Here is a 72,089-nt window from a genome sequence, read left to right on the forward strand (position 1 = left end):
TGTTCCTCTTGATCAACATGTGAAGTAGAGTGGAGAGTGTACAGTTTGTCGCCTCAGTTTGAGGATGGCATGCCAAACAGAACAAGAGCTTGATTCCGAGCTTGGTGCATAGAGTCTTCCAAAAGTAACTCAAGAACTTGACGTCGCGGTCCGAGACAATCGTTTTGGGTACTCCATGTAGTCTCGAGATTTTCATACAAAAGATATTCGCAATATGTGAAGCATCATCTATCTTGTTGCATGGAATAACATGAGCCATTTTAGAGAATCGGTCCAGAATAACAAACACGAAATCCTTTCCATTTTGATTTCAGGGCAAATCAAGTACAAAATCCATGCTAATGTCTTCCCAAGGTTGATAAGGAATAGGAAGAGGCATGTAAAGACCACGGGATTGAGCTTTAGACTTAGCTTTGCGACATGTAGAGCATCGGTTGGTGAAGCGTGAGACGTCGCGGAACATCTTGGGCCAAAAATAGTTCTTGGAGAGCGTGGCAAATGTCTTGTCGCGTCCAAAGTGTCCCATGAGGCCGCCTCCATGAGCATCTTGTCAAAGGAGCAAACGAAGAGAAGACTCGGGAATGGAAAGTTTGTTATCTCTCATATGATAATCATCCTTGATGTAATATCGTTCCCAAGAAGTATGAATCAAACACTTGGCATAAGGAATAGCAAAAGTAGGATCATGCGCATACAAGTCTTTTATGTGCTCAAAGCCAATCACATTCAACACAAGTTTAGTGACAAGCGTGCATATGCGGTAAAGGGCCGCCACTCTATTTTCCTTACCCTTGATGTACTTGATGACATAAGGAAAAGACTATAAATTCACTCCATTTTGCATGACGCTTGTTCAACTTAGTTTATCCTTTTAAGTACTTAAGTGTTTCATGATCGGTATGAATGATAAATTCATGAGGACAAAGATAACGTTCACATTCATGCAAAACTCGCACTAAAGCATATATCTCTTTGTCATAGATGGGGTAATTGAGTTGCGCTCTGGAAAGTTTTTCACTAAAATATGCTATGGGACACTTCTCTTGCGTTAACACACCTCCTATGCCATGACCACTAGCGGCACAATGAATCTCAAAAGGTTTGTCAATGTTGGGTAATGCAAGCACGAGAGCATGAGTAAGAAAATTCTTAAGCTCATTAAATGTGGTATCTTGGGATGGTCCCCAAACAAATGGCGCATTTTTCTTACTCAAGGAATGTAAAGGTGAAGCAATGGTGCTAAAATCCTTCACAAAGCGACGATAGAAACCGGCTAAACCAAGAAAACTATGCACTTGTTGCAAGTTTGTTGGTTGGGGTCAAGTTTTAGTAGCATTGATCTTAGATTCATCTACATGAACACCCTTAGAAGACAACAAAACCCAACAAAACAAACTTATCAACACCAAAAAGGCATTTTTCCACATTAGCATAAAGGCACTCCTTCCTAAGGGTTTGCAACACGGTTCTAAGATGGGTGACATGATCTTTGAGAGATTTGCTAAAGACAAGAATATCATCAAAATAGACCGCAACAAATACACCAATATAGGGACGAAGAACAAAGTGTATGACTCACATGAAAGTACCGGGTGCTTCGGATAAGCCCATTGGCATAACTAGCCATTCATATGAGCCAAATTTGGTCTTAAATGCGGTTTTCCATTCAATACCTTCTTGGATGCATATTTGATAGTATCCACTCTTAAGATCAATCTTAGAGAAAATGGCGGCTCCGCTAAGCTCAACAAGCATATCATCTAAGCGCGGGATAGGATAACGGTATCTAACGGTGATAGCATTGATGGTACGGCAATCGGAAACCATGCGATAAGTACCGTCTTTCTTTGGAACAAGTATGACCGGAACGACACAAGGGCTCAAACTTTCACGTACTTGACTGTTGTCGATAGTTGTTGTACTTGCCGTTGTATCTCCTTAGTTTCCTCGGGGTTGATGCGGTAGGGAGCCTTATTAGGAAGAGGTGCTCTGGGGATGAGGTCGATTCAGTGCTCAATGCCTCTTAGTGGAGGTAGACCCAGAGGTAGCTCATCAGGGAAAACATCTTGGAATTCCTGCAAAAGAGAAGACGATAAACGTTAGGTCATCCACTTGAGGGAAATTTGCTACTATCCTACAAACCTCTGCACTTGGAGGCCCAACAACGTCTACAAGAAGAAGGTTGTGTAGTAGACATTAGTTCTTCACTTGCCAAATTGTGACAACTACCTCCATCGATGATGACCTTGATGGACCTTCCATTGATGCCAGCCTTTGTGTGGAAGATGTGGCATCTTTGGTCTTCGTCTTGTTGATGTTGAAGAGTCAAGACTTTGGAGACAATGAGAGCGGGTCTCGAATCCTCATCACAAAAGACTTTATCATCTTCATCTTTGTTCACGCGCCGGTGCATGGCCACTTGCTCAAGGGCTTCCATTTCCTCTTCACTCATGGAGTCATAGGTTCCATCGTCGTTGAGGATCATGGTGCGCTTGTTGGTACACTCAAAGGACTTGTGGCCTCGGCCGCCACAAGTGAAACACTTGATAGAACTTGTCTTGACGGTCTCATCGATTGGAGTAGATGATGAAGCATGCGGCTTGAAGTTGCTTGTAGTAGGAGGAGGACGACTTGAGGCTGTCAAAGTTTTCTTGTTACCCGACTTGTCGCCCTTGGTTGTAGATGGCTTGGTTGAGGTAGAAGTTGGAGGAGTCATTTAAGCTTGGGTGTTGGAGAAGATGTAGCCCTTGGACGAGTACTTGGCGTACTTGAAGTCATCTTGCACTTGACGTTCTGCTTTCGTAGATTAATACACAAGCTCAATGAGGTTGGAGTAGGGTTGAAGTCGGCAATCTTCTTGATGGGATGATTGAGGCCATTCAAGAAATGGGTGTCGGTGTCAAAACCGGCGGATCTCGGGTAGGGGGTCCCGAACTGTGCGTCTAAGGCTAATGGTAACAGGAGGCAGGGGACATGATGTTTTACCCAGGTTCGGGCGCTCTCGATGGAGGTATTACCCTACTTCCTGCTTGATTGATCTTGATGATATGAGTATTACAAGAGTAGATCTACCACGAGATCGTAGAGGCTAAACCCTAGAAGCTAGCCTATGATGATTATGACTGTTCTTGTCCTACGGACTAAACCCTCCGGTTTATATAGACATAGGAGGAGGCTAGGGTTACACAGAGTCGGTTACAAAGAAGGAGATCTAACATCCGAATCGCCAAGCTTGTCTTCCACGCAAAGGAGAGTCCCATCCGGACACGGGACGAAGTCTTGAGTCTTGTATCTTCACGGTCCAACAGTCTGGCCAAAGTATATAGTCCGGCTGTCCGGATACCCCTAATCCAGGACTCCCTCAGTAGCCCCTGAACCAGGCTTCAATGATGATGAGTCTGGCGCGTAGATTGTCTTCGGCATTGCAAGGCGGGTTCCATCTCTGAATACTCCAAAATAGATTAAGGATTGTGTTCGGCTTTGTGAGATAATTTTAGCACACCACCGTAGAGAGCGTAACACTTTACAAATCTAATCTGCTGACAATTTTTTTACGGTGTGCCCTTATGCCGCGGCCTGGCTTAATACGAACTGGTTTTTCTCGGCCTGCCTCGACAAGCATTGTGAGGCGGTTTTATTGGCACGCCTTGTCGAAGCCGAGATCGTGTTCCCCTTATTGCGGGATCCTCCATCAATGTGGGCGCGGGCAACCGCACGACCCCTATTGGTATGACTCCGTGTTTTTAGGCAAGTCCCAAGCGGTTACGCTGAGGACGCTTGATATTCACCCCCTTTATAGAGGGGCCGAGGCCTATCCCTCCACGCTTGCGCCTTTCCGCATCTCGAGTTCCAACACCGGAAGCCGAAGCTTAGGCACTTCGGATCTTCAATCATGTCCGGATCCAACCTTCAAGGCCGGTGGATGGCCTCCTCTGTCACAGAGGAGGACATTGCGAAGCTTAGGGAGGTCAGATATCTGACCACCGACATCAAGCACAGGCTTCCTACTCCAGGGCAGGTCATCCCTACTCCTGAGCCCAATGAGAGCGTCGTATTTGTTTCTCACTTCCTCCGCGGCTTAGGCTTCACCCTTGATCCCTTTGTGAGAGGGCTCATGTTCTATTACGGGCTAGATTTTCATGATCTAGTTCCGGACTCCATCCTTCACATATCATCGTTCATCATTGTGTGCGAAGCCTTCCTCCATGTCACCCCGCACTTCGGCTTATGGCTCAAGACCTTCAATGTGAAGCCGAAGATGATTGAGGGGCCACACGTGGAGTGCGGAGGCGTTGCAATAAGCAGGAACACCGACGCCCCATGGCCAGAGGGCTTCTTCCCGGACGTGTCCGATCTATGGCAGCGGAGGTAGTTTTATGTCACGACTCCCAGAGGCACGAAGTGGGTGGCTGCCCCCGACTTTGGTTCGGGCCCTCCGCCTCAACTGGCGTCATGGGCCAATGTGGGACTGGATTGGGGGCCTGCTAATGATGTACCAACATTGCAGAGCCACATTCAGGAGCTTCTTGAGAGGGACATTAGTCTTGTCAGCGTAATTCAGGTAATGCTAGTCCGACGGATCTTGCCGTGCAAACGTCGGCCTCTCCGGATGTGGGAGTTCAACCCAGAAGGTACGCGGACTATTCAGCATTTCTTCGGCATGACGCTCTAAGGGATGTGTAAGTTATTCTTGGGCCACAAGTAAAGTGTCCGGACACCACCGAGGATGTGGGCCTGAGTAGCAACCGCCCAGATATCCAAGTAAGTAACCCAGAAACCGAACACTTTGTTTATATTTATCATAACATTATTCTGAAAACCATCCGCGGCCAGGATTGGCTCAGCAAGGCGGAGAGAATCAGGTGTCCGGCACCGCTTCTCGAAGGCTCGCCTAGTCTTGCCATAGCCAAGATGCTTAGTCGTGTGCTAAGTCAAGTGCCCTCGGGGAAAGACGAAGGGAAGAACAAAGAAGCAGAGCTTCACACATTGCACATCCAAACCGGGGGAATTACTACCTCCACGAAGGAGGATAGTCGGGGAGGGTGAGGGAGTCCTAGATAAGGGGGTATCCAGACAGCCGGACTATATATATCGTCCGGACTATAGAAGCGCCAAGATACAAGACTCAAGACTTCGGATCGTGTCTGTATGGGACTCTCCTTTGCGTGGAAGACAAGCTTGGCGATCCGGATATTATGTTTCCTTCCTTGTAAACTGACTCCATGTAAACCCTAGCTCTCCGGTGTCTATATAAACCGGAGAGCATGGTCCTTAGAAGGCCGATCACAATTACAATCATACCATTATAGGCTAGCCCTTAGGGTTTAGCCTCTACGATCTTGTGGTAGATCTACTCTTGTATTCCACATATCTTCAATATTAATCAAGCAGGAAGTAGGGTTTTACCTCCATCGAGAGGGCCCGAACCTGGGTAAACATTGTGTCCCTTGCTTCCTGTTACCATCAGCCTAAGACGCACAGATCGGGACCCCCTACCCGACATCCGCCGGTTTTGACACCGACATTGGTGCTTTCATTGAGAGTTCCTCTGTGTCGTCGCTTCGAGGCTTGATGGCGTCTTCAATCGTCAACAACACGGTCTAGGGTGAGGCTTTTCTCCCCGGACAGATCTTTGTGTTCGGCGGCTTCGCACTGCGGGCCAATTCGCTTGGCCAGTTGGAGCAGATCGACAGCTTTGCTCCTGGCCACCAGATCAGGTTCGGAAACTTGAACTATACGGCAGATATCCGTAGAGACTTGATCTTCGATGCATTCGAGCCTGCGCCAAGAGCGCCGGACAGCCACGACGAGCACGGCCTAGACCTGCTGTCAGACAGTGCCCGGGACATCATCCCCGAAGCAGCCTTGGATCTAAATCCAGGACAGGTTGCGTTGCCTATGGACGGAGGGCTGGACCCCGCTCCGCAGGCCGCACACTTATCGGCAGTAGAGCCGAACACGGGTCCCACCGCTGTGGAGGCCCGTAACCCGGGGCCCCCGAACTCATATCCGGTTGTTGGTCCTGGTCCGCTCACTCTCGAGCCAACCGAGCCAGGCTGGGCTTTGGGAATGGAGTTTACCACTGCAGACATCTTTCAGCACTCACCTTTTGGCCACATGCTGAACTCATTAAAGTCTCTCTCTCTGTCAGGAGGCTCTGAGCCGAACTATATTTGGCTTGAGTGGGAAGCAGGTGATGAAGGAATTCACTGCCCACCCACCACCCACTTCGTCGCCACGATCGATGATTTAGCCGACGTGCTCGACTTTGACTTCGAAGACATCGACGGTATGGACGATGATGCAGGAGACATATAGGAGCCACCGCTCACAGGGCGGTGGACAACCACCTCTTCATATGATATATACATGGTGGACACTCCGAAAGAAACCAATGATGATGAGACAACCGAGGATAACCCATCCAAGAAGAAAGCAAAGCATGGGCGTCGTCAGCGCTGTCGGCGTTCTGGGGACGGGGGTACCCAGACTTGCCTGCCTGCGGCGTGGCTCATAGGGTGGCCCAGTACGGCCCATCTTCATCAACACAAGCTCAAGACCCTCGCGAGGTGCCAAGCCTCGCGGGGCGGACGACAGGAAGCTTCCTCAGGCACGGCCTCATTAGGCTGGCTCGCGAGGAGGCAGAGAGATCAAGGCAGGGTACCTCACGAGGTGCCCGTGACGCAACCATGACGACCAAACCCAGGCGGGCGCCAGCCTGCGCAGAGTCCTTGTTTCCTCTTTGGTGCAAAGGGAGCAAGCACAGACAAGAGTATCAAGCAAAGGCAACCATTTCGGTGCAACAAGACCAAGACCAGCAGAATGACAGGATGGAGGTCATCGTGGAGCCCAAGCCGGCGTCACCTCCAGAGTCTTTGGAAGGCGAGGACCGACTTTAGTCAGGATAAGTGTACTAGATGTTCCCCTTCAAAATGGCCAATTGTTGGCGCCCTTCCCACTCAATATTTGGGAAAGAGGCCCAGGGCCTCGCTCTATAAATAGGACTAGCTACTCTCAAGGCAAAAGGGGAGGGCAGTTGAACCTTAGCCAAAACCACCAACGCAAGAACACCCCTCGCGAGGCAGTTCTTCCTTGTATTGTTCATCATCAGCCCCTGAGGCAATCCACCACGCCACAAACTAGAGTAGGGTATTACACCACAATGGTGGCCCGAACTAGTATAAACCTCGTGTCCCTTGTGTTGTTCTTCGTGTAGTTTATATCCTTGCGAGGCGACGAGACATAGATAGGTAGGAGGTGCGATCTCCACGTGCACCCCAGAGTTCGAACCTAGAGGGTCTGCCAGAACCCAAAATCTGACATTTGGCGCGCCAGGTAGGGGTGCGCCGGAGCTTTCCCTTCCGCCGACCCGCTCTTCGCCAACACCGCGACTCGCCCTCATGATGGGTAATGCGCCGCCCGCTCCGGTCACCAGCGCCAGCGCAAGGGCCAGGGGGCTCCGAGCCTTGGCCCCCGCCCTGCGGCAGGTGCGGTGGCCGAACAAGTTCAAGTCGGAGATGCCACCGCGCTACAATGGCACGACCGATCCACCGGCCTTCCTGCTGGCGTACGAGGAGTCCGTCCTCGAGGCCGGGGGCGACGATAGGGTCATGGCTAACTGGTTTCCCATGGCCCTCATCGGCGTCCCGCGCATGTGGCTGCTCCACCTACCAGCGGCGTTCGTGGCCTCTTGGGAGGAGCCGCATGGCCTTTTCCTCACCCAGTACGCTGCACCAGCGGCCCCGGTCGTCGCCGCTCTCTTGGGTGGTTCGCAGGCACCACCTTCAGGCCGCCACATCAAGCCATTCGTCCGCCAGATCGGTGCCGCTTCTGCGCATAATGGGGCCCCTCCGGGTTGGGCGGTGCCTGAAGTCGATCTGGCCTTCAGCTCGGATGATCACCCCTCCAACTCAGCCTGCTCGGGAGTGCTCCTGATGCTATGCACCCCCACCATCTGCCAGGTGGCCGTCACCAGGACCCTCATCGACGGTGGAGCTAGCCTCAGCGTGCTCTCCGTTGAAGCCTTCAGCCTCCTCCACGTACCGCCGGAGCGGCTTCAACCCAGCAGGCCCTTCTTGGGCATCGGAGGCGGTTCCACCGGCTCCCTGGGGCGGATCCGTCTTCCGGTAACCTTCGGCACCTACGACAACTTCCGCATGGAGCTAATCGACTTCGACATCACCCCCATAGGCCTCCCATACAACGCCATCCTCGGCTACCCGGCGCTAGGCCGATTCATGGCCGCAACTCACCCGGCGTACAACCTCATGAAGATGCCCGGGAGCAACGGCGTCCTCACCATACTCGGAGACACCAGGGATGCATTGCAAGCGCTCAAGATCGTTTTCAAGACTATGGCGGTGGCACAGCCCGCCGGCTCAAACGGCCCTGAGCCCAAGAGGGCTGCACCGGCCAAGAAGAAGAAGCTATTCACCCAAGACAAGGTAGAAACCAAGCAGATACTGGTCGACGAGGACGGATCCACTAATGCCACCTTCACCATAGGCGTTAACCTTGAGCCCGAGCAGGAGGAGGCCTTGGTAAAGTTCCTACGCGCGAACAAGAAGGTGTTCGCATGGGAACCTGATCAGTTGGCAGGGGTTCCGAGGGGCAGAATCGAGCATCACCTCAATGTATGCCCCAACGTGCACCCCGTGAAGCAGAAAGCGAGACGGCAGTCCACTGAGAAGCAGGCTTTCATCATCCAAGAGACCCGCAAGCTGGAGGTGGCATGGGTCATTCGCGAGGTTCGCTACCCAGATTGGTTGGCTAACCCGGTTGTTGTGCCAAAGAAGGGGGGAAAGGAACGCATGTGCGTCGACTTCACCAACCTCAACAAGGCCTGCCCACAGGATCCATTCCCGCTCCCTCGTATCAACCAGATCATCGACTCCACCGCCGAGTGCGACCTGTTATGCTTCCTGGATGCCTTTTCTGGTTATCACCAGATCAAGATGGCGGTAAAAGACGTGGAGAAAACGGCCTTCCTAACCCCGTGTGGGGTGTACTTCTACACATGCATGCCCTTCGGACTGCGCAATGCAGGTGCGACCTTTCAGCGGCTGATGCACATCGCCTTGGGTCGGCAGCTCGGGAGGAACGCCGAGTCTTACATTGATGACATTGTGGTGAAGTCTCGAGAGGCAAAAACCCTCATACAGGACTTGGAGGAGACCTTCACGAGCCTCAACGAAGTGAACCTGCGGCTCAACCCGGAGAAGTGTGTGTTTGGAGTCCCCTCGGGCAAGCTTCTAGGCTTCCTCGTGTCCCATCAGGGCATCGAGGCCAACCCAGAAAAGGTCAAAGTAGTCGAGGACATGAGCCCGCAAAAGACCCACAGAGAGATGTAGAAGCTCACTGGGCGCGTGACCGCGCTAGGACGCTTCATCTCCAAGTTGGGGGAACGAGCGCTGCCCTTCTTCAAGCTGATGAAGAAAAATGGCCCCTTTGAATGGACTGAAGAGGCCGACAAAGCATTCCAGGATCTCAAAAGGTACTTAACCAGCCCTTCGGTGATGGTGGCTCCGCGCCGTTAAGAGCCCCTGGTGCTCTACCTTGCAGCCACCCCCTACTCTACCAGTGCAGCCTTGGTGGCGGTTAGGGAGGAGCGTAGGACCAAAGCCACGGCAACCGCCCAGGTCGAAGCGAAGCAGGACCGAGAGAGCCTCACAGAGGCCACGACCACAGCCGAGAAGGATCAGTTGCCGTAGGGAAGCACGCCCAGAACAGAAGAAGCCCCTCTCCCGAGCGACCAGCCGCTGGGGGCTCCATTGTCTCAGGAGGCGCCCTGGCCTCCGGAGGACGCTAGCGGCACCAGCACTCCCAACCTCGTCGAACACCCTGTGTACTTTGTCAGCACAGTGCTACGGGACGCGAGGGCGCGGTACCCCATGCCCCAAAAACTCCTCCTCGCACTATTGGTAGCCTCCCGCAAGCTGCGGCACTATTTTCAGGGCCATCCCATCAAGGTCGTCTCAGCATACCCGCTGGAAAGGGTGCTTAGGAGCCCCAACTCGGCTGGGAGAGTCGCTGAGTGGAACATTGAGCTGCAAGCATTTCAACTGGAATTCAGCACAACTAGAGTCATCAAGGGGGCCGCGCTTGCGGACTTTGTGGCGGAATGGGTAGAGGCGACAGGCCTCAAGGCTGGTGAGGATCGATCCCTCTCCCCGGGAAGCGAGGCACCTGATGATTGGGTCATGTACTTCGACGGGGCGTTCTCCCGACACGGCGCGGGGGTTGGCGCAGTGCTCATATCTTCCACTGAAGAAAAGCTTTACTATGCCGTGCAACTCTGTTTCCAGCACGCAGAAAAGGTCTCCAACAACATAGCAGAATACGACGGCCTGTTAGCAGGTCTGAAAGCTGCGGTCGCCCTGGGGGTGAAGCGCCTCACCATCAAGGGTGATTTGCAGCTCCTCGTCAACTTCTCCAACAAAGTGTACGAGCCAAAGGACGAGCACATGGAAGCCTACCTCGCGGAGGTCCGCAGGATGGAGAAGCAGCTCTGGGGACTGGAGTTGCAGCATGTGCCTCGCGGCACCAACCAAGAGGCCGATGACATCGCCAAAAGGGCATCCAGGCGACTACCTCAGGAATCTGGCGTCTTCGAGGAGCGGCTCTTCAAGCCCTCGGCTACGCCATCGCTGTCAAGCACGGTACAGCCTCGGGAGGAGCTCCCCCAGCCACCTGCCTCGGGAGCCCCGATCTGCGGCCCGACCTAAGGAGCGCGCCTGCTCCTGACGTTGGAGCCTCACGAAGGATGCTGGATCACAGAGCTCAGGAGTTACCTGACGCAGGGGACCCTGCCGGAAAAGGAGGAGGAAGTAGAGCGTGTGGCGCGGCAGGCCATGGCATACTACATCAAGGATGGAGAGCTCTACCGGAGACGACCAAATGATGTGTCCCTACGTTGCATTTCTAGGGAGCAAGGGAAGGAGTTGCTGGTAGACATACACGGTGGAGACTATGGGCATCACTCGTCGTCATGGACCCTCGTTGGCAAGGCATTCCGCAAAGGATTCTATTGTCCCATGGCACTCAGTGACGCCGTGGAACTGGTGAAAGCTTGCGAGGCCTGCCAATTCCATGCCAAGAAGATCCATCAGCTGGCAGGAGGCCTGCAGACTATACCCCTCTCATGGCCATTCGCAGTCTGGGGGCTGGATATCCTGGGCCCGTTCCCTCGGGCGCTAGGATGCTATCGCTACCTCTATGTCGCCGTGGACAAATTCACCAAGTGGGCTGAGGTGGAAGCTGTCCGCACCATCCCCGCAGGTTCCGTGGTCAAGTTCCTCAAGGGCATCATGAGCCGGTTCGGGGTGCCGAACCGCATCATCACCGACAACGGTTCGCAGTTCACTAGTAACCTCTTCAAAACATACTGAGCTAACCTTGGAACGTAGATATGCTACGCTTCGGTAGCACACCCGCGGAGCAACGGTCAAGCCGAGCGAACCAACACAGAGGTCCTGAGGGGCCTCAAAACCAGGACCTTCAAGAAGAAGCTGGAAGCCTGCGGCAAGGGCTGGTACGATGAGCTTCAGTCTATGCTGTGGTCCATCCGCACGACCGCGACCAAGCCGACCGGCGAGACCCTGTTCTTCCTGGTTTATGGAGCTGAAGCCATTCTCCCTCACAAGGTCAGGCGTCATTCTGCATGTGTCCTAGCGTTCGACGAGGTGCAGCAGGACGCCATGCGGGGTATGGATCTCGTGCTGGGGGAGGAGCATCGTCGAGAGGTCGCGCTACGAGCAGCAAGGTACCAACAGGCACTGCGACGATACCACTGCCGCAACATCCGCCCCAAGACTCTTGAGGTAGGGGACCTCGTGCTCAGGCGGGTTCTCTCCAGGGAGGTACTGCATAAGCTCTCTCCCATGTGGGAGGGACCGTTCAAGGTTGTTCTTGTTTCCAGGCCCGGCTCCGCGCGCTTGGAGACCCAGGAGGGGGTGCCCATCCAGGACGCGTGGAACATTCAACATCTCCGAAGGTTTTACCCCTAAAAATACCTGGTGCCTATGAAGAAGGCAAATGCCTATGAAGTTGTTGCGTTTTGGAAAAGGCCCGGTGCCTGTGAAGAAGGCGAATACCTGTGAAGTTGTTGCGTTTTCGAAAAGGCCCGGTGCCTGTGAAGAAGGCGAATGCCTGTTAAGTTGTCGCGTTTTGGAAAAGGCCTGGTGCCTGTGAAGAAGGCGAATGCCTGTGAAGTTGTCATGTCTTGAAAAAGGCTCGGTGCCTGTGAAGAAGGCAAACGCCTGTGAAGCTCGCCGCCCGTGACACTCTCACGTAATAATGAGTGGGGCTATACATGCCCTGGAGTCTCTGGAGTGCCGCCCTCAGGCCTCGAGGGCTCCCGCCCATGCCCAGTGGTAGCACTTAGCTCCGTGCTGGTGAGAAGACATCGAAGACTGGATTAGGTGCCGGACGCGGCTTCTTTCATTTGCTTTCTGCAGTTGGCTTGTTTGTTTCCATTTGAAGATTTACTGAAGTTGCTACCATTTTGAGCTCGCGACCCTTCGTCCGTTTCACTTATTCGATTTGCTTCCTTTCGCGCAAAGTCTCACGAGGGAGGAACTTGGGCACCCTCGCGAGTGTTTTCTGCCCCGGTGGTTTGGAGCTCCCCTATACGAGCCCGCTGTGGGAGCGCCCCTCCCAGTCCGTGCCCCGCGGGCATCGCGACGAGATCATACAATTCGGGTTGGTTGTCCCTGCTACCAGGGCTGGAGGCTGCCCCAACTGACTAACCCCTGTAGGACACAAGGCGCACGACGAGGCCCTCGCCTCGGGAGGCGAGGACCATGACGAGCTTTCCCCCCAAGTTAAGTGATTTCCATGCATAAACACGAGGACAAAAACAGAGCGCTGAAACAGTAGAAACAGCACGCCAACTAAACAACAATGGTTTGATACGCCCCCTCGGGTCACCGGACTACATTCTCTTTTGCTCACGAAAGAAGGAAAAGCAAAATGGGCACGACTCGCCCGGTGTCAACTCTTGGCAGGAACTCATGCTGCCTCCGGAGCTCAGCCGGATTCTGCCTCCCGCTTCACTGAGATGCGGTGCCGGGCCGACCCGACGCCCTCTCCTAGGCGAGCGCGACGACGAGGGGGATGGTCGCGACCACCGCTGGAGGAGCTGCCCTCCGATGGGGAGTCACCAAAGCTTGGCGAGCCTCGGGCGCCGCTGCCCGCGCGCCTCACACTGCCTTCATCCCGACCGATGCCGGGGCTGGGTGCCCGGCCGCGGCCATCGTCTTCGGGGCAGCATCCGGCGCGACGACTGTCTTTCCCGAACACCCTCACGTAGAGGGTGGCATCGCCGTCGAACTTAAAGTGCAAAGTGCACCGTCGGCTAAAGCCGCGCGCGCGGGCAAATGTTTGCCAGCCACGGGTTAGAGTCGCATCCCCGACGGTGGAGACCTCCAGAGTAGCCCAGGAGGCCCGGCTGCAGCAACCATCAGCCTGAAGCCAAAGACCGCCCGGGGCGCCAGCCGGAAGTTCTCCTACAAAGAAGTGGGGGAGCGGAAGCCAGGTGCCGGTTGGGTCCGCCGACCACATGACGAACTCCGGCAGCACCTCCGCCGAGCGAGAACGTGGCCTTGGGGGTCGTGCAGCCCCGGCGTAGCCCTCGTGGGCAGCCGAGCCCTCACCGCCGCGCAGAGGGGGGCTTCCACGGCCACCGGAGGTCACAGCAGGGGCCCTAGGGTGCTTGCGAGGGCGGCCCCATCCATGCTTGGCCGGCGGAGAGCCAGGTCCTTCCCGGCGAGCCTTACCTTTCTCCACGGCCGAAAACCACTTCGGCGAGGCCATGGGATGGCGAGAGGCCAAGAAGGAGACATAGAGCAGCAGGAGAGGATGGACTGGAAAGGCTCTCGCCGTTCCGTAGTCGGAGGAGGCCAACCGTTGGCCCCCACGATCACAGGTAATCATGACCCGTTTTGCATGCAGGGACTTAACAATTCATGCAGTTGCCAAGGCGTCGTGGGGAAGCGGGGACGCCCACGTCCAATCAACCGCCACGCGGCGCCCAAGGCCGCAGGCTGTTGGGGCCCACGACGCTTCGCACTTGCCCCTTTGCTTCTCTGCTAAGCCAAGTCCAGGCACGCCTTGGGCCTGGGGGCTACTATTGGCGTTCTGGGAACGGGGGTACAAAGACTTGCCTGCCTGCGGCCTGCGGCATGGATCAAGGGGTGGCCCAGTACGACCCATCTTCATCAACAAAAGCTCAAGACCCTCGCGAGGGGCCAATGATGAGGACATGACTACCTTGGATACGACCAAAAATATTGCATACATGCATATTTGTCAGGTAATTTCTAGTCCAAACTATTCAATAATCTATTTATGTTATCCAGAACAAAAATACTTCACACACTTTTGTGTTTTGTCTAATTGCAGGTGTATGGGACATTTGTACAATCCACATATGAAGATAAGAGAGAAAGAGATGTTTACTTGCTATTCAAAAAGTTTTCTCACGTCACTTTTGGACCAAGAGAAGATAGAGTCCAAGTCTCTCACGTTCTGGATTCAGATTCGGACTGCACAGACATACCTGACTCAAAACGCCACAACTTTTTCATACGGACTACGAATTGGGTGATTCGTGTTTTGTTGGAATCTACATTTTGTGCTCTTTCCATCCCAATTGGATTCACCTTAAAATTCGTCCGGAGCATTGAGATATCGACGAAACAATCTGACGCTGCAGCAGAATCCGAGTCAAACAACAAGTCCAAAGGTGTTGCATCACCTCCACTTGGGCCCATGAGCCTTGTACGACCTAGGGTTGGTTTTAGGCTGCCTTGGGACGTTCTCCCACCTCCTTGGACGCCACCCCTTGATCCTATATAAGTAGATCCATCTAGTAGCTTTTTCATTGGGATTTGTTTAGTTAAAAGTTAGTCATTGCAACTTCGTGTACTTCGTTTGTGTCCAACGACCAGACCAAGACCGCTTACGGATCCCCACCTTTATCAATGCTTCATATATACTCACAATATTCAGATTGCTTTTATCATATTCTTGCTTGTTCTTCGATTGCTTGCAGGAATAGACCTTCGTGGTCAGGTTGATTATGCTACGGCGTGGTCAATAAGCTCTCAAAGTTGGTTTAGCGATTGCTAAGACGCAACGTCATGCACGTTTGTAGTCAGATCGTCAAAGTCATCTTCACCAAATCGATAGTTATCATCTCATCGAAAGATCCGGACACCCCGCCTCTATCAAGTGGTATCAGTTTTCAGGTTGCTCGGTGAGAATTTCCTGTTTTTCCTAGATTAGATTTATTTTCTTACCTATTTTCCAAGAAAAAGACACAAAAAAAGTTAGATCTGTTCATCCTTTGTCCAAGCTAGTCTGAGCCTTTGCAATTTTCTTTTCATTGTTTGCATTGTTGAATTATCGGTTGCACCGTCGTGTCGTGTTGCTGGTCTTAGTGTCTAGTTTCTTTAGAGTTTCGAGTTCTGTTGACATTAGTCACGCCGCCACTGCATCGTTATCCCTTCCGTTGTCCACCACCCAATCCATCAATTTCCACAACGTGTCACCCATTGTTCATGGTCACAATCATAGTTGAGGTCGTTCACATCTTTGCTTGATCCAATCTGCATCTTATCTAGTTTGTCTTGGAAAGAGGGAGAAAAAAAAGAAAAAGAGAGAGAGAGAAAAAAAAGTCAGAGAAAAAAAAGAGAAAGAAAAAGGAAAAAAAAGAAAAAAGAGAAAATTCGGATCTATCTAGACCCAATCTCGTAGTTGAATTTGGATTGGAATCTATTTTGTGCACTGTTCAGTAAAATAGGCATAACTTTGTCATATGAAGTCCGTTTTGGTTCCACGAGTACTCAAATAAAAGCTAGTGACGAGCTGCATCTAAATAGTTGTAGAAACTAGTTCCATATTTGGCGTCTCAAATTCGGCTTCTAAATATGTCTTTTTGCCCTCCGAAGTTCGCGCATACAGTTTGTTCCAGTTTTTAGGCCAGTTTTAGAATTCTTTCACTCCTCATATCAATTCGGAATTGAGTGATTCTTTTTGCATTGGAAAGCTTGAGTTAGTAGCAAACTTTTCAAGAGAAAAGTTGGAGAGAGAGTTGTTATATATCCTGCTTGGTAGTTGTTTTTCATCATTATCTTTACTGCGGTTGTGATCTTCACTTATATCTTGCTGTCTAGAGGTACTTATCCCTCATTGATGGTAGTTGTGCTATGTCGTGACCTCATTAGTGTTCTAGGCTCGCGTCTCTAGTCCGGTCTAGCCTAGGACCAGCATAGTACCGTCGTTGAGCGTTTATTCAACATTGCATCTCTGAATTGATTATTGCTAATCTTTTGCTACCATATATAGCCAACCCAGCTTCACATATTTCTACACCGTGTATATGTATGCTCCCCTGGCAATCGCTTTACTCAATCTTCAGAGTTATTTGACACCGCTGGTTGCCTGTCACCACCTGTTGCATGGTAAGAACTTGTAAGATATTGATATTTGCTATACTGTGAGCGTTTTACCACCACATCCTAGTAGTTCATAGGAACATTATTCTTGGATTTTGTTTCTTGTTTTCTACTAACTATGGTAGATTCCGGAGTTGTTAATTTTTGGGCTTCATCGATCGTGGGAGATTTGCTACCACCTAAGAAAATACAACATCCATCATAAGAGGTACAAAGTCATCAGAATGCACACAATCAGGTTCTTGTTTCCATGCCACCTTTCAATGGCCGATTTAAGCCTGATTTATACATTGAATGGGAGTTTGAAATAAATGCTATATTTGCTTTGCATAATTTTTCTGAGCATAAAAATGTTAAGCTCGCGGTTCGTACATTCACTGGTTTTGCTATTGTTTGGTGGAGTGAATATTGTCGGTTACACCCTGATTATGTACCTAATACTTGGGATGATTTAAAACATGTCATGAGAGATAGATTCGTTGATGTTTATTATACTCGTGGCATGATTAAAAAACTAGAACATTTAAAACAAGGTAGTGACACCGTAACAAAATATTATGATGATTTCCAAACTACCTTGTTGCACTCATTTTTAGAAGAAAGTGAAAAAAATTTATGGATAGATTTTGGGGAGGATTAAACCATGATATTCAGGAGATACTAATTCATGAACAGTGTTATCCTATGGACCATTTGTTTCGTCTTGCTTGCAAAGCTGAACAGGAAATAAAACGACGTGTTGCCCACAAGGAGAACAAGCGCACGGTGCACATTTCAACTGTTGATACATATGTTTATTCAACTACTAGGCGTACTATGACAACCACATCCATTGTTGCGAGGACTACGTCATCTCCACCATGTGACACATCACCATCGAGAGTGCCTGCATCATCTGAGTTGATTATAAGAGGTAATGACAAAGGTACAGATTTTCCACTTTCACATGAGAAGGATGCATGCCTAGTTAACTTGAATACATCATGTGTTGAGCTACCCACTACTTTGATCACACCACCTATTTTAGAGGACTATGTTCATAATTTGACTTCGCCATGTGATCAAACAACTGAAATACCAACAATTTTGAGTGCACCCATTGAATTAACTATTGATGCAAAAGAACCAATGTTTAATCATTTTGATATGACCTCTAATCTTGATTATGATTCTGTGTCCAATGACTTACTGCATGTTTGCTTATTTAAGCATTTGTAGCATGTAAATTTGATGCAAGTAAGGTTTATTCACCAATGTTGGGATGGTTTAATGATGAATATTGTCAATCTTTTGATAGGAATAAGAGCTTCACTTATATGTGCAAATTGAGTTGCAATATTTTCATGCCTTCTACTTATTATAATATTTTGGCTTTATATTTTATGATCTATAAAAGTTACTCATGTATACATGTGTCATATGTGCAAAAATCAAGGGAAGTAAAAATGGATGACATATACATATACAACATGTATACCTTGTCTCTTTTGTTAGCCACATTTCAGATTAAGCAACGCCGAGGACGGCTTTGTTTTCAGGAAGGGGAGAATGATGAGGACATGACTACCTTGGATACGACCAAAAATATTGCATACATGCATATTTGTCAGGTAATTTCTAGTGCAAACTATTCAATAATCTATTTATGTTTTCCAGAACAAAAATACTTCACACACTTTTGTGTTTTGTCTAATTGCAGGTTTATGGGACATTTGTACAATCCACATATGAAGATAAGGGAGAAAGAGATGTTTACTAGCTGTTCAAAAAGTTCTCTCACGTCACTTTTGGACCAAGAGAAGATAGAGTCCAAGTCTCTCACGTTCTGGATTCAGATTCGGACTGCACAGACATACCTGACTCAAAACGCCAACAACTTTTTCATACGGACTCCGAATTGGGTGATTCGTGTTTTGTTGGAATCTACATTTTGTGCTCTTTCCAGCCCAATTGGATTCACCTTCAAATTCGTCCGGAGCATTGAGATATCGATGAAACAATCTGACGCTGCAGCAGAATCCGAGTCAAACAACAAGTCCAAAGGTGTTGCATCACCTCCACTTGGGCCCATGAGCCTTGTACGACCTAGGGTTGGTTTTAGGCTGCCTTGGGACGTTCTCCCACCTCCTTGGCCGCCACCCCTTGATCCTATATAAGTAGATCCATCTAGTAGCTTTTTCGTTGGGATTTGTTTAGTTAAATGTTAGTCATTGCAACTTCGTGTACTTCGTTTGTGTCCAACGACCAGACCAAGACCGCTTACGGATCCCCACCTTTATCAATACTTCATATATACTCACAATATTCAGATTGCTTTTATCATATTCTTGCTTGTTCTTCGATTGCTTGCAGGAATAGACCTTCGTGGTCAGGTTGATTATGCTCCGGCGTGGTCAATAACCTCTCGAAGTTGGTTTAGCGATTGCTAAGACGCAACGTCATGCACGTTTGTAGTCGGATCGTCAAAGTCATCTTCACCAAAACGATAGTTATCATCTCATTGAAATATCGGGACACCCCGCCTCTATCAGCCAAGCCTCGCGGGACGGACGACAGGAAGCTTCCTCAGGCACGGCCTCATCAGGCTAGCTCGCGAGGAGGCGGAGAGATCAAGGCGGTGTACCTCACGAGATGCCCGTGACGGAAGCCATGACGACCAAAGCCAGGCGGACGCCAGCCTGCGCAGAGTCCTTGTTTCCTCTTTGGTGCAAAGGGAGCAAGTGCAGGCAAGAGTATCAAGCAAAGGCAACCATTTCGGTGCAACAAGACCAAGACCAGCAGAACAGCAGGATGGAGGTCATTGTGGAGCCCAAGTCGGCGTCACCGCCAGAGTCTTTGGCAGGCGAGGACCGACTTTAGTCAGGATAAGTGTACTAGATGTTCCCCTTCAAAATGGCCAATTGTTGGCGCCCTTCCCGCTCAATATTTGGGAAAGAGGCCCAGGGCCTCGCTCTATAAATAGGACTAGCCACTCTCAAGGCAAAAGGGGAGGGCAGTTGAACCTTAGCCAGAACCACCAATGCAAGAACACCCCTCGCGAGGCAGTTCTTCCTTGTATTGTTCATCATCAGCCCCTGAGGCAATCCACCACGCCACAAACTAGAGTAGGGTATTACACCACAATGGTGGCCCGAACTAGTATAAACCTCGTGTCCCTTGTGTTGTTCTTCGTGTAGTTTATATGCTTGCGCGGCGACGAGACATAGGTAGGTAGGAGGTGCGATCTCCGCGTGCACCCCAGAGTTCGAACCTACAGGGTCTGCCGGAACACGAAATCCGACAAGCGCCGCTCCAAGCCCCGCCAAGGAAATACCGGCACCGGAGACGATAATAATCCGGACTGTGCCGACGATGAAAACAACCCCTAACAGCCCGCCTTTGAGCAGGCCGAACAGGAAGACGGGCATGACAGCCCAGATGAAGAGGCGACGGACGGGTATCCGGAGGAGGACAACTTCATGCCCCTCTCCGAAGACGAGATTAGCCTCGGCGACGACGAATTCGGCGTACCCGAAGACCCCGCAGAGCAGGATAGCTTCAAGCGCTGGCTTATTGCCACTGCGAGAAGCCTGGAGAAGAAGCAGCAGCAGCTCCAAGCTGATCAAGATCTGCTCACAGACAGATGAACAGAAGTCCTGGTAGCCGAGGTATACGGACTTGAGCGCCCCACGGCTGACCGACTGCCTCGAGGTCGGGACAAAACGGCATATCTGCCGAAATACCAGCCCGTACCCCCGCGTTGTTTTACTATGGCCCAGGGCAATACTCAGGACCTGCGCGATAAACTGGATAACGTCGCAGGACAACCAAGATCGATCTATGGATCGCGGGGGCGCGCCGAAGCACATGACGATGACCGTCATACCAGATACACCAACAACAAATCCGGTCGGGCCGAATACAACTAGTCAGACGCAGTCGGACTGCGCCGCGACATAGCCCGACATAGAGGCGCCGCACACCCCCTATGCTTAACTGATGAAGTGATGGATCATGAATTCCCAGAAGGGTTTAAACCCGTAAACATTGAATCATACGATGGCACCACAGACCCCGCAGTATGGATTGAGGATTTCCTTCTCCACATTCACATGGCCTGCGGAGATGATCTACATGCCATCAAGTATCTTCCCCTTAAGCTCAAAGGACCTGCCCGGCACTGGCTAAACAGCCTGCCCGCAAATTCCATTGGCAGTTGGGAAACTTTGGAAGACGCGTTTCTTGACAACTTCCAGGGCACATATGTGCGACCTCCGAATGCCGATGACTTGAGCCACATAACTCAACAGCCCAGAGAATCAGCCAGGAAATTCTAGACTCGGTTCCTAACTAAAAAGAACCAAATAGTCGACTGTTCGGACGCTGAAGCCCTGGCAGCTTTCAAGCATAATATCCGTGATGAATGGCTCGCCAGACACCTCAGACAGGAGAAACCCATGTCCATGGCAGCTCTTACGACACTAATGACCCACTTTTGCGTGGGCGGGGACAACTGGTTGGTCCGCAGTAGCACTACGCCACATTCTGGAACTTCAGATATCCGGGACAATAGTGGGAAGCCACGGCGCAACAGACACAAGCGACAGAACAATGGCGACAGCACCGAGGATACGGCGGTCAATGACGGATTCAGCGGATCGAAATCCGGTCAGCGGAAGAAGCCATTCAAGTGTAACAATCGAGGATGTCCAGTCTGGACCGTATACTGGAGTGCTCGTGCCAAATTCATGGCACCCCGGACAAGCCAGCCAACCATACCAACAGAGACTGCTGGGTATTTAAACAGGCCAGCAAAATAAACGCCGAAAACAAGGACAAGGGGCTGCACAGCGACGATGATGATGAGCCCCGGCGTCCGAACATGGGGGGGGGGGGCAGAAGAAATTTCCCTCCTAGGTGAAAACGGTTAACATGATCTACGCCACCCACATCCCCAAGGGGGAACGGAAGCGAGCACTACGGGACGTATATGCGATGGAGCCAGTCGTCCCCAAATTCAACCCATGGTCAGCTTGTCCGCTCACCTTTGATCGTAGGGATCATCCTACCATCATCCATCACGGCGGCTCAGCCGCATTGGTTTTAGACCCAATTATAGACGGATTTCACCTCACAAGAGTCCTTATGGATGGAGGCAGCAGCCTGAACCTGCTTTATCAGGACACAGTGCGCAAAATGGGCATCGATCCTTCAAGGATTAAGCCTACCAAGGCCACCTTTAAGGGTGTCATTCCTGGAGTAGAGGCCCGCTGTACGGGCTCTATAACATTGGAAGTGGTCTTCGGATCTCCGGATAACTTCCGAAGTGAAGAGGTAATCTTCGATATCGTCCCTTTCCGCAGTGGTTACCACGCACTGCTCGGACGAACCGCATTCGCTAGATTCAATGCGGTACCACACTATGCATACCTCAAGCTCAAGATACCAGGCCCGCACGGGGTCATAAAAGTCAACGGAAATATGGACCGCCCTCTCCATACAGAAGAACATATTGCGGCCCTGCGACAGAAGTACAATGCGGACTCCTTCGACACACCACCAATCCGGCAACGACAAATTCAAGCTCCGTCAAGCGAGGGCGGAACACCCCGCAGCAAGATCAGCAGGCACGACAAGAGCAGGACTAGCAGTCCGGCCTCCGCTCAAATCCCATCAAAGCAGCATTCGTGCCGCGCGTACACAATTAACACTTAAAATACCATGGGCACAGGCGGAGGCATATCAGGGGCTCAGTCAACAGTACGGTATTGCTTCATAACCTTTCCGTTCAACTTTAAGGACATTGCTTTAGTGCATCTCCTCCAGAATAGCCGGATTGTCGGACTTACATAGGAGAGAAAACCCAAGAGACAACAGGCTTTGGGCACAGCAGGAAACACCCAGGTGGAGTCTATTTACGAACATTATTCCTGCTTTATCTATCTGTACGTAGCCTGCCCCTGGATAGGATATGTCAAATCATCCTATTTTGTCTCCGCTTAATGCATACATTGTAAACATACGCTTAAACGTACTATTTATCAATGGGAGACCACATATAGCGTCAGCTTACCTATTTTTATTTGAGCATTTTTTATAAATGTCTATTTAATTTTGCATCCGTACACTTTGGTACGTGTAGTTTGCCAGGGGCTTCTTATGGTACCCCACAATACGACAAGTCAAGTCCGAACACTTTCAACAGTGCGGCACCCCGAACTTATAGCATTATATGCATCAGCTCCAAATCATGTCTAGGGTTACGGTTGGGATAGCCTGGCTCCCTTGCTTTGGTGCCTTACGTTCCGTTAAATTCGGTAAGGTACCGCAGGGAGAACTACTGCGATTGTGCCCTGGTTCTTCCGGACGAGCACCTTAGTAGAGAAAGCACAAAATTGTCTGACATGATGTGGCGAGAGACTGGTCGCCGTTCGAGAGGTCTTAAAATCCTTAAAGATTTTTCCGCTTTAGGCGTTAATTCGGCTTTGTCCGATATAGGCGTGTATAGAGCCCCAATTCGGCCTTCCGGATTCTAGGGGCTTCGCCGAAATTTAAAATCATATATTTCTATGGCTAAGTGAAGGTTATAAAGTTGTATAGTCCGATTGCCTGGTTCGCTGCGCTGGACACCTCCTTAAGGGACCACACATTTGGATAAAGAGTGTCCGGGTTTTCCACGAACACCCCAGTACTAGTTACACGGGGGCGGAAGCCGAACACTGGCCTACTTTCAGAATTTGATAAACAGCCGCACAGAAGGTAATATTTTAAATCACAAAAGCGCTACATAGCGCAAGTAACTTCATCTTTAAATTACAAACATGACAGAAGTGAATTCATTCAAAAATTATGTCCTTGGTACATTCATCGGCCACGAGGCAAGCACCCTTCATAACACCATCATAATACTTCTCGGGGACGCGATGCGGCTTGCCCTCCGACAGCCCGTCCTTCACCAGCTTCTCCGCATCCAGCTTGCCCCAATGCACCTTGGCATGGGCAAGGGCCCGGAGGGCACCCTCGATGCAAAGGGATCGCTTGATGACTTCCAGTCGCAGACAGGAATCCACCATCCGCTTGATCAGGCCGAAGTAGCTCATGGGCAGAAGCTCGCCAGGCCATATTTGGACTATGAGATCTTTCATAGCCACTTCGGCCGCCTTGTGGAGTTCGACCAACTGCTTCAGTTGGTCACTCAGAGGCGTTGCATGTTCGTCCCCAGCATACTGGGACCAGAACAACTTCTCCGTTGAGCTCCCCTCCTGGGCACAGTAGAACTCCGCGGCGTCTGATACGCTGCGTGGCAGGTCTGCGAATGCCCATGGAGAGCTCCGGATTCGAGTAAGTAAAAGAAATGCCTCCTCCACATGTTTGCTTTGCATAAAAAAATTCTTACCTGCCGCTATTTTCTCGGCCCCTGGATCTCTTGCTGAGCCCTCTCGGCTTCGGCCTTGGCATCTTTTGCATTTGTAAGGGCCTTCACAAGCTCGGCCTCCTTTGCTTTACGCTCCCGCTCTGCAGACTCGAGCTTCTTGCAGAGCTCCTAGAGCTCTTCTTGTACCTCGCCCACTCGGGCCTCTTGCTTTTTGCGCTCTTTGAGTTCCAAGACCGCATTGTGTTCGGCCTCGGACATCGCCTTCTTAAGAGACGCCACTTCGGTGGCGGCCTCTGTTACCACATCACGACATCTCATCGTTAGCATAATCAAATTTTATTTACTATTTATGAGAAAGGGGAATCATTCACCTTTGTTCTCTTCGAGCTGCCTCCTCGCGAGGCCGAGCTCTCCCTATGCCCGCTCTAAATCCCGCGTCAGGCCGGCAATTTCGGCCGTGCGAGCAGCAGCGGCCAGCAGCACAGCCTGTTTATTTACATTCAACACTTATTGTTAGACTCCTGCGGATTATAATTGACCCTCTGTTTGGTTTTTATTTCCGAACACCAAACAGAGTATCAGGGGCTACCACCTATCGGGTTATGATTTTACACATTTTTACTGCTTACCTCAAAGCCTATTAGGAGGCTGGTGCAGGCTTCGGTTAGTCCGCTCTTGGCGGACGAAACCTTCTGAATCACAGCACTCATGAGAGTACGGTGCTCTTCGTCTAGGGAAGCACCTCGAAGCGCTTCCATCAGACAATCCGGCGCCTGGGGCGCAATGGAAGTCCTTGATATAGACGGCCATCCCTCCATAACGAGGGGCTGCCCGCCTAAGTCCGGAACCACTGAAGGCTCCGGAACAGTGTTCGGCTGAGAGCCCGGCTTGCCGTGGCTCTCATCGACACGATCCGCGAGGACCTTGAACCCCGCGAGTCCGACGCTTGGGACGCTGCCTTGAGGAGTCCCCAGGGCCACCTCCGCCATCGTCGGGAGCCTTCGGGACAACACCTCCGTGTCATCCGCAGGACGAGGAGACGTGGCCGTCGGGAGTGAGTTCATTGCTGACTCACTCAAGAACCCGTCCGAAGACGACACTCCCGGATGGACCTTGGCCGGACCGTATACAAGCTCGGCATTATAAACAAAATTATGAAGCGAACATTAAGACTGAGTGCGGATACTTACGACCACACGAGGGGCTTCTTCCTGGGCAGCCACCCTTCCTCGCTATCGGCGGCGGTGGCGGAGTAGTCCGGAAGGGATGCTTTTCCCTTCTTGGACGTCCCAGTCTCCCCCACCGGGGCGGCCTTCCTGTTCTTCCCTCCCCAGACACGGGGAGCTGGTGTTTCTCCTTTTTCCTCCCCGCCTCCGCGGGAGTAATCCGCCTCGTCGTCATCAGACGACAAGGGTATGACGGCCTTATGCTGGGGGCCTCTCCTGGTCCCCTGGTCCGCCGTCTCAGGCCCCCCATCCTGTCTGGATAGGGCGGCCTCTTCTTCTTCTTCTCCTTCTTCCCTTTCGGGGAAGAAGTCTTCCTCGTCCTCTTCGGACGAGGCTTCTGGCATGGCCTTACCCCGGAGACTCTTTCGGGTCCCCGGGGCCTTCTTGTTGGCCTTCTTCTCCGGCCCCTTGTAGGGTGCCGGAGCCAGCATCTCCGTGACGAGAGCGTTAGCTGGGCTTTCTGGCAGCGGTGCCGGATAGTCAATCCACTCCGCCACCTCCACATAATCCTGAAACAAATACGCACAATTACTTGAGGTTCCCCCGCAATTGTACTAGGAAGTACTGAATTCGGTGATGTCCTTAGAACTCACCTGAGTAGGTTGCCGTGCAGCGTGGAGCCCGCGGTCCTCGGATATGGGAGGAGGAACTTTGGAAGCCTTGAACATCACCTTCCACGCCTTCTTGTGCTTCATGCCATAGAGCCTCTGAAGCGTCTGGTGTTCGGCTGGAACGAACTCCCATAGATTGAATGCCCGCATTTGGCATGGCAGAATCAGGCGAATGAGCATAACGTGGATCACGTTGACAAGCTTGATTTTCTTGTCCTTCATGCCTTTGATGGAGGTCTTGAGTCCGGCCAGCTCTGTAGATTCGCCCCAGGACAGGCCCTTCCGTTCCCAGGAAGTGAGCCGCATAGGGGTTCCGGAGCGGAACTCGGGGGCTGCCGCCTAGTTGGCACCGCGCGGCTCGGTGATGTAGAACCACCCCGACTGCCACCCCTTCACGGTTTCGGCAAAGGAGCCGTCAAGCCAGGTGACCTTAGGTATCTTGCCCACCATGGCTCCTCCGCACTCCGCTTGCTGGCCACTCACGATCTTCGGCTTCACGCAGAAGATTTGCAGCCACAAACCGAAATGAGGCTTGATGCGGAGGAAAGCCTCACACACGATGATGAACACCGAGATGTTGAGGACGAAGTTCGGAGCTAGATCATGAAAGTCTAGCCCTTAGTAGAACATAAGCTCGCGGACGAAGGGGTGGAGTGGAAACCCCAGTCCATGGATGAAGTGGGCAAGGAACACAACCCTCTCGTGGGGTCCTGGAGTTGGAATGACCTGCCCCTCGTCTGATAGCCGGTGCGCTATGTCTGGGGCCAAGTATCCGGCCGCCCGGAGATTCGCGATCTTCTTCTCCGTCACGGTGGAAGCCACCCACTTGCCTCCTACTCTGGACATGACTAACTGTGCGAAGAAGACCTGGACTAGGGCGCTGGAGCTCGAGGGGGCAAGAGTATGCGATGGGAGGAAGAAGGCATGGGTAAAAATGAGGAACTCTTATCCCTTTATAGAGGCGACGAAAGCGGTGCACCTCCCCACTAGCCTGTTGAGAATTGCTTACTTCCTAGACGCCACGATTGATGGCACGGGGGGATTACCCATACCCATATTGATGAGAATCCCACGATAAGGGGACATGATCTCTGCTTGGATAGGACATGTCAAGGAAACCGCCTCGCAATGTGCGTTGTGGCTGGTTGTGAAAAAACGGTTCGAGTAATGACCTGGCCCTAATGTCATGTCATGTCGTCTAAAAGTTGTCAGCTGGAGTATCATTCTCACTATGGTGGTATGTGAAGATCATTTTGTAGATCCAAACACGGTCTACGTGTTCGATGATAACCATGGAGTATTCGAAGGAGGAACCCACCTTGCAATGCCGAAAACAAGACTGCGCGCCGGACTCATCATCATTGAAGCCTGGTTTAGGGGCTACTGAGGGAGTCCTGGATAAGGGGGTATCCGGACAGCCGGACTATATATATAGTCCGGACTATAGAAGCGTCAAGATACAAGACTCAAGACTTCGTATCGTGTCTGGATGGGACTCTCCTTTGTGTGGAAGACAAGCTTGGCGATCCGGATATTATGTTTCCTTCCTTGTAAACCGACTCCATGTAAACCCTAACTCTCCGGTGTCTATATAAACCGGAGAGCATGGTCCTTAGAAGGCCGATCACAATTACAATCATACCATCATAGGCTAGCTCTTACGGTTTAGCCTCTACGATCTCGTGGTAGATCTACTCTTGTATTCCACATATCTTCAATATTAATCAACCAGGAAGTAGGGTTTTACCTCCATCGAGAGGGCCCGAACCTGGGTAAACATTGTGTCCCTTGCTTCTTGTTACCATCAGCCTAAGACGCACAGATCGGGACCCCCTACCCGAGATCTACCGGTTTTGACACCGACAGAGGGGAATCTACGGTCTCCTCCCCCTGCGGGAAGAAGAGGGCCGCCTCTGAAGACTTGGAGACGGAGGTGCCTAGACAAGGGAAGAAAACTTCACCAGTGGGCCCTACCCTGGAGGGCGTCCTCAACGCGCCATGCCCGCAAATGGGCCAGCCCTCAGCCGAGCTGTAAGTTAATCGTAAATACAAAGCTACTGCTTCTCCGATAACAATAACCGGGATCCATTCTTTGCAGTCCGACTAGAAGCTCTTCTCGACAGAGTTCGTCTTCGGGGGATCTTCTTCCGGAGATGATGGAGAGTGAAACCCCACCTGCCTCTCCGCCTCATTGGGCGGGTGTCGGTGTCCAAACCGGCGGATCTCGGGTAGGGGGTCCCGATCTGTGCGTCTTATGCTGATGGTAACAGGAAGCAAGGGACACAATGTTTACCCAGGTTCGGTCCCTCTCGATGGAGGTAAAACCCTACTTCCTGCTTGATTAATATTGAATATATGAGTAGTACTAGAGTAGATCTACCACGAGATCATAGAGGCTAAACCCTAGAAGCTAGCCTATGATGGTATGATTGTAAATGTGATCGGCCTTCTAAGGACCATCCTCTCCAGTTTATATAGACACCGGAGAGGGCTAGGGTTTACACGGAGTCGGTTACAAGAAAGGAAATACAATATCCGGATCGCCAAGCTTGTCTTCGACGCAAAGGAGAGTCCCATCCAGACACGAGCCAGAGCCTTGAGTCTTGTATCTTCACACTTCAATAGTCCGGACGATGTATATAGTCCGACTGTCCAGATACCCCCTAATCCAGGACTCCCTCAGTAGCCCCTGAACCAGGCTTCAATGACGATGAGTCCGACGCGTGGTCTTGTCTTCGGCATTGCAAGGCGGGTTCCTCTTCCTGAATACTCCAAGGTTATTATCGAACACGTAGACCGTGTCCGGATCTGCTACGACGAATAGTGTCCGGTTCTGCAAGATGATCTTCACACACCATTGTAGGGAACATAGCATAAATCCGTTCTGTTGGCAATCTTTGTACGTCGTGCCCTTGCATCGTGGCCTGGTCCAACACGAACCGGCGTTTCCTGCCCCACCTCGACTCGCGTTGTGAGGCGGTTTTATTGGCATGTCCTGCCAAAGCAGAGATCATGTTCCTCTTATTACGGGCTCTTCCATCAATATGGGCGTGTGTGATCCCATGGCGACCGTTGGTATGACTCCATGTGTTTTAGATAAGTCTCAAGCGGTCACGCTGAGGACTCTTGATATTCATCCCTTTTATAAAGGGGTCAAGTGAGGGAGTCCTAGATAAGGGGGTATTCGGACAGCCGCACTATATTCATCGTCCAGACTATAGAAGCGTCAAGATACAAGACTCAAGACTTCGGCTCGTGTCCGTATAGGACTCTCCTTTGCGTGGAAGACAAGCTTGGAGATCCGGATATTATGTTTCCTTCCTTGTAACCGACTCCATGTAAACCCTAGCTCTCCGATGTCTATATAAACCGGAGAGCATGGTCCTTAGAAGGCCGATCACAATTACAATCATACCATCATAGGCTAGCTCATAGGGTTTAGCCTCTACGATCTCGTGGTAGATCTACTCTTGTATTCCACATACCTTAAATATTAATCAAGTAGGAAGTAGGGTTTTACCTCCATCGAGAGGGCCAGAACCTGGGTAAACATTGTGTCCCTTGCTTCCTATTACCATCAGCCTAAGACGCACAGATCGGGACCCCCTACCCGAGATCCACCGGTTTTGACACCGACATTGGTGCTTTCATTGAGAGTTCCTTTGTGTCGTCGCTTCGAGGTTTGATGGCGTCTTCAATCGCCGAACAACACGGTCCAGGCAAGACTTTTCTCCCCGGACAGATCTTTGTGTTCGGCGGCTTCGCACTACGGGCCAATTCGCTTGGCCAGTTGGAGCAGATCGACAGCTTCGCCCCTGGCCACCAGATCAGGTTTGGAAACTTGAACTACACGGAGGATATCCGCGGAGACTTGATCTTCGACGGATTCGAGCCTGCGCCAGGAGTGCCGGACAACCACGACGAGCACGGCCTAGACCTGCTGTCGGACAGCGCCCGGGACATCATCCCCGAAGCAGCCTTGGATCTAAATCCAGGGCAGGTCGCGTTGCCTATGGACGGAGGGCTGGACCCCGCTCCGCAGGCCGCACACTTATCGGTGGTAGAGCCGAACATGGGTCCCACCGCTGTGGAGGCCTGTAATCTCGGACCCCCGGACTCATATCCAGCAGTTGGTCCTGGTCCGCTCACTCTCGAGCCAGCCGAGCCAGGTTGGGCACCGGTAATGGAGTTTACCGCTGCGGACATCTTTCAGCATTCACCCTTTGGCGACATGCTGAACTCATTGAAGTCTCTCTCTTTGTCAGGAGACTTTGGGTCGAACTATGTCCGGCTGGAGTGGGAAGCAGGCGACGAAGGAATTCGCTCCCCACCCACCACCCACTTTGTCGCCACGATCGATGATTTAACCGACGTTCTCGACTTTGACTTCAAAGACATCGACGGTATGGACGACGATGCAGGAGACATATAGGAGCCACCGCTCACAGGGTGGTGGAAAGCCACCTCTTCAAACGATATATACATGGTGGACACTCCGAAAGATACCAATGGCGACGAGGCTGTGGAGGACAACCCCTCGGGAGGAAAAGCAAAACATGGGCGTCTCTGACGCCACTCCAAGCCCCGCCACATCAATACCGGTCCCGGAGATGATCCGGATAGTGCCGAAGAGGAATATAGTCCTGGTCAGCCGACCATCAAGCAGGCCGTACAGGCCACGGTGGGATACCTGGAGAGGAACAACTATACACCCCCCTCCAAAGATGAGGTAAGCCTCGACAATGACGAATTCGGCGTGCCTGAAGACCCAGTGGAACAAGTTCACTTTAGGCGACGACTCATAGCCACCGCAAAGAGTCTGCAAAGGAAGCAAGAGCAGCTTAAGGCCAAATAGCATTTGCTAATAGAACGGTGGACCAAAATCCTGGCCACCGAGAAGTACGGACTCGACCGCCCTAACAAAGGGCACACGCGGCACAACTGGCTACCTCAACCTAAGCAGGAAAATCAAAGGCACACAACCCGACGTCCGCACACGCCTACGGGCCAAACCAGCAAGAAGGATACACGAAGAAGCAGCCTCAAGCCCCGGCGCAGCGGTCATAAACAGCAAAACAGGGAAGCCGGTATCAAGTTCAGCAAATTCCGGTCCGGTCAACGAACAAGAAACAGCTCAAGCCTATTCGGCCCAAGCCATGAACTCGACCAGCCGTGCGCAATTCACGGTACTCCCAAAAGAACAGCAAAACATACTAATAGAGAATGCCGGATCTCCAAAGTAAAGCAACCGGGCATGTGCCAGAAACATTGAGGGGAGGCGCTTAGTCAAAAGCCCCCCCCCCCCAGCATAACAGTACAGCTGATCGCCCCCTACCATACAAAACCAAGGCAATTCAATTGCATACCCCCAGACCTAACAGTCTAGGGGCTCCTAAAACAATAAAAGCCCAAGCGGGCATACAAATAAACACCTTCTACAAGGTGCCAGGCACAAAGGCCAGGATTATTGGCCCGCCGCCCTAACAGTTGTTTTGAGATAACCAAATAAGGCCGCGCCATCGGCGCATTCCCCCAATATGGTATCACACCGTATACTAATAAGATGAATCACGTTGGCTAGATTCCACGTGGCAAATCATCAGGCCAGCACGGGTAATACACTCATGCCTGCGTGCAGAGCCAAACCCCACCCTCATGATCATACAGCTACCAGAGTAGCAAGTCGCGCATGCCTGTCAATATTTTGATATGACAGCCAACTATCCGGACACCAACTAAGGAGTCCGGGCTGCTTCTCGAATAGCGGCTGGGGTCACCAGGGTCCGATCAGGAACCTTGGGACCAGCCACAGGAGGACGTTCACCGCCCTCCACTCACTTACCTTCACAAACTAACTTTTATGCAAAACAAGTTTGGCGGCGTGAAGTCGGCCCGGACACACAAGGACAGGACCATCCAGGTAGACGGCAGTTCGGATTCACTTTCGATCCATTCACAGCCCCCTCCAGTCCGGCCACCACAGGTTCCGCCAGAAAACCATCTTTTTTTTCATAATCATAAATCGCATTCATATGCATGGACATATCATATTACTGCAATGCGTAGACTTAACTAAACATGCACCGGTCGTCATTTATCATCGACGCCTCTTTGCCATAAAAGTGGCAGCCATGGTTCGTGTTACGCCCGGTTATGCCAGGGGCTACATAGTACGGCAATAAAGTCCGACCACCTTCTCGGTCGCTCGGCACCCCGAACTTATAGCACTATATGCATCAGCTCCGAATTATGTCTTGGGTCATTGGTTGGGTTTGTCCGGCTCCCATGTTTTGGTACCTTATGTTCCGTTCCGTCGGCTAAGGTAGCACTGGGAGAACTACTGCGATTGTGTCCCAGACCTGTTGGACGAGCACCTCAGTAGAGAAAGCCGAAAACCGACCGTCATGATGCGGCGAGAGCTGGTCAGCTGTTCGAGAGGTTGCAAAATCCTTAAAGATTTATTCCGCATAACGCCACTATAAAATGCAGATTGTGACGGATCGGTCTACTGATCAGGCGCCAATAGAGCCCCTAGTCCGGCCTTCCAGACACTAGGGGCTGCACCGACCATACTCAAAATCCTATGGCTAAGTGAGAGTAATAAAGCCCTATAGTCTGATTGCCTGGTTCATGGTGAGAAACGCCTCCTTATAAGGACCCAACAATGGGATAAAGAGTGTTCAGAAATACCCTGAACACCCCCGTACTTCTCTCGTGGGGGCTGAAGCCAACGACTGGCCGACTCTCAGAATTCATATACAATAAACAGCCGCGAAGGAAGAACACATGTTCAAACCAAATAGGCAACATATAATAAAAGTGCCATTATCCCATATTACAAACGATGGCAACAATGCCCTCAGGGAAATATAATGTCTTTGGTGCACTTGTCCGCCGCCAGGCAGGCACCCTTCATTACACCTTCATAATACAGTTCGGGATTGCGATGCTCCTTACCCTCTGGTGGCCCCTCAGTTATCAGCTTTTCTGCGTCAAGCTTCCCCTAATGAACTTTTGCATGGGCAAGCGCCATTCACGCACCTTCTATACAGACTGATCGCTTGATAATATCAAGCCGAGGACAGGCGCCCACAATCCGCTTGAAGAGTCCAAAGAAACTGCTGGGAATTGGCCCTGCAGGCCATAGCCGGATGACCAAGTCCTTCATGGCTAGTTCGACCGCCTGGTGCAGTTCGACCAGCTGCTTCAGCTGATCGATAAAAGGCACCGGATGGTTCGGCGCTACATACTGCGACCAGAAGTTCCTCCCCGCAGACTCCCTCTCCTCGAACCGGTAAAATTGGGCAGCATTTGATATGCTACGAGGCAGATCCACAAACGCCCCTGCAAAATCAAGAATTCAGCTTGCCGCTTAGAGTTCTCCATATTATAACATCATAATGGCCATAGATACAACAGGCCTTACCAGCCGCAACTTTCCGGGCCTCCTGAATGTCCCGTACAGCACCTCGGGCTTCTTCCCGAGCATCTTCCGTGGCTTGGAGAGCTTGGGAGAGTTCGGATTCTTTCCCTACTAAACTCTTCTCCAAGCTCTCGCTTTTCATCGCAGCATCCTAAAGCTCCCGCTCAGCTATGACGACCCTGGCCTAGTGTTTTTCACGCAGAGCCTGTTCGGCGGCAGCCTTCTCTTGGGCATCAGCCGCCGCTTTCTTCAGCGCCTCATATTCGGCACTCGCTCCTAGGGAGTATAACATACATACTTTTCAAATAGGCACACTTATTAATTTGTGCCCAACGCAAGACAATGTTCAAACATACCTTGCCTCTCCTCCAATTGCTTCTTCGCACGGCCAAGTTCTTCTTCGGCCTGTCTCAGGCTCTCTTTCAGCTCGGACACTTCCGCATCATGAGCGTCCGTCCTCTCCATAGACGCCTATTTTCAAAAACATGGGTATACAGCATTAAAAGTGCTCATTACAACTGAGGATTTGATCCCCTACCCGGCTTTCTTTTTTCCGGACAGTGTATCAGGGGCTACTCCTCATATCATACTAATTCTTTAAAGGTTCCTTAGAAATCATACATCAAAGGCCTTTATAAGGCCAAGACAGGACTCATTCAGCCTGCTTTCGGCAGCCTGAATCTTTCCAACCACCACACCCATAAGGGTCCGATGTTCATCAACGACGGACCCGTTCCTTAACGCTGTCAGCAGACCTCCCGACAGCTCGGCGTATACTGAGGTGTCCGGCGGGATAGGCAAACCTCCCACCATGGAGGATGGCCGCTGGCCCGATCCTAGAGCCTTAGGGGCCTCCAGAGCCTTATCCGGCCCCGAGTCTCTTTGAGACGACACCTCAGTATCGCGCCCGGACTTAGGAAAAGCAATCCCTGAAGGCGTCTCACTCGCCACAACATTCGAGCTCAATGAATCCTCCAAAGAGGATTGTCCGGCAGGAGACCTTGCCGGGTTGTGTGAGATGTGGCGACAGTTAAAACTACAATACCCGGACAACCCTGGATACATAGGCGTATTCAGATTTCGGTTACTTACGATTTTCCCAAGGGCTGGTCCTCGGGATCCCACTCCAGGCTGTTATCGGCAGCCGGGGTGGATGCCTCTAGAGGGGAACCTCGCCTTCTCTTGGGCGACTCGACCTCCAGGGACGGGGAAGTTGCATGCTTCTTCCCGCCGGTAGAGCGAGACTCGTCTTCCTCTGCCTCCTCCTCTTTGTTTTCGAAAGAAGGAGCGTCGCTAGAGACTTCGGACCGGGTGTCTGGAGCCTCGCGACAACGGAGACCACTCCGGGTTGTCTTGACCTGCTTGGGGGCCTCCTTCTTGGGCGCCTTGTAAGCTACAGGGACCAGCATCTTCGTCAGAAGAGGTCGGGCCAGTTTCTTCGGCAGCGGGGTCGGACATTGTATCCGCTCCACTCTTTCTATCCATCCCTAAAACCACAATGAAGCATGATTAAAACGCCCCCCCTCATGATATGCCGACTGAAGCCTGGACGGACGGGGCGTGGCTATAACTTACCGGGCTTGCAGAATGGGATAATTGATACCCACGGTCCTCAGAAGAGTCCGGCCATGATTTGCTGGACTTAAAGAGCACCTTCCAGATATCCTCGTGGGAGGAATCATGGAGCTCCCGAAGGGTTTGGTGCTCGAATGGGTCCAATTCCCATAAAGTACAGGCTCGACGCTGGCAAGGGAGAACCAGGCGAAGTAGCATCACCTGGACCACGTCAACAAGCTTGACGTCCTTGTCGACCATATTCCGAACACGCGTCAGGAGCAGTGACAGCTCATCGTACGAGCACCAGTTCGTGCCCTTCTTGGGCCAGGACATAAGCCGCAGCGGAGCTCCGGATCTGAACTCAGGAGCTGCTGCCCATTATTCGCCGCGTGGTTCGGTGATATAAAACCACTACTACTGCCATTCCTTGACGGAGTCGTTAAAAGTGCCCTTCGGCCAAACAACCTTGGGCATCATCCTCACCATGGAGCCGTCACACTCGGCGTGTTCGCCACTCACCACCTTGGGCTTCACATTGAAAATCTTCAATGACAAGCCGAAGTGAGGCGGAATCCGGAGGAAGGCCTCGCATGCGATGATGAACGTCGAGATATTGAGAAAAGAGTTGGGGGAAAGAACATGAAAATCAACCCCATAGTAATACATGACTCCACATACGAATGGGTGGAGGGGAACCTGAGCCCGCAGACAAAATGGGGAAGGAACACGACTCCCTCGTGGGGCTCCGGAGTAGGGACAACCTGTCCCGTCGGTGGGAGACGGTGGCCAATCTCCTTGGCCAGATATCCGGCTTCCCGGAGCTTCTTGATATCCTTCTCCCGGACGGTAGAGGCCATCCATTTGCCTCCTTCTCCGGATCCGAACGTCTTTGGAAGCCCTCTTTTCGATGGAAAAGAAAGGCGCTCGGGCGTTAGGGCTCGAGCAGAGGGAAGTGAGTTAGCGGAAGGAGAAGGCGTGGGTAAAAGACGAAGATGCCCTATCTCTTTATAAGAGAGGGTAAGAGCTTTTTGCGCCTCCCCACTTGCCTGGTGGAACTCGCTCGTCTCCCGCTCGCTGTGATTAGCGGTATGGTTGGATTACCCATACCAGTATTGATGAGAATCCCGTGATAAGGGGACACGATCTTCGCTTTGACAAGACGTGCTCAGGAAACCGCCTCGCAGTATACGCTATGGCTGGTTGTGGGAAAAATGGTTCAAATAATGAACTGGCCGTAATGGCCTGTCAAGTCGTCTAAAAGTTGTCAGCTAGAGTATCATTCTCTCTATGGTGGTATGATGGTAACCCTTGATTATTCGGAGAGATGAGGACATCAATACCATTGTTACACCCATAGCCCCTACTGCTACATATACGGGACCAATTACTAGAGCTCACGCACGCCAATTAAATTATCAGGTACTTTCGTTTCTTGGTAATGATTCTAATGTTCATGAGAATATGATGTTGCCTAAATTGGATACATTTGTTTTGCTTACAAATGAAGGGCCTAGCTTGGAGAAGGATGAACATTGGAGCAAGAACAAGCATGGAGATGATGCCATGCGCAAGGGGAACAAGAACGGAGTTACAAGTGATGATTCAGGACTTTGAAGCCACCATAATGGGTGCATGAAGCCTTGGACGAAATATACAAGATGCCACTTCATAAATTTCGTCCCGAGGCTATTCTAGGTGTTGCGTCACCTTATTATTGGGCCAGGCCCTTGTAATTTCGAAATACATAAGTATAGGCTATTTTTAGAGTCCGTATGTGTGGGGAAACAAAAGATAGGGTTGATTTCGGACCCCTCCACCAAGGGCCACGAAATTCCCCCCCCCCTCTTCCTCCATATATACAGCCCTTAGGGCACCGTTTAGACTTTGGGTTTTGTTTAGATTAAAGTTCGCCATAGCTGCAACTTCGCGTACTTCGTTTGTGTTCAACGACCAGACAAAGGTGTCACAGAATCCCACCTTGATCAATAAATCTTTCATCTTATATTCACAATATCCAGATTGCAATTTCAGATTCTTGCTTGTTCTCGCTTGCTCGCAGGAATCAGACCCTCGTGGTCAGGTTGATCGTGCTCCGGCGTGGTCAATAACCTCTCGGAGTTGGTTTAGCGATTGCTAAGGCGCGACGTCCTCGCACGTTTGTAGTCAGATCGTCAAAGTCGACTTCCACCAAAGCGAAATCCATCATCTCATCGAAAGACGGGACACCTCCGCCTCTATCAAGTGGTATCAGATTTCCAGGTTGCTCGGTGAGATTTTACAGTTTTTCGTAGTTTAGATCGAGTCTGTTCTTCATACCTACAGTCCACGAAAAAGCCGCAAAAAAAATTAGGGTTAGTTCATCATATCCGAACCAATCTGAGCCTTTGCATTATCTTTTTAGGGTTTTGCTTTGTTGAATTTGCGGTTGCATCGTCGTGTCTAGTTGCTGGTCTTAGAGTCTAGTCTTTTAGAGTTTCGAGTTCTGGTCATAAGTTGTCACGCCGCCGCCGCACCATCATCATCGCCCCTGCCATCTACCACCACCGCTTATCCGCCACCGCTTCGAATCCGTATCCATATATTACCACCGCTGCCATATACCACCACCGCTGCCATATACCACCACCATATATCCACCACCAATCCGAGTTCCTTGCATATTAGGTGTGTTTTCGAGATCCATCTAGATTCCGATTCGTGTTTCCTTGCCGGAGTACGTTCTGGAAACCACCCTCCATTTAGGCCCAAAATTTTTCGAAAACGCATTTTTTGAAAAAAATTCTGGCTATCCTATTTTTAGGTGTTTCTGAGTGTTTTGAGACAGGTGCCATTATAGGAAGTTTTTTTGACCCGCTTCCAGTTTTTGGGTCCGGGCAGTCGAAAAAAAAAATTGGTCGAAAAAATTTCGTGCCCATCCTGTCAGTTTGACCTAGGAAGAGTTTTGAGACACTCGCCATTATAGTGATTTTTCGCCAAAAAAAACAGCGCAAAAAAAAACAGCACAAAAAAAGAGCGAAAAAAAATCCAGAGTGTGCTTTTCCCTTGTTTACGTGCCGCGCCGTGATTTTTTTGGTGTTCTAGGCTCGCGTCTCTAGCACAGTCGAGCCTAGGACCAGCACAGTACCGTCGTTGAGCGTTTATTCAACTTTGCATCTCTGAATTGATTATTGCTGACCCTTTTTGCTACCATATTATAAGCCTTCCCAGCTCCACATACATCTACGTCGTGCGTTTAACTCTCCCTGGTAATCGCTCTATCCAAGCTTTGAGAGTTTTTGACTACAACGGTTGCCGATCACCACCTGCTGCTGGGTAAGAACTGGTAAGAATTTGAGATTTGCTTGACGGGTTTGTGATACACCACCACCACTTCTTAGTAGTCTGTAGGATCATATTCTTGTGTGTTTCTATTTGCTGCTAACCATGGTAGGATCACAAGCCGATGAGACTGATTGGGAGAACCTGACGAACAAATAGCTACATGATAAATTTCAGCAAATGATGAGTGGACAGGTGCAAGATGTGCTAAACAGATTTGACGAGGCCATGGAGAAGGTAGATGGCATTGAGAAGACGTTCGAAACGAAGCTTGATACCAAGTTTAATGAATTGCTCGTGTATTTTCCACCACCACCGCCGGCTGCACCTATCGCACCTCTGCAACAACAACAACAACAACAACAACGCCTCTTTCCGATTCAGTATGGACGAGCGAAGCGTGTTCCTATTGTGGATGGCCAAACTTCTGGTGCTGCTGTTCCTATTGTTGATGCTTCCTTGGCTCCTTCTACTGTTGCTGCTGGTACCCAGGAGGATGATGAGTATGCGGGCGATTATGAGGATGAGGTTGATCAAAATCAGCACTACATGGAGCCACCTGCACCACCACCAGCAGGTCGACCTCAGGTATATATTCGTAATGGTAGGCCTGCACCACCACCTCAGGTACGAGATGATGTCCATATTCCTAAACTAAAATTGAATATTCCACCATTTGAGGTTAGATATGTTCCTGATATATATCTTACTTGGGAGTTAGAAATTGAACAACAATTTACATGTTTACAATATCCTGAGGAGAGACGAGTTGCTGCTGCTGTTTGTGCTTTCACTAGTTTTGCATGTGTATGGTGGTCTGAACATTGTAGATTATATCCTATTCCGACTACTTGGGCTGCTTTGAAAACTGCTATGCGTACGCGTTGGGTTCCACCATATTATCAACATGAATTGCTTCAAAAATTGCAGCGTTTAAGACAAGGGAAAAATTCTGTAGAAGAATATTATCAGGAATTACAAACTGGCATGATTATATGTAGTATTGTTGAGGAGAATGAAGCTATGCTTGCACGTTTTCTGGGTGGATTAAATAGAGAGATTCAGACCATTCTAGACTATAAGGAGTATACTAATATCACTCGTTTATTCCATCTTGCTTGTAAAGCTGAACGTGAAGTGCAGGATCGACAAGCATTGGGGCGAACTAACTTTTCTACAGGCCGACCTTCATCATGGACACCACATGCATCTTCTACTTCAACTGCACCAGCACCTCCATCAGGTGCCACCTCTAGCCGTGATACAAGAAAACAGGCACAACCACCATTATCTGCCAAGAGCGCACCTGCGGGGCTGCACAGCGTTCTTCTTCTTCCATAGCATCAACAGGGCACACAAGTGATATTATTTGTCGTCGTTGTAAGGGAGGAGGTCATTATGCGAGAGAATGCAAATCTCGGCGTGTGATGATTGCTACCGCGGATGGTGGATATGAGTCCGCTAGTGACTATGATGAGGAGACTTTGGCTCTTATTACACGTGAAGAACATGGTGGAGATGATTCTGATCATGAGATGCAATACATGGCTCCTGAAGACGCTGACATGTATGAATGTTTATTTGCTCAACGTGTTTTGAGTGTGCAGGTCACACAAGCTGAGCAAAATCAGAGGCACAATTTGTTCCATACCAAGGGAGTTGTGAAGGAACATTCTGTGCGCGTCATCATAGACGGAGGGAGCTGCAACAACTTGGCTAGCATGGAGATGGTGGAGAAGCTTTCTCTCACCACAAGACCACATCCACATCCTTACTACATCCAATGGTTCAACAACAGCGGCAAGGTTAAGGTAACACGTACTGTTCATGTGCATTTTAGTATCTCTACATATGCTGATTATATTGATTGTGATGTGGTACCTATGCAAGCATGTTCCTTATTACTTGGTAGACCATGGCAATTTGATAAAAATTCTGTACACCATGGTAGAAACAATCACTATACTCTTGTTCATAAGGATAAAAATATTACTTTGGTTCCTATGACTCCTGATTCCATTTTGAAAGATGATATTAATAGAGCTAATAAAGCAAAACAGGAGAAGAATAAGAGTGAAAATCATATTGTGGCAAAAGAATTTGAGCAACAAATGAAGCCTAATAATAAACCATCTAGTGTTGCTTCTGAAATTAAATTGAAAAGTGCATGTTTATTTGCCACCAAATCTGATATTGATGAGCTAGATTTCAGCAAATCTATTTGCTATGCTTTTGTGTGCAAAGAGGCATTATTTTCATTCGAGGACGTGCCTTCCTCTTTGCCTCCTGCTGTCACTAACATTTTGCAGGAGTTCGCTGACGTCTTTCCACAAGACGTGCCACCGGGATTACCACCTATTCGAGGGATTGAGCATCAGATTGACTTAATTCCCGGTGCTTCACTGCCAAACCGTGCACCATACCGTACCAATCGAGAGGAGACGAAGGAGATTATGCGTCAAGTACAAGAGCTTCTCGACAAAGGTTATATACGCGAATCCCTTAGTCCTTGTGTTGTTCCTATTATTCTAGTGCCGAAAAAGGATGGTACATCACGTATGTGTGTTGATTGTAGAGGCATTAATAATATTACTATTCGTTATCGTCATCCTATTCCTAGGCTAGATGATATGCTTGATGAATTGAGTGGCTCTACAATATTCTCCAAAGTTGATACCATCAAATTCGTATGAAATTGGGAGATGAATGGAAAACAGCATTTAAAACTAAGATTGGATTATATGAGTGGTTAGTCATGCCTTTTGGGTTAACTAATGCACCTAGTACTTTCATGAGATTAATGAACGAAGTTTTACGTGCTTTCATTGGGCGATTTGTGGTAGTTTACTTTGATGACATATTGATTTATAGCAGAACTTTGGAAGAACATTTGGAACATTTACGTGTTGTTTTTATTGCTCTACGTGATGCATGTTTGTTTCGTAACCTTGGGAAGTGCACCTTTTGCACCGACCGAGTATCTTTTCTTGGCTATGTTGTTACTCCACAGGGAATTGAAGTTCATAAAGCCAAGATTGAAGCTATTAAGAGTTGGCCGCAGCCCAAAACGGTAACACAAGTGAGGAGTTTTCTTGGCCTCGCTGGATTCTATAGGCGTATTGTGAGAGATTTCGGCACCATTGCTGCACCTCTCAATGAGCTTACAAAGAAAGATGTGTCTTTTCTTTGGGGTACCGCACAGGAAGAAGCCTTCACGGTATTGAAAGATAAGTTGACACATGCTCCTTTACTCCAACTTCCTTATTTTAATAAGACTTTTGAGCTTGAATGTGATGCTAGTGGAATTGGATTAGGAGGTGTGTTATTACAAGATGGCAAACCTGTTGCATACTTTTCTGAAAAATTGAGTGGGCCTAGTCTAAATTATTCTACTTATGATAAAGAATTATATGCTCTTGTTCGGACTTTAGAAACATGGCAACATTATTTATGGCCCAAAGAATTTGTTATACATTCTGATCATGAATCTTTGAAACATATTAAAAGTCAAGCTAAACTGAATCGTAGACATGCTAAATGGGTTGAATTCATTGAGACTTTCCCTTATGTCATTAAAAACAAGAAGGGAAAAGAAAATGTTATTGCTGATGCATTATCTCGTCGCTATACTATGCTTTCACAACTTGACTTCAAAATATTTGGTTTGGAGACCATCAAAGATCAATATGTGCATGATGCTGATTTTAAAGATGTAATGCAGAATTGTAAAGAAGGAAGAATGTGGAACAAGTTTGTCGTTAACGATGGATTTGTGTTTCGTGCTAACAAGCTATGCATTCCAGCTAGCTCCGTTCGTCTTTTGTTGTTGCAGGAGGCGCATGGAGGAGGATTAATGGGACACTTTGGCGTGAAAAAGACGGAGGACGTACTTGCTACACATTTCTTTTGGCCAAAGATGAGACGGGATGTTGAGTGTTTTATTGCTCGATGCACTACATGTCAAAAAGCTAAGTCACGACTCAATCCTCATGGTTTATATATGCCTTTGTCTGTACCTAGTGTTCCTTGGGAGGATATATCTATGGACTTTGTTTTCGGTTTACCTCGAACAAAGAAGGGGAGGGATATCATATTTGTTGTCGTGGATAGATCTCAAAAATGGCACACTTTATACCATGTCATAAAAGCGATGATGCTGTTAATGTTGCTGATTTGTTCTTTCGTGAAATTATTCGCTTGCATGGTGTGCCAAATACTATTGTTTCATATCGTGATACTAAATTTCTTAGCCACTTTTGGAGATGTTTATGGGCTAAGTTGGGGACTAAACTGCTTTTTAGTACTACTTGTCACCCCCAAACCGAAGGACAAACTGAAGTAGTCAATAGAACGTTGTCTACTATGCTTAGGGCTGTTTTGAAGAATAATAAGAAAATGTGGGAGGAATGCTTGCCTCATATTGAATTTGCTTATAATCGTTCATTGCATTCTACTACTAAGATGTGCCCTTTTGAAGTTGTGTATGGTTTCCTACCTCGTGCACCTATTGATTTGTTGCCTCTTCCATATTCGGAGAAGGTTAATTTTGATGCTAAACAACATGCTGAATTGATTTTAAAAATGCATGAGTTAACTAAGGAAAACATTGAGTGTATGAATGCTAAATATAAACTTGCTGGAGATAAGGGTAGAAAACATGTTGTGTTTGCACCTAGAGATCTTGTTTGGTTACATTTGCGTAAGGATAGATTTCCTGATTTGTGCAAATCAAAGCTAATGCCACGTGCTGATGGTCGCTTTAAGGTGTTAGAGAAAATAAATGATAATGCATATAAACTTGAGCTGCCTCCAGATTTTGGGGTTAGTCCCACTTTTAACATTGCAGATTTGAAGCCTTATTTGGGTGAGGAAGATGAGCTTCTGTCGAGGACGACTTCATTTCAAGAAGGGGAGGATGATGAGGACATCAATACCATTGTTACACCCACAGCCCTTACTGCTACATATACAGGACCAATTACTAGAGCTCGCGCACGCCAATTAAATTATCAGGTACTTTCGTTTCTTGGTAATGATTCTAATGCTCATGAGAATATGATGCTGCCTAAATTGGATACATTTGTTTTGCTTACAAATGAAGGGCCTAGCTTGGAGAAGGATGAACATTGGAGCAAGAACAAGCATGGAGATGATGCCATGCGCAAGGGGAACAAGAACGGAGTTACAAGTGATGATTTCAGGACTTTGAAGCCACCATAATGGGTGCATGAAGCCTTGGAGGAAATATACAAGATGCCACTTCATAAATTTCGTCCCGGGGCTACTCTAGGTGCTGCGTCACCTTATTATTGGGCCAGGCCCTTGTAATTTTGAAATACATAAGTATAGGCTATTTTTAGAGTCCGTATGTGTGGGGAAACAAGAGATAGGGTTGATTTCGGACCCCTCCACCAAGGGCCATGAAATTCCCCCCCTCTTCCTCCATATATACAGCCCTTAGGGCACCGTTTAGACTTCGGGTTTTGTTTAGATTAAAGTTCTCCATAGCTGCAACTTCGCGTACTTCGTTTGTGTTCAACGACCAGACAAAGGCGTCACAGAATCCCACCTTGATCAATAAAGCTTTCATCTTATATTCGCAATATCCAGATTGCAATTTCAGATTCTTGCTTGTTCTCGTTTGCTCGTAGGAATCAGACCCTCGTGGTCAGGTTGATCGTGCTCCGGCGTGGTCAATAACCTCTCGGAGTTGGTTTAGCGATTGCTAAGGCGCGACGTCCTCGCACGTTCGTAGTCGGATCGTCAAAGTCGACTTCCACCAAAGCGAAATCCATCATCTCATCGAAAGACGGGACACCTCCGCTTCTATCACGGAGGAGGAACCCGCCTTGCAATGCCGAAGACAAGACTGCATGCCCAACTCATCGTCATTGAAGCCTGGTTGAGGGACTACTGAGGCAGTCCTGGATAAGGGGGTATCCGGACAGCCGGACTATATTCATCGTCCGGACTATAGAAGCGTCAAGATACAAGACTCAAGACTTCGGCTCGTGTCCGGATGGGACTCTCCTTTGCGTGGAAGACAAGCTTGGCGATCCGGATATTATGTTTCCTTCCTTGTAACCGACTCCATGTAAACCCTAGCTCTCTGGTGTCTATATAAACCGGAGAGCATGGTCCTTAGAAGGCCGATCACAATTACAATCATACCATCATAGGCTAGCTCATAGGGTTTAGCCTCTACGATCTCATGGTAGATCTACTCTTGTAGTCCACATACCTTCAATATTAATCAAGCAGGAAGTAGGGTTTTACCTCCATCGAGAGGGCCCGAACCTGGGTAAACATTGTGTCCCTTGCTTCCTGTTACCATCAGCCTAAGACGCACAGATTGGGATCCCCTACCCGAGATCCACCGGTTTTGACACCGACATCAAGGCCTACGCCTCTTTTCCACCTCCCTTGCTCCTTCTCGCACCTCGAGTTCTAACACCCAAGACCTAAGCTCCAACACCACAGATCCTCCAACATGTCCGGATCCGACGCAAAAGGCCGGTGGGTGGCCTCCTTGATCTAAGAGGAGGACATTATGAAGCTTAGGGAGGTCGGATACCTGACCGCCGACATTCAACACAGGCTTCCTGCTCCAGGGCAAGTTATCCCTACGCCAGAGCCCAACGAGAGCGTTGTGTTTGTCCAACACTTCCTCCGAGGCCTGGGCCTCACCCTTGACCCCTTTGTGAGGGGGCTCATGTTCTACTATGGGTTGGATTTTCATGATCTGGCTCCAGACACTATCCTCCATATCTCGAGGCTTTTCTCCACGTCACCCCACACTTCGGCTTATGGCTCAAGACCTTCAATGTGAAGCCGAAGATGATCGAGGGGCGACATGCGTAGTGCGTAGGTGCCATAATAAGCAGGAACGCTGATGCTCCATGGCCAGAGGGTTCTTTCCCGGAAGTATCCGATGTATGGCGACGGAGGTGGTTTTATGTTACAGCTCCCAGAGGCACAAAGTGGGTAGCCGCCCCGGAGTTCCGCTCGGGCCCTCCGTCACAGTTGGCGTCTTGGACCGACGTAGGACGGAATTGGGGGCCCACTGGTGATGTACCAGAACTGCAGAATCGCATCCGGGAGCTTATTGAGAGGGACATAAATCTTGTTAGCATAATTCAAGTGATGCTAATCCGACGGATGTTGCTGTGCAAACGTCGGCCTCCCCGGATGTGGGAGTTTAATCCGGAGGGTCTGCGGACTATTAAGCACTTCTTTGGCCTGAAGCTCGAAGGGATGTGTAAATTATTGTTCGGACCACAAGTAAAGTGTTCGGACACCACCGAGGATGCGGGCCTAAGCTGCAATTGCCTAGATGCCCAAGTAAGTAACCTTAAAGCTGGACACTTCATTTATATTTATCATAACTATTATTCTGAAAATCCCTCCGTGGCCAGGAATGGCTCAACAAGGCGGAGAGAATCAGGTGTCCGACGCCACTTCCTGAAGGCTTGCCTGGTCCGACCGTTGCCAAGATGCTTGGCCAGGTGCTCAGCAAAAATCCCCTCAGGGAAAGGCGAAGGAAAGGGCGGTGAAGCAGAACTTCACACAATACGCATCCAAACTGGCGGAATCGTTACCTCCCATAAGGAGGATAGTCGGGAAGGGGAGGCTAAAGCCTCCTCCCCGCGCGGGAGGAAAAGGGCCGCCTCCGAAGACTTGGAGGCGGAGATGCCCAAGCAAGGGAAGAAGGTATCACCAGGGGGCTCTGCCACGACGGGCACCCTCACCGCGTCGTGCCCACCAATGGGCCAGCCCTCCACCGAGCTGTAAGTTATTTATTAATTCGAAGGTATGGTGTTTCTGCAATATCCATAACCGGGACTTCGTCTTTTGCAGTCCGGCGAACAGCTCTTCTCAACAGAGTTTGTCTTCGGGGTATCTTCCTCCGGAGATGATGGAGAGTGAGACCCCACCCACCTCTCCGCCTCATAAAGCGGGCGACACTGAGGTGTCATCACGGAGGAGTCCGGATCTGCCGAAGCCGGAAGCTAAGACGTCCGTCGCCCTGAGCCCGGAGCGTTTGGCTCCCATGGGGGGCGATGAGAAGGGTCCCGCACAGTTTGATGTCCGGCCGGACGTACTGACAGGCCTTCTGGAGCGAGCCGCGCTCTCGGAGGAGCACGGTTCTTTAATGAGCATGGTGCTCACAAAGATTTCGTCCGCTACAAGTGGTTTGTATGAGGCATTTACAAGCCTACTCAAAGGCTTTGAGGTATGTAGTGAAAAATGCACAATTTTTTGGTTATGAAGCACGCGCTAGGTGTGCTCCCTATGGATAGTAGCCCCTGAGACTCTGGTTGCCCGCCATAGGTGGCAAACGGGGGATCATATAGTAATGGTTGCGCCGTCCATGTGCGCATGTATATAAGGATCCGGCAGCCAACCAGTCTGTTCAAGTTGCAGAACTATATTGATGCCGATATCACGCTGGTGAACAAATGGCTGGAAGAGTCACAGGGTCTGTGCTCTGCTTCCCTTATTATGATGTATAGGAAAATGTGAGAGGGGTATAATATTAATGCAATGTGTTTGTACCACAGATGGTGTTGCTGCCGTGGAGTCCCTGAGGGCGGAACTTGCTCAGGCCAAGGAACAAGCTCGGGCTAGCAATGTGGCTGCCCTAAAGACGGCCGAAGAATTGAGAGCCGAATAGGCTGCTCATCGCCGAAGCGAGGAAAAGATAGCCGAAATGGCTGGGGAGTTGAAAAATGCCACCGACCGGTATGTATTCCTTGAAAAGGAAAATAAGGCTAGTTCGGCCGAGCTGGACAAGGCACTTAATGCCGCCAAAGAGATGCGGACCGAGATCCGGGGTATGCGGGAGGAGCTCCAACAGGCCAACAAAATCGTGGCTGGGGGCTCCTACTTACTGCGCATGAAGTTTTTGGATCCGAAGTATGCTCCCCTGGCTGGGCGCTGGAGTCCCACAGATGCATATGCGGACTTGGCGAATAGTACAGCTGACATTGTCAAGTTCTTCGAGGGTCAAGGTGATAAGGAAGTGGAGAAGCTTTTCTGGTCGCAATTCAATGCTCCCACTCGCCCGCTGCTGCTAAATGAGAAGGTGGCTTCTGTGGCGGAGCTTCACAGGTTGTCCGGTCTTGCAATGCGGTCTGTAATAGACCATCTTTGGCCGAAGGGCCCTAAGCCAGACAGTTACTTTGGTTTGGTGCAACAGTTCCTTGGGTCTGTGTCTCGGATTGACGCTATGAGGAGGTCGGCATGCATAGAGGGTGCACGGATGGCTCTAGCTCGTGTTAAAGCCTATTGGATGGATATGGAGGCCACCATTATAGCGACCCAGGATCCGACGGGAGGCCAATATCCGGCCGAGCAGTACTTGGCGCAGGTCACAGAAGGTGCCCGCCTAATAGAGGCGCAGTGCTTGAAGAATGTCTTGTTCAAGTGATAAGTCAAATCCTTGTAAAAAACAATGTTTATTTTGATTATGAGGCTATATTTATACTTTTGCCCGAAAGTATGATTGCGTCCCCTTTGCGGCCGTTTTTTATATAAATATGAGGAATCCGAAAGTTAGTAGTCATTGGCTTCAGCCCCAACGCATACAATGCGGGGGTGTTCACGAAAAATATGCTTAATCATACTTGATCCAACGTCTTGGTCCATTAAGTAGGTGATCGCACGTCGATCTAGGCAACCGGACAATATAGCTGTCACACTTTCGCTTAGCCATGGAGGTCTAACGGTGGGGCTACTATGTAGCCCCTGGTACATTCGCATGCATCCGAATACGGGCGCACATGTACATGGCTAGGAAACGGTCCTTTGTTAATGCGGAGGAATCCTAGAGATTCCGGTGAGTCTTCGAGTGGTTGAACAGTCTCTCGCTGTATCATGACAGTCGGTTTTTGGCTTTCTCTACTGAGGTGCTCATCCGGAATAACCAGGGCACAATCGCAGTAGTTCTCCTTTGGCCGCCTTAGCCGATAATAACGGAACGTAAGGCGTCAAACCCAGGAGCCGGGCAAACCCAACATTTGACCAAAGACATGATTCGGAGCCGATGCATATAAGGCCAAACTCGTGATGCCGAACACTCCCGAGGGTATTCGGTCTTTGTAAAAGAAAATAGGCTGACGAGAGCCTATTATAAGCCCTAAATTTCCAGGTACGTGCGATTTAATCTATCGTGGCAAAATGCCAATAACGGCAGTATCCTCTGTGGGTATGGAACCCATGGGATGGTTAAACAACAAGAGGCAGTAGAAAAGGTTTACACATGGGCTTAATCTAAAAAGAAACCTGTTGAACGGGGCCCTGCTGCACGTCTGCGCCTTTGTCTCCGTTATGCCGTATCCTGGAAGGGTATCGCGCGAATGTTGTCTGTGGAAAAAAGAAAACTCGTAGGAGAATACAATGTAAGTATGCGATTGATAATAAAAGTGTAAGATGTTGGCCTGCCAGTAAGGTTGAGCCAGCTGTGGGGCTACATTAAATATATACAGCCCCTAGTATCCGCTATGGGATTACATGTACGGTGCCCCGGTTCAGTTTTATCTGGGCTACCGGACTCGTCTAACCGTGTCTGTGGTCGTAATAACCAGTCATTTTTTTGATATTGGAGGTCGCTTACAGTCCGGCCGCCAGGGCTGTCGCGTGTTCCTCTGCGCGTGAGGAGCGCTCTATGATTCCGTTAACAGTGATGACGCCACGTGGACCGGGCATCTTGAGTGTAAGGTAGCCATAGTGCGGCAATGCATTGAAGCGGGCGAAGGTCATTCTTCCAAGAAATGTGTGATAGCTGCTTTGGAAGGGTGCGATGGTGAAGAGTAGTTCTTCGCTTCTGGAGTTGCCTGGGGAGCCGAATGTTACTTCCAGCATGACGGAGCCCCTGCAGTAGGCTTCAACGCCTGGTATCACCCCTTCAAAGGCGGTGTTGCTTTGGCTAATTCTGGATGGGTTTATCCCCATTCTGTGGACAGTGTCCTCGTATATTAAATTGAGACTACTACCGCCGTCCATGAGGACACAAGTGAGATGGTATCCGTCGATTATTGGGTCAAGCACCAAGGCCTGTGATCCTCCGCACCGAATACTAGTTCGGCCGTCCATGTGATCGAAAGTGATAGGACGAGACATCCAGTAGTCAGATGTGGGTACGATGGGCTCTACATCATGCGTGTCTCTGAGCGCGAGTCCATGCCTTCTCATGAATGTGTGAGTTGCGTGGATCATGTTTAATGTTTTAACCTCTGCTAGGAATTTTTTCTGTCCCCTAGTGTTCGGCTGGCGAGGTTCATCCTCGTCCTCACCTGGTGTTTCCCTCCCCTTGTGTTCGGCATTTAATTTGCCGGCCTGCTTGAAAACCCAGCATTCTCTATGTGTGTGGTTCGCAGGTTTCTCGGGGGTGCCATGGATTTGGCATAGTCTGTCCAGGACTCTGTTCAGACCGGACAGTCCTTCTTTACTGCGCTTAAATGGCTTCTTTTGCTGATCAGGTCGAGAGCCCCTGAATCCGGCATTGACCATTGTGTTGTCCAGGCTCTCTTCCTTGTTTTGGCGTTTGTGTTTATTACACCGTGGCTTCCCGTTGCCATCCCTTATTTCTTATGTGTTGGGGTCGCTGGTGCCTTTACGGTCTAGCCAGCTATCTTCACCCGCGCAAAAGCGGGTCATAAGGCCTGTTAAGGCTACCATTTTCCTTGGCTTTTCTTGGCCGAGGTACCGGGCGAGCCACTCGTCGCGGATGCTGTGTTTGAATGCTGCTAAGGCTTCGGCGTCCGGACAATCTAAAATTTGATTCTTCTTAGTGAGGAATCTGTTCCAAAGCTTGTGGGCAGACTCTCCGGGCTGTTGGGTTATGTGACTTAGATCGTCTGCTTCCGGAGGCCGGACATAAGTCCCTTGAAAGTTGGCCCTAAAAGCGTCCTCGAGTTCCTCCCAACTCCCGATTGAATTTTCGGGGAGGCTTTTCAACCAGTGTCGAGCTGGTCCCTTCAGCTTGAGGGGGAGGTATTTGATGGCGTGGAGGTCATCCCCATGAGCCATGTGAATATGCAGGATCAAATCCTCGATCCAGACCCCTAGGTTTGTCGTTCCGTCGTATGCCTCTATGTTCACAGGTTTAAAGCCTTGTGGGAATTCTTGGTCCAGTACTTCTTTGGTGAAGCACAGGGGGTGAGCAGCCCCTCTGTATCTGGGCGCGTTGTGGCATGCAGTCGGCTATTGTTGTGTCTGGTGTTTATTCCGAACTGGTATTTGGCTTGTGTTTGGGTGACCATAGTCCCTCGCCGGGATGTGTCCTTTAGATCCGTAGATGGACATGGCTACCCCGGCCTTCTTATCCAGATGCTCACGTAGATCGTGCGCGGCGTCAGTAGCCATTCTGTTGTGGTTTTGAAGTGATACGTCTGGTCTCTTGGTCATATTATTCTTTGGTGGAACGGCCTCGTCGTCGAATTCTGGCAGTAGTTTGCGTTTTGGATAGCTTTTTGTATGATGATTGTCGCCATACCTTTCTTCAGTGTCTAGCACTTTATTCCATCTACGACTGAGTGTTTCCTATGCGGCTTTGAGCCGTTGCTTCTGCTTCTTTAGACTTCTCGCTGTGGCCATAAGCTTTCAGTGGAGGTTGTCTCGTTCCACGTGTTCGTCTGGAATGATGAATGCATCATCGTCCGGACTGTGTTCCTGTCCTGGGGCGGTTTCATGAGCTCGTCCCTCTAGATCATTGTGATCGGGTGTTTGCTCCGAACTTGGTTTTGCGTGACCTGGCTCGTCCTGCTCCATCGCTGGGTCCATGTGGTTGTTATTGCCTTCGGGGTTTACTGGTATGTCAATCCTTCTTGCGCTCTTGTTGCTATTTTTACTGTTACTGGACTTTGAGCGGCGTCTGCACCGCCGTTTTCGCTTTTGTCCGGGTGTTTTATCTTCTGGATTATCGTCGTCGTCCTTCTTAGGCATATCCACCATGTATATATCGTGTGACAAGGTAGCAGTCCCGCGTCCCAGAGATTCTCAAGCTTCTCCTGCATCGTTGTCCATACCATCGATGTCTTCGGAGTTGAAGTCAAGAATGCCGGTTAAATCATCGATCTTGGCAATGAAGTGGGTGGTGGGTGGGCAACAAATTCCTTCATCGCCTGCTTCCCACTCAAGCCCGACATAGTTCGGCCGAGAGCCTCCTGACAAAGAGAGAGACTTTAATGAGTTCAGCATGTCGCCAAAAGGCGAGTGCTAGAAGATATCCGCAGCGGTAAACTCCATTACCGGAGCCCAACCTTGCTCAACTGGCTCGAGGGTATGCAGACCGCGAACAACAACCGGATACGAGTTCGGGGGCCCGGGGTCACAGGCCTCCACAGAGGTGAGGCCTATGTTCGGCTCCAACACCGATGAGGATGCGACCTGTGAGGCAGGGTCCACCCCTCCATCCTTAGGCAATGCAACCTGCTCCAGATTTGGATCCGGGGCTACTGCGGGGGTGATATCCCGAGCATTGTTCGACAACAGGTTTAAGTCGTGCTCGTCGTGACTGTCCCTGCTCCTGGCACAGGCCAGGTTCCATCGAAGATCAAGTCTCCGCGGATATCGGCCGTGTAGTTCAGGTTTCTGAACCTGACCTGATGGCCGGGGGCGTAGCTACCGATCTGCTCCAGATGGCCAAGCGAATTGGCCCATAGTGCGAAGCCGCCGAACACAAAGATCTGTCCGAGGAGAAAAGTCTCACCCTGGACCGTGTTGTTGACGATTGAAGGCGCCATCAAGCCTCGAAGCGATGACACAGAGGAACTCTCAACGAAAGCACCAATGTCGGTGTCAAAACCGGCGGATCCCGGGTAGGGGGCCCGATCTGTGTGTCTTAGGCTGATGGTAACAGGAAGCAAGGGACACAATGTTTACCCAGGTTCGGGCCCTCTCGATGGGGGTAAAATCCTACTTTCTGCTTGATTAATATTGAAGATATGAGTAGTACAAGAGTAGATCTACCACGAGATCGTAGAGGCTAAACCCTAGAAGCTAGCCTATGATGGTATGATTGTAAATGTGATCGGCCTTCTAAGGACCATCCTCTCCGGTTTATATAGATACCGGAGAGGGCTAGGGTTTACACGGAGTCGGTTACAAGAAAGGAAAAACAATATCCGAATCACCAAGCTTGTCTTCCACGCAAAGGAGAGTCCCATCTGGACACGAGCCGGAGCCTTGAGTCTTGTATCTTCATGCTTTAATAGTCCGGACGATGTATATAGTCCGGCTGTCCGGATACCCCCTAATCCAGGACTCCCTTAGTGGGCGACCCCGAGGTGTCGTCACGGAGGAGTCCAGATTTGCCAAGGCCAGAAGCTAATACTTCGTCCGCCCTGAGCCCGGAGCGTTCGGCTCCCATGGGGGGCGACAAGAAGGGTCCGGCACAGTTCGGCGACCGGACGGACACGCTGACGGGCCTTCTGGAGCAAGTTGCACTCTCGGAGGATCACCGTTCATTAATGAGCACGGTGCTTGAGAATATTTCATCCGCCACAAGCGGGTTGAACAAAGCTTTTACGAGCCTGCCCAAAGGCTTTGAGGTATGTAATGAAATACACAATTTTTGGTTGTGGCGCACACGCTAGGTGTGCTCCGTATAGATAGTAACCCCTAAGACTCTGGTTGCCAGCCCTAGGCGGCAAACGGAGGATCACATTGTTAAGTAATGATCGCACTGTATTCATGCGCATGTGGCTAAGGGTCCGGCGGCCGACCGGTCCATTGAAGTCGCCGAACTAAGGCGACAGATTGAAGTTGTGGATGCCGACATCACACTTGTGAACGAGCGGCTTAATGATTCATAGAGTATGTGCTCTATTTTCCTTGTTTTTATAGGAAATATTAAGAGGAGCATAATGTTAATGTGATATGCTTTGACTGCAGGCGGAGCTGCTACCGTGGAGGCCTTGAGGGCGGAGCTTGCCCTAGCCAAGGAACAAACCCGGGCTAGCAATGCGGCTGCCCTAAAGGCGACCGAAGACTTGAGAGCCGAATAGGCTGCTCATCGCCGAAGCAAAGATAAAATAGCCGAGATGGCTGTGGATCTAAAAAACGCTGCCAACCGGTATGAGCTCCTGGAAAAGGAGAATCATGCGAAGTCGGCTGACCTGAAGAAGGCCCTTGATGCGGCCAAGGAGACGCGTTCCGAAATTAGGGATGGGCGGGAGGAGCTTTGACAGGCCAGAGAAATCGCGGCTGGAAGCCCCTCTTTGTTGCGGATGAAGTTCTTAGATCCAAAGTACGCTCCTCTGGATCGGCGCTGGAGCGCTGCAGACGCATATGCGGATCTGGCAAAAAGTATGGATGATGCGACCAAGTTTATCGAGGATAAAAAAGATAGTGCAGTAGAAAGGCTATTCTGGTCGCAATTCAGTGCTCCAACGCGCCCGTTGCCATTGAGTGAAAGGATGGCCGCTGTGGCCGAGCTCCATAGGTTGTCCAGTCTTACAATGAGGTCTGTAATAGACCATCTATGGCCGAAGGGGCCGAAGCCGGATAGTTATTTTGGTTTAGTGCAACAATTCCTTGGCGCCGTATCACGAATCGATGCCATGAAGAGGTCGGCATGCATAGAGGGTACGCGGATGGCTCTTGCCCATGTTAAAACATATTGGGCAGATATGGAGGCCACCATCATTGCAGCCCAGAATCCGGCGGGAAGCCAGGATCCGACCGAGCACTACTTGGAGCAGGTAACAGAAGGTGCTCATTTGATAGAGGCTCAGTGCTCGACGAATGTCATGTTCGAGTGACGAATCGTTTCATTGCAAAAACAATTGTATTTTAATTACAGAGGCTATGTTTATACTTTCGCCCGAAAGTGTTATTGTGCCTCCTGTGCGGCCGTTTGATGTGTATATAACCTGAAAGTTAGTAGTCATTGGCTTCAGCCCCCACGCATATAATGCGGGGGTGTTCGAAAAAATGTGCGTAATCACACTTGATCCAACGTCTTGGTCCATTAAGGAGGTGATCGCACGTCGAACTAGGCAAACGGGCTATATAGCTTTAACACTTTCACTTAGTCATAGGAGTTTGCGGTGGGGCTACTATGTAGCCCCTGGTACCTTCGCGTGCATCCGGATACGGGCGCATGTGTACATGACTGGGAAATGGTCCTTCGTTAATGCGGAAGAATCCTAATGATTTCGATGAGTCCTCGAGTGGTTGACCAGTCTCTCGCTATATCATGACATTCAGCTTTCGGCTTTCTCTACTGAGGTGCTCATCCGGAATAACCAGGGCACAATCGCAGTAGTTCTCCTTTGGACGCCTTAGCCGATAGAAGCAGAACGTAAGGCGGCAAACCCAGGAGCCGGGCAAACCCAACATTTGACCAAAGACATGATTTGGAGCTGATGCATATAGGGCCTAACTCGTGACGCCGAACACTCCCGAAGGTATTCGGACTTTATAGCATATACTAGGCTGAGTAGCACCCTTGATTATGAACCCTGTATTTCCAGGTACGTGCATTAGTCTGTCGTGGTGAAATGCCAATAACGCCAGTATCCCCTCTTGGTGTATTGAGTACCCATGGGATGTCAAGCAACAAGAGACAATAAAGAAGGTTTACACAAGGGCTTAATCTAAAGAGAAACCTTTGAGCAGGGCCCTGCTACACGTCTGCGCCTTTGTCTCCGTTGTGCTGTGTCCTGGGAGGGTATCACATGAATGGTGTCTGTAAAAAGGAAAACTCATGTAAAAGAGTATGACGTAAGCATGCGAAGAGTTGGTTATTATCAGTGCATAGTATAAGTGTAAGACATTGGCCTGTTAATAAGGTCAAGCCAAAAGGTGGGCTTTATTGCATGTTTGCAGCCCCTGGTGCCCTCTATGGCGTTACGTGTGTAGCACCCAGCTCAGGTTTATCTGGGCTGTTACCGACGATGGTGTGCCAAACTCGTCTAACCGTGTTCGTGGTCTTAATGACCGGTCGAGCGTTCTGATAGGAGAGGCCGCTTAGTGTCCGGCTGCTAGAGCCGTCGCATACGCTTCCGCACGTAAGGAACGCTCTGTATTTCCGCTAACGGTGATGACGCCACGTGGACCGGGCATATTGAGTTTAAGGTAGGTGTAGTGCGGTACTGCGTTGCAGCGAGCGAAGGCCATTCTTCCGAGCAATGCATGATAACCACTTCGGAGGGGAGCGATGGTGAAGAGTAATTCTTCGCTTCTGAAGTTGTTTGGAGAACCGAATGTCACCTCTAATACGAAGGAGCCCCTGCAGCGGGCCTCAACGCCTGTTATCACCCCTTCAAAGGTGGTGTTACTTTGGCTGATTCTGGATGGGTCTATCCCCATCCTGCGGACAGTGTCCTGGTATATTAGATTGAGACTACTGCCGCCATCCATGAGGACACGAGTGAGATGGTATCTGTCAATTATTGGGTCGAGCACCAAGGCAGCCGATCCCCTGTGCCGCATACTAGTCGGGTAGTCCCTGTGATCAAAGGTGATCGGGCAGGCCGACCAGGGGTTAAGTTTGGGGGCGATGGGCTCTACAGCATATGCGTCTCTGTGCGCGCGTTTGCACCTTCTCTTGGGTATGTGAGTCGTGTAGATCATGTTTACTGTTTTTACCTCTGGTGGGAATTTTTTATGTCCCCAGTGTTCGGCTGGCGAGGCTCATCCTCGTCTTCACTTGGTGTTTCCGTTCCCTTGTGTTCGGCATTTAACTTGCCGGCCTGCTTAAAGACCCAACATTCTCTGTGAGTGTGGTTCGCTGGTTTTTCGGGGGTGCCATGAATTTGGCACAGTCTGTCCAAGACTTTTTCAGGCCGGACGGTCCCTCTTTGCTGCCTTTAAATGGCTTCTTTTGATGACCGGGTCAAGAGCCCCTGAATCCGGCGTTGAACGCTGTGTTGTCCGGACTTTCTTCCTTGTTTCGACGCTTGTTTTTATTGCGTCGTGGCTTCCCGTTGCCATCCCTGATTTCGGATGTGCCTGGGTCGCTGGTTCCTCTACGGGCGAACTAGCTGTCTTCACTCGCGCAAAAGCGGGTCATAAGGATTGTTAAGGCTGCCATTGTCCTCGGCTTTTCGTGGCCGAGGTGTCTGGCGAGCCAGTCATCCCGGATACTGTGCTTGAAGGCCGCTAGGGCTTCGGCATCTGGACAATCAACAATTTGATTCTTCTTAGTGAGGAATCTATTCCAAAGCTTGCGGGTGGACTCACCGGGCTGTTGAATTATGTGACTTAAATCGTCAGCGTCCGGAGGTCGGACATAGGTTCCTTGAAAATTGGCCCTGAGAGCGTCCTCAAGTTCCTCCCAACTTCCGATTGAATTTTCGAGGAGGCTTTTCAACCAGTGCCGAGCTGGTCCCTTCAACTTGAGGGGAAGGTATTTGATGGCGTGGAGGTCGTCCCCACGAGCGATATGGATATGAAGGATAAAATCCTCAATCCAGACCCCGGGGTCTGACGTTCCGTCATATGCTACTATGTTCACGGGTTTAAAACCATGTGGGAATTCGTGGTCCAGTACCTCTTCGGTGAAGCACAGAGGGTGAGCAGCCCCTCTGTATCTGGACATGTTGTGGCATGCTGTCGACTATTGTTGTGTCCGGTGCTGATTCCAAACTGGTATTCGATCTGTTTAGTCGTTTTGGTGACCGTAATCCTGCGCCGGAGCGTGTCCTCTAGATCCATAGATGGACCTGGTCACGCTAGCCTTTTTGTCCAGGACCTCACGTAAATCATGTGTGGCGTCAGAAGCTGCTCTATTTCGGTTATGACGTGGTTGGTTCGGCCTATTGGCCGTATTGTTCTTCGGCGGAATGGCCTCATCGTCGAATTCTGGCAGCAGCTTGCGCTTTGGGTAGCTCTTTGTGTGGCGATCGTCGCTGTATTTTTCTTCAGTGTTTAGCACTTTATTCCATCTGCGGTTGAGCGTTTCCTGCGCGGCCTTAAGTTTTTGCTTCTGCTTCTTTAGACTTCTCGAAGTGGCCATAAGCCTTCTGTGGAGGTTATCTTGTTCCAAACGTTTTTCCAGGATGATGAGTGCATCGTCGTCCGGACCGTGCTCCTCTCCCGAGGCAGGATGATGAGTTCGGCCCTCGGGATCGTTGTGATCGGGGGTCTGTTCCGCGCTATGTTCGGCGTGACCTGGCTCATCCTGCTCCATCGCTGGGTCCATGTGGTCGTTTTTGCCTTTGGAGTTGACTGGGATGTCGATCTTTCTAGCGCTATTATCGCTATTTTTACTGTGGCTGGACTTAGAGCGGCGTCTGCGCCGTCGTTTTGGCTTTTGTCCGGGGGTTTTATCCTCCGTTGTGTCTTTTTTGTCGCCATCGTCCTCCTTAGGCATGTCCACCATGTATATATCACATGATGAGGTGGCAGTCCAGCGCCCCGTGGGCGGTGGTTCCAAATCGTCCCATGCGCCAACGTCCATACCGTCGGTGTCATCGGAGTCGAAGTCAAGCATGTCTGTTACGTCATCGACAGTGGCTATGAAGTGGGTGGTGGGTGGGCAACGAATTTCTTCGTCGCCTTCTTCCACCTCGAGCCGGACATAGTTCGGCCAAGAGTCTTCTGACAAAGAGAGAGACCTTAATGAATTCAGCATGTCGCCGAAGGGCGAGTTGATGTAGGGCGGAACCCTAAGGGGTTGATCTTTCACGTATGGAGGGGGTCCTACAGAGAAACACGAAGAACACGCAGAAGAACATAAGGGAAAACACGGGGAGAAACGAGAGAATCCCTCAGCTGACAAGTAATTGATCACACAAGGGCTAGATCACCGAACACAAGGTAGCACGAGATTCAAAATCAACAAAGGAAGATACAAGGGTAACCGTTCTGCTCCGTGAGGAGGCCTTGATTGTCTTCTCCGGATGAAGGCCTTGAATCCGAATGGATCTTCCCCGAGGAGGCACGATCACTCACGTGGAGTAGATCCGGTAGGGATGAGCTATTCTCTATCTCAAGATGAGCTATCACAACGCTAACCCTAAAACGTAGGTAGGAGAAGAGTATTTATAGTTTTTGGAGCGAAAGGGTACATGGGCCTCGGCCCCAGTGGCTGCGCATAGGCAGGACCGAAAGTTTCGGGCGTCGGAGGTTCCGGGCAAGGACCGGCCTAAGCCGAGAGTTGGCGCGGGTGGAGCTGGGCTGGCGTCCGGGGCCCAGAGGGTCCGTGCAGGATGGAAGTTCCGGGGGACGGAACGTCCGGGCCAGGTTCCGGGCAGGTTCCGGGTTACCCAAAGAGTTTACACGCCCGGGCTGGTTGATGTCGAAAGAGGCCGGAAGCTCCGGGTGGGCCGGACGTTCCGGGGGCCGGAAGTTCCGGGCTCTGGCCGGAAGTTCCGGGCTGTCCAGGGAGTTGACGCCTATTGCTTTTTCTTTAGCTCCTAGCTCCGTGACTTGAGCGTTGTACCTAATCACGCATAGCATCTCGGACTTAGGCAGTAGCCATGTCTCACTTGAAGAAGAGGGGAACACAAGTAGGAGTGATGTCACCTCGGATTGAATAGCACGAGCTCTTGCTCTTGTCATGGGTCCACTTGAAGCTTGGATAGTTCATGGAAGGTCCATGGGGATGACCGAAGGATGCTCCGCATCATCTCCCCCCCCCCCTTGTGAAAGATCCGACCTCGGATCAAAATCCTCATCACCATGGTACAGGGAGAGATTGGAGACGTTGAAGATGTCGCTCACGTTGTACTTGTCGCATGGGAGGTCGATCTTGTAAGTGTTCTTGTTGTAGCGTGCTAGCACCTTGAAGGGTCCATCGGCTCGAGGGAGAAGTTTAGACTTGTGTTCATTGGGGAAGCGGTCCTTGCGAAGGTGTAGCCACACGAGATCTCCGATGTTGAATATCATGGATTGCTTGTTGACATTGAGCTTGGACGCGAGGCGTTGTACTTGGTGCTCGATGGTGTGCCTTGTATCTTCGTGCATCTTCTTGATGTAGCTTGCATGGGCACTTGCGTCGAGGTTGGTGCGCTCTTGTAGAGGAAGAGGTAGAATGTCCAATGGGGACAATGGGTTGAAGCCGTAGATGACCTCGAAGGGGGACTTGCCGGTCGTAGAGTGTCTTGCATGGTTGTAGGCGTACTCGGTGATGGGTAGACATTCCTCCCACTCCTTGATGTTCTTCTTGATCAACACGCGAAGTAGAGTGGAGAGCCTCCGGTTCGTCACCTCCGTTTGGCCGTCGTCGGTTTGAGGATGGTATGCGGATGAGAACAAGAGCTTGATTCCAAGCTTGGCGCATAGCATCTTCCAAAAGTAACTCAAGAACTTGACGTCGCGGTCGGAGACGATTGTCTTTGGTACTCCATGGAGGCGCAAGATTTCCCTACAAAAGAGATTTGCAATGTGTGAAGCATCGTCTATCTTGTGGCAAGGAATGAAATGTGCAATTTTAGAAAATTGGTCCACAACAACAAAGACAGAATCCTTTCCATTTCGAGTTCTCGGCAAACCAAGTACAAAATCCATGCTAATGTCTTCCCAAGGTTGATAAGGAATAGGAAGAGACATGTAAAGACCATGGGATTGAGCTTTAGACTTAGCTTTGTGACATGTAGAGCATCGGTTGGTGAAGCGTGATACGTCGTGGAACATCTTGGGCCAAAAGTAGTTCTTGGAGAGCGTGGTGAATGTCTTGTCACGTCCAAAATGTCGCATGAGTCCGCCTCCATGAGCCTCTTGCAAAAGGAGCAAACGAAGAGAAGACTCGGGAATGCATAATTTGTTAGCTCTCATAAGATAACCATCCTTGATGTAATATTGTTTCCAAGAAGTATGCGTCAAACACTTAGCATAAGGGGTAGCAAAAGATGGATCATTAGCATACAACTCTTTGATGTGCTCAAAGCCAATGACATTCAATTCAAGTTTAGTGACAAGCGTGCATATGCGTGAAAGCGCATCCACAACTACATTTTCCTTACCCTTAATGTACTTGATGACATCGGGGAAAGATTCAATAAATTCACTCCATTTGGCATGACGCTTGTTCAACTTAGTTTGAACTTTTAAGTACTTAAGTGTTTCATGATCGGTATGGATGACAAACTCATGAGGTCTAAGGTAATGTTCCCAAACATGGAGCACACGCACTAAAGAATACAATTCTTTGTAATAGATGGGATAGTTAAGTTGAGCACTGGAGAGTTTTTCACTAAAATAAGCAATTGCTCATTTTTCTTGCATTAAAACTCCGCCAATTCCGGTACTACTAGCATCGCAATGAACCTCAAAAGTATTGTCAAAGTTGGGCAAAGCAAGAATTGAAGCATAAGTAAGCAAAGATTTGAGCTCATCAAAAGCGGTAGATTGCAAAGTTCCCCAAACAAAAGGAGCATTCTTCTTACTCAAAGCATGTAAAGGAGCGGAAATAGTGCTAAAGTCTTTCACAAAGCGACGATAAAATCCTGCAAGACCAAGAAAACTACGCACTTGTTGCAAATTGGTGGGTTGGGGCCAAGTTTTAATTGCCTCAATCCTGGATTCATCAACATGGACACCCTTGGAAGAGACAACAAAACCCAAGAAAACCACTTTGTCAACACCAAACGTGCATTTTTTCAAGTTTGCATAAAGACGTTCCTTGCGAAGGGTTTGCAAAACAGCCCTAACATGATTAATATGCTCTTTCATGGATTTGCTAATAATAAGAATGTCATCAAAGTAAACCATAACAAAGATTCCAATGTAAGGTCGAAGCACATAATGCATAAAACGCACGAAAGTACCGAGAGCCTCCGATAAACCCATAGGAATAACTAACCACTCATATAAGCCAAATTTGGTTTTGAAAGAAGTTTTACATTGATCACCTTCTTGTATGTGGATTTGATAATAGCCACTTTTAAGATCAATTTTTGAGAAAAAGTTGGCTCCACTAAGTTCATCAAGCATATCATCTAAGCGAGGAATGGGATGCCTATAGAGAACGGTAATAGCATTTATAGGTCTCAATCGAAACACAAGCGGAAACTTCCATCTTGCTTAGGAACAAGTATAACGGGAATGGCACAAGGACTTAGGCTTTCACGTACGTGACCGTTGTCGATGAGTTGTTGTACTTGCCGTTGAATCTCCTTAGTTTCTTCGGGGTTGACATGGTATGGAGCTTTGTTTGGGAGAGGCGTTCCGGGGATGAGGTCGATTCGATGCTCAATGCCTCGAAGAGGAGGTAGACCCGGAGGTAGCTCATCGGGGAACACATCTTGGAATTCCTGCAAAAGAGATTGAAACACTAAAGGTAGCTTGTGAGAGGTGTTAGTTTTTGTCTGTCCATCCTTGCACACAAGGACAAAGTGCATCACACTCGATGGGTTCTCACACACTTCTCTCATCTCACTTTTTGTGGCAAATAGTATGAGGTTTTTCTCTCTAGGTGATAAGGTGCTCAAGTTTGGCTTGTGGCTCTCACTCACTTTTGGGTGGCTCACTTTCTCACTTTTCTCTCCATGATGGTTGGCTTGCTTGTCGGCTATCACTTGACTAGGAGACATAGGTCGTAGCACATATTCCTTCCCTTTCATCTTGAAGCTATAGTGATTTGTGCGCCCATTGTGGATGACACCACGGTCGAATTGCCATGGTCGACCAAGCAGGATGTGGCAAACGGTCATTGGGACGACATCACACTCCAAACTGTCTTCATATGCACCAATTTTTAAGGAGACTTGGACCATATGCTCAACTCGTATAGTGCCGGAGTCACTTAGCCATTGAACCTTGTAGGGGTGCGGGTTCTTCCTCTTGACCAATTGAAGCTTGGAGCATAGTTCTTCACTTGCCAAGTTGTGACAACTACCTCCATCGATGATGACCTTGACGGACCTTCCATTGATGCCGGCCTTTGTGTGGAAGATGTGGCATCTCTGGTCTTCTTCTTGTTGATGTTGAAGAGTCAATACTTTGGAGACAACGAGAGCGGGGCTCGAATCCTCATCGCAAAAGACTTGATCATCTTCATCCTCCTTCACGCGTCGGTGCATGGCCACTTGCTCAATGGCTTCCATCTCCTCATCACTCATGGAGTCGTAGGTGCCATCGTCGCTGAGGATCATGGTGCGCTTGTTTGTGCATTCATATGACTTGTGGCCTCGGCCGCCGCAAGTGAAACACTTGAAGGAGCTTGTCTTGATGGTCTCATCGGTTGGGGTAGATGATGAAGCACGCGGCTTGAAGTTGCTTGTAGTAGGAGAAGGATGACTTGAGCTTGTCGAAGTTTCTTGTAACTTGACTTGTCGTCGTTGCTTGTAGAAGGCTTGGTTGATGTGGATGTTGGAGGAGTCGTTGAAGAGTGGTTGTTGGAGATGATGAAGCACGCGGCTTGAAGTTGCTTGTAGTAGGAGAAGGATGACTTGAGCTTGTCGAAGTTTTCTTGTAACTTGACTTGTCGTCGTTGCTTGTAGAAGGCTTGGTTGATGTGGATGTTGGAGGAGTCGTTGAAGAGTGGTTGTTGGAGAAGCCGTAGGTCTTGGATGAGTACTTGGCGTACTTGAAGTCACCTTGCACTTGACGTTCTGCCTTTGTAGCTTGATGCACGAGCTCAATGAGGTTGGAGTAGGGTTGGAAGTCGACGATCTTCTTGATGGGATGATTGAGTCCATTCAAGAAACGTGCCATTGTTTGCTCATCATCTTCCGTGACATTGGCTCGAATCATGGCTATCTCCATTTCCTTGTAGTATTCATCAACACTCTTTGTTCCTTGCTTGAGGAATTGTAGCTTCTTGAAGAGATCGCGGTTGTAGTTGGTTGGCACAAAACGTGCGCGCATGAGTTCCTTCATTTGAGCCCAGGTGGTTATTGGAGGTTCACCTCTTGCTTCTGGATGCTCAAGGACGTGTTCCCACCATATGAGAACATAGTCTTGGAACTCAAGTGATGCCATAGCGATCTTCTTCTCTTCCTCATAGTTGTGCAAACGAAAGGTTTTGTCGACCTTCAATGCCCATGAGAGGTATTCTTCGGGAACATTGCTTCCATTGAACTTGGGCATTGTGAATTTGAGCTTGCCATAGCGTTGTTCTTCATTGTGTTGTTGGCGATGGTGATGATGATGCCCATGGCATGGAGGGTAAGTATCCTCATGTTGCTCTTGGCGTGGGGGAAGTCCATGATCAACTTGCTCTTGTTGAACTTGAGGTCGAAGTGGAGCTTGATGAGCTTGTGAAGGAGCTTGAGGAACTTGACGTTGCACACGCGGTTGATAGGTCCTCTGTTGGATTTCTTCTCGAAGGGCTTCCTCTTTATTACGCCGTTCGCAATTGCGGTTGGTGATGGCTCGACTTGATTCTTGAAGGGCACGTTGTGCCTCAAGAGCTTGCGCTTCTCGTTGTTGTTGTTGAAGACGTTGAGTCTCGGCATCTTGTCGCTCTTGGTGTAGACGTGCTCATTCTTCCTCTTGGCGACGTAGACGTTGTCGTTCTTGAGCTTGAGCAAACGAAACTTGATGTGGTGGAGGATGAAGTTCTTGCTCATCGACTTGCTCTTGTGAATGCTTGTCGTGTAGCAGATTGCGGGATGCACGACGGTCTTGACGCACGGCTCGTAGAAGCGTGTTCGATGACGGTGTACTTGAGCCGGAGAAGGAGTCGTCGGAGTGTCGACTTGAGTGGCTCCGTCTTGAGTAAGAGGAAGTAGAAGGAGGACGGTTCACCAACAAGTGGCGGATCTCGTCCATCCTTGCGTCGTTCTCTTGCTTGTGCGCATCGAGCTTGTTGTCGAAGTAGTCCTTGGTACGTTGCTCGGAGAGTCACAAGTCGGTGGCGAGGTTGTCGATGCATTCGTTCATAGCTTGTTGCTCTTGATGCAACACTCGTTGTGCACCAAAGAGGTGGCTCTTGGTGACGTATGATGACATGTCGTTGTCTTGCTCGATGAAGAGTGGGTTGGTAGAAGTACTCGGCCTATCCATCATTCCAAGCAAAATGTGAGTGGTAGAAAGAGAGGAACTTATACCAATGTACCTTGACCGATGTTGATGATGAATCAAGTTCACTCAAATGCGGACAATGAAATAGCACTATTGGTACCAATCCTTGTCGGTTCTCACATCTACACAAGTAAAAGCTTATGGTGGAGCTTGGTTAGGATGGTGGCACAAAATTTGATGCAATTGTAAGTGAGCTTCAATAATGTTGGAAAAGATTCACAAATTTGCAAATGCAACAAATAGACCAAGCAAGTAGGGGTACACGGAAACACACACGCAAATAGATAAGTGGGATTGTGCAAACCAAAAGTGAGCAAAAATGTGGAAACCACGAAAATGCTCTTGTTGCACAATACTAGAGAGACGCTAGCACGATTGCACAATAGGCGGATACAGAACTTGTGCACAACCTACTAGGTAAAAATGCAACAATCTTTATCCCAAGTATGCTATATGTCTGGTATTTCGGTGCTATGATCCAAGATGATCGAGTATGACAACCTTAATGTAGTATGATGCTATGGTTCTTGCTCATAATCTCTTTGTTTATCTTTGCTCCTTGCTTAAAAGCTTGGGTGTCTCTTTCACTTTTGAGCTCTTTTCTTATGCAAAACTTCATGATCCAAGATAGCAATTGTGTATGCGATGACAACTTTGTGACACACAAGTTGATGCCAAGATATGCACCACTATGGTATGGTATGTATGCTATGGAGTATGATCAGTAATGTGCACAAGTCACGTTGCCTCCAATACTCAATGGCTAGTCTCGATGGGTAAGCAACGCAAAAGATGGGCTATGATGTTTGTCAATGCAATGGCAAGGTTTGGACAAAGATGTCGTCAAGATTACCGTCCTTTCTTACGTTTGAAGGTTCCAAACGGATGTGAAAGTAGATGGTGACATAGTGCACGGTCTTCAGTACGTTGGCGAAGATGCTGTTGCACCATGGTCGGAGTTGCCGAAGTAGCGAAAGTCGTCGAAGATGCACAATCTTTCTATCTGGGCCGGAAGTTCCGGGCAAGACGGAAGGTCCGGGGTCCAGAGGTTCCGGGGACGGCCGGAAGGTCTGGGGGCCGGAAGTTCCGGGCGAGGCCGGAAGTTCCGGGGGTCGGGAATCTGCCAAGAACAGAGACTTCGGGATCGCGGATTTGGCCGAAAAAACATGGGGAAAAACGCAAATCCGAGGGGGAAAAGAGAAATTAGGAGGGAAGAAGGGTAGGGAAGCTAGATCCACCCGAAGAAAAACATATCCATGGATCAAATCCAACAAAACTTCATCACACCAACAAATCACAAAAACATTTGGGGCTATTTTTGGTGGGGATTTTCGGATTTAGGACGAAAACAACAAAATCAAGCTAGAAAACACGAGGTAGGGGCTCCAAAAACGTGATCAACGTGGCTCATGATACAGAGATGATGGGCGGAACCCTAAGGGGTTGATCTTTCACGTATGGAGGGGATCCTACGGAGAAACACGAAGAACACGCGGAAGTAATTGATCACACAAGGGATAGATCACCGAACACATAAGGTAGCACGAGATTCAAAATCAACAAAGGAAGATACAAGGGTAATCGTTCTTCTCTGTGAGGATGCCTTGATTGTCTTCTCCGGATGGAGGCCTTGAATCCGAATCGATCTTCTTCGAGGAGGTACGATCCCTAGATTCGGTATGGATTAGCTATGTTCTATCTCAAGATGAACTATCACAATGCTAACCCTAAAACGTAGGTAGGAGAAGAGTATTTATAGTTTTCGGGGTGAAAGGGTACACGAGCCTCTGCCCCAGTGGCTGTGTGCAGGCAGGGCCGGAAGTTCCGGGAGCCGGAGGTTCCGGGCAAGGTCCGGCCTAAGCCGAGAGTTGGCGCGGGTGGAGCTAGGATGGCGTCCGGGGCCCAGAGAGTCCGGGCAGGCCGGAAGTTCCGGGGGCCGGAAGTTCCGGGCCAGGTTATGGGCAGGTTTCGGGCTAACCAGAGAGTTGACACGCCTGGGCTGGTTGATGTCGAAGGAGGCCGGAAGCTCCGGGTGGGCCAGACGTTCCGGGGGCCGGAAGTTCCGGGTTGTCCAGGGAGTTGATACATGTTGCTTCTTCTTCAGCTCCTGGCTCCATCTTGAGCGTTCTACCTGATCACGCATAGCATCTCGGACTTAGGCAGTAGCCATGTCTCACTGGAAGTAGAGAGGAACTCAAGTAGGAGTGATGTCACCTCGGATTGAATAGCACGAGCTCTTGCTCTTGTCATGGATCCACTTGAAGCTTGGATAGTTGATGGATGGTCCATGGGGATGACCGAAGGATGATCCGCATCACAAGTGCTGGAAGATATCCGCAGCGGTGAACTCCATTACTGGAGCCCAACCAGATTCGGCGGGCTCGGGGGCGTGCGGTCTGGAACCTACAGCCGGACACAAGTCCGGGGGTCCGGTGACACGGACTTCCCTGGGGGTGGAGTCTGTGTTCGGCTCTACCGCCGATGAGTGTGAGGCCTCGTGGTCGGGGTCCATCCACCCGTCCTCGGACGACCCGATCTGCCCCGGATTTAGGTCCGAAGCTCCTGCAGGTGCGATATCCCGAGTATTGTCTGACAGCAGGTCTAAGCCGTGCTCTACATGACTGTTCGACGCTCCTGGCGTAGGCCCGAATCCTTCAAAGATCAATTCTCCGCGGATATCGGCCATGTAGTTCAAGTTTCCAAACCCGACCTGATGGACAGGGGCATAGCTGTCGATCTGCTCCAAATGGCCAAGCGAATTGGCCCATAGTGCGAAGCCGTCGAACACGAAGATCTGTCCGGGGAGAAAAGTCTCACCCTGGACCGCCTTGTTGTTGATGATTGAAGGAGCCATCGAGCCTTGCAGCGACGACAAAGAGGAACTCTCAATGAAAGCACCAATGTCGGTGTCAAAACCGGCGGATCTCGGGTAGGGGGTCCCGAACTGTGCGTCTAAGGCTAATGGTAACAGGAGGCAGGGGACACGATGTTTTACCCAGGTTCGAGCCCTCTCGATGGAGGTAATACCCTACTTCCTGCTTGATTGATCTTGATGATATGAGTATTACAAGCATAGATCTACCACGAGATCGTCGAGGCTAAACCCTAGAAGCTAGCCTATGATGATTATGATTGTTCTTGTCCTACGGACTAAACCCTCTGGTTTATATAGACACCGGAGGAGGCTAGGGTTACACAGAGTCAGTTACAAAGAAGGAGATCTAACATCCGAATCGCCAAGCTTGTCTTCGACGCAAAGGAGAGTCCCATCCGAACACGAGACGAAGTCTTGAGTCTTGTATCTTCACGGTCCAACAGTCCGGCCAAAGTATATAGTCCGGCTGTCTAGATACCCCCTAATCCAGGACTCCCTCAACGGGCCATAGTTTGCTCATCATATTCCGTGACATTGACTCTTATCATGGCTATCTCCATTTCCTTGTAGTATTCTTCAACACTCTTTGTTCCTTGCTTGAGTAGTTGGAGCTTCTTGAAGAGATCGCGGTTGTAGTAGGTTGGCACAAAAGCATGCACGCATGACATCTTTCATTTCCTCCCATGTGGTGATTGGTGGTTCACCTCTTGTTTCCTGGTGCTCAAGGACTTGTTCCCACCATATGAGCACATAGTCTTGGAACTCAAGGGATGCCATAGCAATTTTATTCTCTTCTTCATAGTTGTGCAAGCAAAAGATTTTGTCGACCTTCAATGCCCATGATAGGTACTCTTCAGGATCATTGCTTCCATTGAACTTTGGCATGGTGAACTTGAGCTTGCCATAGCGTTGCTCTTCATTGTGTTGGGGTCGAGGGTGATGATGATGTCCTTGCCGAGGAGTATTATCAACCTCATGTTTCTCTTGGCGTGGAAGATGTCAATTTTCGTCTTACTCTTGATGAACTTGAGGTTGTGTAGGATCTTCTGGAGCTTGTGGAGGAGCTTGAGGAACTTGTCGATGCACTCGTCCTTGGTAGCGTCGCTCTTGAATTTCTTCTCGAAGTTCTTCCTCATGATTGCGCCTATCCCGGTTGAGGTTGGCAATGGATGGACTTGATTCTTGAAGGGCACGTTGCGCCTCAAGAGCTTTTGCTTCACGTAGTCGTTGTTCTTGACATTCAGCCTCGGCATCTTGTTCGTCTTGATGTTGTCGTGATCGCTTTTCCTCTTGGAGACGTTGACGTTGCCTTTCTTGTGCTTGTGCAAGAGGGACTTGGTTTTGTCGATGACGATGTTCTTGCTCGTCAAATTGCTCTTGTGGATGATTGCCGTGTAGAGGATTGGGAGATGCTTGACAGTCTTGACGCGTGGCTTGATGTAGAGTGTTCGATGTCGGTGTACTTGAGCCGGAGAAGGTGTCGTCGGTGTGTCGACTCGAGTGGCTCCTTCTTGAGGATGAAGAAGCGGGAGAATGGCGGTTGACCAACAAGGCATGAATCTCGTCCATTCTTGCATCGTTCTCTTGTTTGTGAGCGTCAAGCTTGTCGTAGAATTAGTCTCGTGTTCGTTGCTTAGAGAATCGCAAGTCGGTGGTGACATTGCAGATGCGATCGCTCATTGCTTATTGCTCTTGATGCAAAGCTCGGTGTGCACCGAAGAGGTGGCTCTTGGTGACGTAGGATGACATGTCGTCGTCTTGCTCGATGAAGAGTGGGTTGGTAGAAGAACTTGGCCTATCCATCATTCCAAGCAAATAGGTGAGTGGGAGAAACAGAAGAACTTATACCAACTGTACCTTGACCGATGTTGAAGATGGATCAATGATCACTCAAATGTGGACAAGGAAATAGCACAATTGGTACCGATTCTTGTTGGTTCTGACACCGACACAAGTAAAATCTTATGGTGGAGCTCGGTTAGGATGGTGGCACAAAATGTGATGCAATTATTAGTGAGCTTCAATAATGTTGGAAAAGATTCACAAGTTTGCAAATGCAACAAGTAGACCAATAGCAAGATGTGGTACACGGAAACACACACGCATATAGATAAGTGGGGTCGTGCAACCAAGGAATGAGCCGAAATGTGGAGGCCACGAAAATGCTCGTGTTTCACAACACTAGAGAGACGCTAGCACGATTGCACAATAGGCGGACATGGAACTTGTGCACAACCTACTAGGAAAAAATGCAACAACTTCTATCCCAAGTATGCTATATGTATGGTATTCCGATGGTGTGATCCAAGATGATCGGATATGACAATCTTAATGTAGTATGATGCTATGGTTCTTGCTTATAAGCTCTTTGCTTATCTTTTCCTCTTTGCTTAAAAGTTTGTTCGGCTCTTTCACTTTTGAGTTTTTTTCTCATGCAAAACTTCACGAACCAAGATAGCAATTGTGTATGCGATGACAACTTTGTGACTCAAAAGATGATACCAGGATATGCACCACTATGATATGGTATGTATGCTATGTGGAGTATGATCACAAATGTGTACAAGTCACGTTGCCAGCAATACTCAATGGCTAGTCTTGATGGGTAAGCAACGCAAAAAGTAAGGCTATGTGGTTATCAATGCAAATGGCATTGAAAGACAAAGATGTCGTCGAGGTTACCACGGCGGTAGTTGTTTGTAGGCATGGACGGTTGTTAGCGATGTCGAGTCCTTGGCGAAGATGAGCGGTGGTGATGTTGATGTCGAACCGTACCTATATAGCCGAAACACAATACGACACGTGAACCACAACTCAAATTCTCAAAGATCAAAACGTGTCAAAATCATCATAGGTGGTAGCGGTGAGCGATGGTGGTGCTTGCGGAAAGCGGTGGTGGTATTGGCGTTCGCAAAAGGTGGAGGAAGGTGGTGGTGGCCGAACTGAAATTTTTCAGTTTTGTCAGGGTTCAACGGATGTCCGGTGGAGAGCGGTCGCCTGGTCGTCGGATGTTAGGTGGTCAACGGTCATCCGGTGCCTGGGTGAACTTGGGCACGGGATGAACACTCGGGTTCGTGGAGGAGGAAGGTGGAGAGGTCAATTCCTAGCGATTTTGTGGATGGAAATGGTGGAGAATATGGGGAAAGCTAGATCCGCACGTGGCAAAGCAAATCCATGGATCAAATTCAACAAAACTTCACCACACCAACAAATCACAAAAAAAATTGGGGCTATTTTTTCGTGGAGATTTTTGGATTTAGGACTAAATCAACAAAATCAAGCTAGAAAACAAAGGGTAGGGGCTCCAAAAACGTGATCAACGTGGCCCATGATACTAAGATGATGTAGGGTAGAACCCTAGACACCCGATCTTTCACGTTTGGAGGGATTCCTACCAAGAACACGAAGAACAGGAGGGGAAAACAAGGAGAAACACAAGAGAGAACACACAGCCAACAAGATCAATCACATATGCGCTAGATTCTCGAAACACAATGAGATACACGGTCCGAATCCAGCAAGGGACGATACATAGGGTAACCAGTTCTTCTCCGGGAGGAGGTCTTGAGTTCTTAGCATTAGGGGCCTTGAATCCAAATGGATCTTCTCCATAGAGGCACGGTCTCTCTCGGAGGAGCAGATCCGGATGGATGAGCGAGGCTCTATCTCACAAATGAGCAATCACAACGCTAACCTTAGCTAGGAGGTGGAAGAGGTCTATTTATAGTCGTAGTACAAATGGGGGCCGAAGTGAAGGGGTACATGGGCTTTAGCCTGAAGCTGCGTGGACACAGGCAACAGTCGTCCGCTGGGTGCCGGTCGTCTGGTGGCTCATGGGCGTCCGGATGTCCGGTAGTCGTCGGACTTCCGCTGTTTCTGTTCTGTGATGGTGGTGCCGGACATCCGGTCACTTCGGACTTCCGCGAATTTCCCTTTGATGGTGATGGTGCCGGTCGTCCGGTGTAGGCCGGACGTCTGCTCGCTGGGAGGTGTGGCCGGTCGTCCGGTCCTGGCGGGACGTCCGCTCGCTGTAGCATGCATAGGCTGGGACTTGGGCAGGCTGGGCTTCAGGTGCCGGTCTTCCGGTCCCGACCGGTCGTCCGGTGGCTGTAGCTTCAATGGCAGCTCTTCTTCTTGTCTCTCGTACTTGGTGTCCTCGTCGTCTTGGCCATTGGATGTAGCTTTTTCGTGGCCTCCTTCTAAGTACCTGATCACACATAGTGTTTCCGCTTGAGGTAGTAACCATGTCTCATGTGTAGAAAGGGATAGTTCGGAGAGGAGCGAGTTCACCTTATCTTCGATAGCCTTTGCTCGAGCTCTTGTCATAGGTCCAAGTGATGTCGTGGGAGATGTAGGTACGTCCATGTGGATGATCGTGGGATGCTCCGCATCACTCCATCTTCTTAACACAAAGTATTTATCATGCACAACCCCGATGACAAGCCAAGAAATTGGTTCATACTTTTTAATGTGCTTCAACTTTTTCAACTCTCACACAATACAAGAGTGTGAGCCATGGATATAGCACTATGGGTGAAATAGAATATGATGTTGGAGGTTGTGTGGAGAAGACGAAAAAGGAGAAAGTCTCACATTGACGAGTCTAATCAACAGGCTATGGAGATGCCCATCAATTGAGTGCAACGAGTAGGGATTGCCATATAACGGATGCACTAGAGCTATAAGTGTATGAAAGCTCAAAATAAAACTAAGTGGGTGTGCATCCAACTTGCTTGCTCATGAAGACCTAGGGCATTTGAGGAAGCCCATCATTGGAATATACAAACCAAGTTCTATAATGAAAAATCCCCACTAGTAATATATGAAAGTGACAAAATAGGAGACTCTCTATCATGGAGACCATGGTGCTACTTTGAAGCACACGTGTGGAAAAGGGTAGTAACATTGTCCCTTCTCTCTTTTTCTCTCTTTTTTTTCTTTTTTCTTTTTCCTTTTTGGGTTCTTTGGTTTTTTTATTTTGGGCTCTTTGGCCTCTTTTTTTTATTTTAGTCCGGAGTCTCATCCCAACTTGTGAGAGAATCATAGTCTCCATCATCTTTTCCTCACATGGGACAATGCTCTAATAATGATGATCATCACACTTTTACTTACTTGCAACTCAAGAATTAGAACTCAATACTAGAACAAAAATATGACTCTATATGAATGCCTCCAGCGGTGTACGAGGATGTGCAATGATCTCGCATGACATTTATAAAAAATATGAACAGTGGCCAAGCCACAAATACTATGCCAACTATATTATCATGCAAAGCAAGGTGACAATGATGATATGTGTCATAATAAAACAGAATGGTGGAAGCTGCATGGCAATATATCTCGGAATGGCC

Source organism: Triticum aestivum, chromosome 7B (assembly GCF_018294505.1).
Source record: "Triticum aestivum cultivar Chinese Spring chromosome 7B, IWGSC CS RefSeq v2.1, whole genome shotgun sequence".
In the NCBI taxonomy this organism is placed as follows: domain Eukaryota; kingdom Viridiplantae; phylum Streptophyta; class Magnoliopsida; order Poales; family Poaceae; genus Triticum; species Triticum aestivum.